Raw genomic sequence first — 72,089 nt, forward strand, 5'->3', positions numbered from 1 at the left:
TCCGACGAGTATATATCGGCGTTTTGTCTTTCAAATGAGCGTTAAAGTTAGTTGCAAAGTTATTACGCGGTACGATCAAGTAACGTTTTACTTCAATTATTGAGAATCAAGAAAACGTCTACATAGCGGAGTTGATGTTAGTATTTATGTAACTTTACGATTGTTGATACTTTTTATAGATTTTATTTGTGTCGTGATTTAATAGTTTCTTTCTTCAGAACTAAGAATTATTATTGAAAATAAAGTAAATTGCATTTATTCAAAGTGTGTTTTATTCATAACTTAGGAATAAGTTTGTAACTATATTAAACTATCTCGAAAACAACCCATTTGGTTAAAGTGGAAACCACGCAGTGTCTTTTAAGAACCTTGAATCTTCTGGTTACAAATCTTTAAGCAGTCAACAGAATAAATGCACACAAACAACAATGACGATATCAATCTTAATAATTCTCATCAAGCAGAGATGATGAATGATAATGCTGAATTTTATCCGTCAAACAGCATTCAACAACAATTTAGAAAATCAAGCGAAGTTAAGCAGCTAACAAATGAAGAAGAGTTAAGAGTTTTGCAAATGCAAATAAAAAAGTTAAATAATAGATTAAAGCAGTCTAGATCACCACATTACGAACGTGCGATGCTAGAAAAACGCGAACCTTTTTACGATGATTACGAAAAAAGTAATCAAAATAATTTAAACATTTTTAGCGACACATTTAAGGCGCAAAGACTAAGTAAAAAGTTTAAAAGGTTAGACTTTGTAAGAAACCCTCGTGATATTATTAGTTTTTTCGAGGAGGAAATGTTAAATGAAAATATTTCTAGTAATACAGAAAAGTATAAATTTTTAACTGGGTTTTGGCCGAGAGAAGAGTTGTCAGACTATTACAAAATGACAGAACGAGGTGAAAGAAATTACAGTTTTTTAAGAAACTTTTTTATTAATAGGGACAATCAGTTAGCTGAAATTTTAGATAAAATTCCAATTTGGAATGAGTGTACAAACTTTAATAAAATATTTGCTACAGCCGTAAGTTGGGCCAAATGTCGAGAACAGGACAGAATTAAGTTTTTTCTTGCATACTTAATGCCCTTTTCGATCAAAGATAAGATTAGGGAACATTTTGATGAAAGCTTAGAACTTTTTAAAAGAAAAGGACAAGCCATATGGAATGCTTATAAAGAAAACGCATTAGTACCTAAGCAAGTTAATTACAATAGACTACAGCAGTATGAGCAAAGTCAGCATAGGTCTAAAATAAATTACCATAAGCGAGTTCGTCCTAATTATCAACAAAATTTTCATTTAAGAGATAATGGTATTAATCATAATTACAATTATCGTCAACATAACCAAGATAGAGATAGTTTTAAACCAAGAAAATCATACAATGGGAATAGTAGTAATAATGTTAACATAGCACAGTGTTTGTCATGTCATCAACACTTACCTACAAAAACATCTAATACAACCAAAGAGTTTCAAATATTCAAAGAAAAAGCTCAGGTAACCAAAAACACTAAAGCAATTAGAGTAACTGGTCAAGTAGTATGGTTTAATGTTCGCAAAGGTTACGGTTTTATTCAACGTGATGATCGGAACAGCGATATTTTTGTTCATTATACAGCTATCGTCAAAAACAACCCTAACAAATTATTAAGGTCTCTTGCACAAGGAGAAAAAGTGCAGTTTGATATTGTTGTAGGTAAAAATAACATGTCAGAAGCCGCAAACGTGACAGGTCCTAATGGTAAAACAGTTCAAGGGTCTAAGTATGCTGTAGATAAAAATTCAAACTACAATCAAAAACTTCAACAAAATATATTTAACGCAAACCATCATTCTCGTAACCTCCAACAGCAGAAAATAAAAGCTAGTAGAGCTTATAAGCAAGCTTTTGCTTTTAAAGCAAAACAAGGTAAACTTATCAAAGAAAAACATCAGAAACAACAGCAGAAAAATATCAGTTACAATAAAAAGTATGATAGCAAGCCAAAATATCAAGTGCCAACAGTGCAGCTTAAAAGTTATAAACAAGACTCAGGCTATTACAATTCTTCAAAAACAAAATCACAAACTAGCGTATCAAGCAACATATTAGCTAAAGAGAAAAACAATTTGGCAGTACTTAATTCCTTTGACAAAAAAGAAATTATAACACAGAATAAAAAAGAGTCAGAATTACTAATAGCAGGTCTAAAACTTTTAACATTTATCATAAAGCCTTTTGAAGATAAAATATAAGTATTTTCACAAAACTAACGAAACGGATTTTAATAAAGGTAAAAAATTGTAATTTTTTATTAACATGAACATCTATTTTAATATTTTTTAAACTCAGGTAATTTTTTTAAGAAGTTAAAATGAAAGAAACTATTAAGTGTATTTATTTTGTATTCTTTTCTGATACAATTTCTGAATTGTAAAGTTTATTGCTTTTTTACTTTTAATAATGTGTTATGAAGTTTTTTATATTATAAATTACAGTTTAGCAATTGAACTATTAATTAAAAGCTATCAAATAGCAATTATAAAATAGAAAAGTTTCATATGCCTATTTTTTGCATTAAAATTTTAGTAACTACTTTTTTTCTCTAATTTTAAAACAAAATTAAATTACCAGACTTTTTGCTCGTAAAATAATCAAGTTCAAGTTTAAAGCTTTAAAATTCAACTCGTGATAAACTTTTCCTATAAATTTTGAATTTAAAAGTACTTTCAACTCCCATTTAGTTTTGACTGTTAACGATCGAAAAAAAGCACTCGCTAAATTTTACTCTTTATAAACTTCTACAATGCATAAGTTTTGTGTCACTTTATAAAGAAATACTTTATACTTGAATCCTATAAAAGTTTGTGCATGAAAATAGTACTTATTGTTTTGTAAAATACTTTAAGAAAATGTTATTTATTTTGTTTATTAAAGTTTGCGAGTTAAATATTAAGAACATATGTTTTTCTAAGTTAAAAACAAAATTAAAATGTTTCATGTGTTTTAAAATATTAATTTTCTATTTAACGCACCTTTAAATGCTTAAAATGTTTTGTTTTGTATAAAATAATAGGTTTAAACGTAAATACTGACAGTTTCGTTATTGTCTTGTGGCATAATAACATAGTAGTTTTTACTAAACTTTCTTGAAAGAATATCTCAATTTTTTTTTTTTGAACCGCGTATTTTTGAAATGAATACTACATTGATGGACAATGAAAAGATGAATTTTTTCTATGTCAACAAGTGACTTCGATGAATTTTTGAATTTGAAGTTTAGAGAAGAACTAGCGAATTAAAACAATTCGTTCTTGCTAAAAAAACCTCCGTAAAAGAAACAAACCGATGACAAGAAGCCCGATGACAAGAAGTCGAGGACAGGAAGTCAGAAGACAACTAAATGACTATCATTTTTACTTTTTCCTTTTGTTATGTTTTATCTTAATTTTTGTAAATTATGTAATTTCTGAAATAATAAGTAATATAGTTTCTTTTTCTTAATTTTTTTTGACCCGCGCTTAAAACACTTTAAAAAAATGATGAAAGTTAAGTAGGATTTTAAGGATTTAAATTATTTAAAATTAGGCTTTAAACACTAATTTAAAAGATAAAAACGAAATAGTGTAATGATATTAACATTTCATTTTCTTATTTTAAAGCGTGTGAATAAATACGGAATTTTCTGTAACAATAATATTAATAATAAGCTTTCTCAAAACAATTATACCAATTCCCAAAACAACTCAAAGGAGTTAATTTCATTCCGACGAGTATATATCGGCGTTTTGTCTTTCAAATGCGCGTTAAAGTTAGTTGCAAAGTTATTACGCGGTACGATCAAGTAACGTTTTACTTCAATTATTGAGAATCAAGAAAACGTCTACATAGCGGAGTTGATGTTAGTATTTATGTAACTTTACGATTGTTGATACTTTTTATAGATTTTATTTGTGTCGTGATTTAATAGTTTCTTTCTTCAGAACTAAGAATTATTATTGAAAATAAAGTAAATTGCATTTATTCAAAGTGTGTTTTATTCATAACTTAGGAAATAGTTTTGTAACTTATACTGTTAGTATATTATTTACTTCTCGTAAGTATAGCAGTTAGTAAGTTACTGGAGACCACGTAGTTAAGACAAAAACATAAAAACCATTAAAATAACCCATTTGGTTAAAGTGCTCAAAAACATTACTGGAGGTTAATATTTAATTAATTATTCAATAAACCTTTTTTATTCATAGATTTCATAAACAATTCTAATTACCACCGACAAATACTAAAACAACTACCTGAAACGATAATCAGAAGGTTCATAAAACTTTTTGATAATAAACAATCTTTAAAAAATTTAAAAATTAAATAAGTAAAAGTATTTACTTTAGTAAACTACAAAGACAATTTAAAACATGACAAGACCCTTTTTTAAAAGCAACAAAAGAAAAAGAGATGTAATATTTTTTAATCCACCATTAAGTTTAACTATAGGTTCTAAAATAGGCAGGCAATTTTCGAATGAATTAGTACATCATTTGACGAAAACCTTTTCTATAAAAAAGATTCAACCGTGATAGAATTAAAATGTCATACAGTTATACAAGTAATTTTAAAAGCAGAGTAATAGAACATAACAATAAAATTTTGAACAAACACAATGAAAACGATAAAAGTAGCACAAAAGATAAACTTTGCAATTGCCGTAAAGAACCCTGCCCAGACGTATCATAAATTGTTTTTAACTTAATTAAAGCTGTTTAAACGAGAGAGTTGTCAAGCACGCGCTGTAGTAAAAAAAATATAAAAAAAAGTTTTAAAAGTGAGAGAATAAGCTTAAGAAGAAGTTAGCAATGTTGTTTTATTTATTTTCAACTATATTTTTCCTTATTCATAATAGGTTTAAAATGTTTAAATAACTTTTTGTGTATTGAATATTTTTCTATTGTTATATATGATTGCTGTTATAAGAACAAAGTTGATTAATTTAAATAATAAAACGTACTTAAAATAATTGAAAAATTGTAAAAGAAATATTTCTATGAAACAGAAAAATGTACATTTTTTATGGTAATTTTACATTTTGTTTTAAAGATGCTTGGTTAAATTGAAAAATAACTAGTTCAAATATATATAAATTTACCAACTTATAAAGCCTTATATTCTACTAAGCGCAATTGTTAAAATTGTAAACCAACCTATTTTTTTTTCTATTATTATGTAAGATAAGTTTAGAAGGTGCTTAAATTCAATAGTTCTACAAAACAGTTAATCTTATTATATGTTATGATATTTAGAATTTTGGACTTTTAGATTTTTGTTAGGACTTTTAGATTTTTAAGCACAGACGAGGCATTTGACCGAAACTTAATTTGTAAAATAAAGTCTTGAAAGAATAAATTCAAAGCAGTTAATCTTTTTAACAAGATAAAAAAAACATTGTCATTTAAATTTTAGTCATAAAAAAACTGTTAAACCACATAAAAACTATTCTTTTACAAACTAACATATAAAGGATTAATGTTTAGAACTTAAAAATTATCATATCTATAATCTTAAAAACGATTTTTTTTTCATCTTATTTATTGCAGCTTAATAATTAGTTACAAAGCACAACATTTTTTTAATAAAAGAAAACTGAAATTGATCATATTTAAACTTACAACTTTTTTTCTTAATATTGAAACAAAACAGTAAAAAAAAAAAAAAACCTCATTAGTAGAAACTAAAAATGTAAACGAAATTACTTTATGATTTTTACTTAAACAATTGTTCTGTATGATGTTGATAAAAAAAAAGTAAAACGTTCTTATTAACTGTTAATATTTTCAATTTGAAGTATTAAATTTGATTTAAAAATAGTTAAAATGTATATTTTCATCTTAATTACTGTAGTTTAATAAATATTTTACAAAGCACAAGATTTTCCTAATTAAAGAAAACTGTAATTTATCATAATTAAACTTACAAAATAATTAATAATTTAAAATATTAAAAAAAAACAATTGAAACACAATTTAAAAACCAACTTATTAGCAGAAACTAAAAGTGTAAACGAAGTTACTTAGTGAATTTTGTTTAAACAATTGTTCTGTATGACGTTGATAAAAAAAAGTAAAACATTCTTATTATTTGTTAATATTTTCAATTCAAAGTATTACCTTTAAAGTATAAAAAGTTAAAGTTTTTATTTTCATCTTAATTATTGTAGCTTAAGAAACATTTAACAAAGCACAAAACTTTTCTAGTTAAAGAAAACTGTAAATCATTATAAGTAAACTTACAAAAAAAAGTTTAAACATTGAAACAAAAGGTAACACTAAATTGCATGGTAACACTGCTCTACATAATAATGAAAAAATATTAATTAAATTGGTTCGCACTAAAAACAGTTTTATTTGCAGGCAAAAAAGCTTAAACTCTGCCATTGACAATTTTTCTTGAAAATTATAACCTCTGTCCTTATAGAGGCTAGTCTTTCCAACCTCCTCTATCATGCTGTTATGTTTTGGCAAAAAAATCCCATGGCTTTGCAAGTTTATCTGACAATATTAATATTCAAATAGGAAATATTGCTTTTCAATATTAATAGCAGTTTTATTTTATTTTGTTTAAAAAAGAAAATACATTGAAAATTGTATTTTAAATGTATAGAAACATATGTTTTCAATCTATATTCAATTTGCATATTAATCAAATATACAATTCTAGTGTTATGAACGAAGTTCTTAAATTCTAAGTTAAAATAAAAAATAATAAAAATTTTGTATTGTTGGATTTTTAATTAAAATCTGCTGATCTAGCAGTACACTAAAAGACCAAGAAGCTTCTTCAAAAATGACTTAAAAGTTTCCTTTTTTTGTATGTCTATTTCTTATTAATAATTATAATACATAAGGTCAAATATGTTGAAATTAATTAAATCATAAATTTGCTAACCTTATTATCATTAGAGCGTTGAGTAAACAATATCCCATAAGATATTGTCATTTGCAATAGGCCTTGGTACCATTTTGGCTTGGAGCAATTTAATCTACAAAAATATATAACTTAACTTATATGTATTTGTAGTCTAATAAACTTATTATAAAATCAATTTACTTCTTACTGACTTAGTGCAAAGCTTTTTATAGTTTTTATAACAAATCAACCTAGATAGGTATTAAATAATTTTACATATTATCCACTGATAATATCTGTAAAACATATTTCGACTAGTCTAATTGGAATTTTAAAATGTAGATAGGGTATAACTTTGAAATTTAATCACCTTATGTGGATAATAAAGTATTAGTATTTTGATATAACATGCTTCTGCAAATAATTAACATAACAACATAAGTTTTAAACTTTGTTACTTTATTTTAAATATGGATAAACCTAATGAATAAAACATTTAATTACAAAATGTTGACAGAAAAGAAGATTACCTTTCAACTCAAACACAGTTTCCCAAGATTTCAGATATTTTTTAAAGACTTGCTTTTTTGGTTGATAATCATCTACAATTATTTTGACTAAAGGTGAACATATTATATACAGAAAGTATTATCATTACAACTTTATTAAAACAATAGAGTCTAAAATAGAAAAAGAAAATTTGTTAAATTCTTACAAAGCTTGCTAGTTAATAACATTTGTTTTTTAAAAAGTGTATGTTATATTATTTCAAAATGAAATTTGTTTATATCATTTTTAATATTTAGTACTTTAACTTAGCCAAAAATAAATAAAGAAAAGTTATGCAGTCTCATAAGTATAAAAATTAGCAAATAATATAGTTAGTATTTCATTTTATTTTTCCAAATCAGTACATAATAAATAATAACTTTAATTAAAACTATCAGAACATTCATTGAACTAATTTATAAAGCCGTATAGGAGTAGGGGTGTCAGACTCTTTTTAAAAATTTGATCTTAACTTGTACAGTTTTAAGTTAGCAGAAACTTGACAGTCAACCTTTTTTAGAAAATAAAAATAATTTTAAGATTTGATTGATCAAATTCCAGTAAAATAAGTAGCTATAAAGTATAGTTTTCACTTAAACCTATATGTTCTTTTAATTTTTATGCATTCTTTACCTAGTCAAAACAAATATTATAAAGTTTTATGAAACATTTATTTGAAAGCTCTATCAGGAAATTATATTTATTTAAATAGTATTTAATTTATTAGAAGAAAAATTCATTTAAAATTGCTTTTAATCATACAAAAATCTCTTTCTAAAAAAATTAGGTCATAAGCTTTAAAGAATGAATGAAGATAGGTTTTTAGTGATATCATTATTTGACATTTTAGTTTCTATAAGATTAGAAATTATAAGATTAGCTTCTATAGTTCTCTTTGAGTTTAAGAGTCAAAATCTTTACAACTATAATAGATCTATTTCAGTAAACAAAAACTTTATCTAACATCAATAAAATATGTTTAAGTCCCATTCACCCCTTTTTATGTTTTTGCTTATTAATCCAACTACCATTTTTTTTAGCTTAGACATGTAGTAATTTCAAAACTATATGAAAAGGTAGAACTTTATAAGATATCTAATAAACTACTTAAATCATACTGTATTCATTAAAAATAGATTAAAAACCTAATCCTTCTTTTAAACTTATGTAAAAAAATACAAACAACATAATTAAGTTAATCAAAAACTAACAAAGTATTTGAAAAATTGTTTGGTATTATAAGTACATTTAAAAATAATCATAAAATTAGAGTAAAAATAATAATTAATTTAAAAAACTATAAGAATACTTTTGTTTTTAATAACAATTATATATAGTTATTTGTCTTAACTAGAAAGATTGCTCAATTTACTGAATTGTAAAGAGCAATAACATTTATAGAAGATTAATATGATTTCATGCAAAATACAATCAAATTTTCAAACTTTAAGTTTGGACAGAAAGTAAAACTAAAAATTAAAAGACAAAACAGTTGTTATTGTTATTATATGTAGTTGTTATTGAAATGTTAATTTAATTTAAATTGCTGAAATAAAACCACATGGATCTCTTATCAAAGGATAGTTGACCATTAATCTCGTTTGACGAAGTTACTGCACGGACGGCAATGAAAATTCGTATACTCGCTAATGATGACCTTAGTAGGTGCACAATATAGTTTCAAGGAAATCCGTTGAGTAATTATGACGTCACAGCGAAATAACGTTTTTAGCAGAATTAGTCTCGTTTGACGAAGTTACTGTACGTACAGAAATAAAAATTTGTATACTCGCTAGTAATGACCTTAGTAGGTGTACAAATAAAATTAAAGGAAATCCGTTGAGTAATTATGACGTCACAGCGAAATCACGTTTTTAGCAGAATTAGTCTCGTTTGACGAAGTTACTGTACGTACGGCAATGAAAGTTCGTATACTCGCTAATGATGACCTTAGTAGGTGCACAATATAGTTTCAAGGCGATCCGTTGAGTAATAATGACGTCACAGTGAAATCACGTTTTTAGCAGAACTAATCACGTTTTTAGCAGAATTAGTCTCGTTTGACGAAGTTACTGTACGTACAGAAATAAAAATTTGTATACTCGCTAGTAATGACCTTAGTAGGTGTACAAATAAAATTAAAGGAAATCCGTTGAGTAATTATGACGTCACAGCAAAATAAAGTTTTTAGCAGAATTAGTCTTTTTTGACGAAGTTACTGTACGTACGGCAATGAAAGTTCGTATACTCGCTAATGATGACCTTAGTAGGTGCACAATATAGTTTCAAGGAAATCGGTTGAGTAATAATGACGTCACAGTGAAATCACGTTTTTAGCAGAACTAATCACGTTTTTAGCAGAATTAGTCTCGTTTGACGAAGTTACTGTACGTACAGAAATAAAAATTTGTATACTCGCTAGTAATGACCTTAGTAGGTGTACAAATAAAATTAAAGGAAATCCGTTGAGTAATTATGACGTCACAGCGAAATAAAGTTTTTAGCAGAATTAGTCTTTTTTGACGAAGTTACTGTACGTACGGCAATGAAAGTTCGTATACTCGCTAATGATGACCTTAGTAGGTGCACAATATAGTTTCAAGGAAATCCGTTGAGTAATAATGACGTCACAGTGAAATCACGTTTTTAGCAGAACTAATCACGTTTTTAGCAGAATTAGTCTCGTTTGACGAAGTTACTGTACGTACAGAAATAAAAATTTGTATACTCGCTAGTAATGACCTTAGTAGGTGTACAATTAAAATTAAAGGAAATCCGTTGAGTAATTATGACGTCACAGCGAAATCACGTTTTTAGCAGAATTAATCACGCTTTACGAAGTTACTGCACGTACGGAAATAAAAGTTTGTATACTTGCTAATGATGACCTTAGTAAATGCACAATTTAGTTTTAAGGCGATCCGTTGAGTATTTATGACGTCACAGCGAAATAACGTTTAACTGCGATATCGTTTTTAACATTAGCGAATATAAGTCTTTTGTAAAATTAAACCTTAATTTTATTTTTTATAACTATTTTTGATAACGTATAAAAATTATTTTTTTTTGTTAATAATGCAATATAACTGTAATAAAAACTATAACTCCATCGCTAAAAGTAATGTTGTTCGTTTTATTATACTAAGATAGTAGAAGAAAAAAGCCGATATTATATAAAATAGTTTTACTACTATAACTTGCGACAATGTTTATTACATTTTTTATTAGGTTTGTTAGCATTTTTATTGTCGAATAGAATTGGCAAGTATAAATTTCTTGTAGAAATAAATCAATTTGTTAAAACAAAAATATGCTACGAAAACTATCATTATTAATTTTGAATCTGTTATCAAAATTTCTATTGCTTCAAAAAATTTGATTTCTTTAAACTAATTAACTATAACAGAAGAAAAAAAGCCGATAATTTAGTTCTAAAGCAGTTTGTATACTAATTTCACTTGACTTTGGTACCAACAAAAATTTTGTGTTTGTCGGATACACGATTTTAGTAATCATCGTAATAAGTAAAATAAATACTTTGTTTTTTAATGCGATTAAATGTTTTGCATAAAGGTTATGCATAAGTTTTAGATTATGATATAAAATAATATTAATCCGTAACTGTAATCGTTATATAACAATGAACGTTGTTATCGTTCGCTCATTGTTTTAAAAATTTTATACTATATTACAAGTTTAAGGACATTATTGTACATTTGTTGTTATGTATCGTTATTTTTTAATAATTAAAGCTGTAATTAAAAATATTGTCATTTATCTTATTATTATCTTTGTCGTTGTTTTTAAAATTATTACAATTGGTGTGATTATAATTTTTGTTATTAATATTATACTTTTTATAATAATAATATGGGTATTTATGTTATTTTTATAATTTTAATTATTATTATCCAAATCATAATAATAATTAACGTGGTTATTAATTTGTTTATATACTAATGTTTATTATGTACTAAAGTAATTTTTGTTTATCATATGAATTTATTTTAATCCGTAACTGTAATCGTTATATAACAATGAACGTTGTTATCGTTCTCTCATTGTTTTAAAAATTTTATACTATATTACAAGTTTAAGGACATTATTGTACATTTGTTGTTATGTATCGTTATTTTTTAATAATTAACGTTGTAATTAAAATTATTGTCATTTATGTTATTATTATCTTTGTCGTTGTTTTTAAAATTATTACAATTGGTGTGATTATAATTTTTGTTATTAATATTATACTTTTTATAATAATATTATGACTATTTATGTTATTTTCAAAATTTTTATTTTTTTATTATTCAAATTATAATAATAATTAACGTGGTTATTAATTTGTTTTATTATTAATGTTATTTTTTTATTTTTTGAAGATAAAAACACGTTTTTTCAACTTTTTCATTGAATCCCTGGTAAGTGTTTTTCACTGTGTTTAGTTTTTACTCAAACTGAATTTGAAATGTTTTATAGTGTTTCTGTAAGTCATCCTAATTCACCTAAGTAAATACTACGTTGTTTACAGGGTCGATTGAGATTTCCACTACTAGCTTTTAAGCCAATCAGAGCCAACTTCCTTTTAAGCCAATCAAAAGCTTACAACTTGGCAACTTGGCAAAGACTGATTCTATAGCAATAGCTGATGCTAACATGTAAGCAAATGTAAACTAATATAAACATGTAAAACATGTAAGCAAATGTAAACTAATATAAACATGTAAAACATGTAAGCAAATGTAAACTAATATAAACATGTAAAACATGTAAGCAAAAGTAAACTAATATTAACAAGTAGAATAAAAACATAAAATAAAATATGAACAAAAAGTTGAAAAAATAGTACAAAATGTATTATAAATTATAAAATATGATTTTAATGTGTTTACCACTGGTTTTGACCTTGCAATGTTAAACTTGAGAGTTTTTATGTCATCATTAAATGGCCTATGCCATAAGGCAAGGCTGTTCACAAGTTGTAGATTTGATTTTAATATAAGTTAAATATAATTTCTTTTTAGTAATAGAAATAAATGAAGATTTTTTATTTAGTGTATTCAGATTTTTTTTTAATATGTTTTAAAAGGTTTTATTAGACCTTTAATTCTTTCAGGGTTGCCACACACCCAGGGAATTTAGGGAATTCAGAAAAACTCAGGGAAGTTTCTAGTTACTCAAGGAAGATTTTTTGACTCAAAGAATGGCAACCCCGTTCTTCTTAGTTTTTTAGTCTTCCTTATTGGTTACAGAAAACAAATAGCTAAATATTTAATTAAAATAACAACAGTTATTTTCCAAAGTTCATTTATGATGTTGTAATAAGAGTAATTGTTGTTCATTTATAAATTTACTAGTTTGTATTTAGTGTTTTATTTGAAATTTTTTATAAACAATGATTTTAATTTTTGTTTTCTACAGAGTGTTAAGAAAGAGATTGAGATAGTTTTCAAAGGAGTTAAAAAATAAGATAAGTGTTTAAGTAAAATCTTATTTTTATAACTTTCCATGCTTTACCATTTTGTAAATATTGTATTCAAAAAAAAAAAAACCTATTTTACTACAAGACCAAAAAAAATTAAACAAAAAATCAAAAAAAAATCATTATTATTTTGTACAAAGGTTTTAACCTGTTTTTAAATTTTGTTAATATTCTATTCAAAAAAAAATTGTTTTACTAAAAGACCCAAAACAAAAATATAAAACAAAAAAAAAATATTTTGTTCAATGATTTTAACTTGTTTTTAATTTTATAAATATTTTATCAAAACTTATTAAACTTCATCTTAACAATAAAACCAATCAATTGTATGATTTAAATAAAAAAGTTTTTAGCAGCAGTTCAATGAGGTAACTTTTTTAATTAATTGATTAAGGGCATAGGTGGGTCCACCTTGATTTTTACAAGTTTATCTTATTTTATAGAGTTTTGTCCGAGCTATCAGACATTTTTAACCGTTTGAAAAATACAAGTTATTTTTTGAGATATGAGCAGTCAAAGTCGGTGACCTCAATAGGTTTCTAATGGAAGGTGCAAACTAAAAACGAAAAAAAGACCATTTCACTAAAAATCTATCTCCTCCTTCATTTTTTAAGCAATCTTCTTCAAATTTTCACAGAAAGTGTATTATTAAATTTTAAAAAGATTGAATGCAGAATATTTTTCATTTTAAAAAATAAAATTTTATTAAAAAAAACCACCTATTTTTTTGTTTTTTTTCCAAAAGTTTTTATTTTTAATATTTTTAAAATTTCAATATTCAAAGTCTTTTATATACTACAAAAGGAACTTTTCCTGAAAGTTTGAGGTCTCTTTCTCAAAAAGTGAAGAAGAAGAAAGGTTTTTAGTGATTTTTTAAATTTCAGAGAAAATTGACCTGAAAAACTTGCGGTCCATACGGAAACTATTTATAAAAATTACAATATCTCAAAAGTTAAATATTATTTTTCAATTCTATAAAAACTGGCTTGTAGTTTGTAGTTAAAGCTTTCATATAAGATCCAATGTTATTTTTAGTAAAAAAAAAATGTTGTACCACCCCTATGTCCTTAACATATGATGTTACCACCTTTTTATAGATTTTTTTAGCTAATTTGTTTTTTTTTCAATGCCCTGAAGAATAACATATGATCATTATATAGTTTTTAAATCACCATTTATTGTTGATAAAAAATTAGTCTGATGTTATTCTTCAAAAAAAATTTAATTTATGTAAATTTGACACCTTTTGATAAAAAATTTTATTCAGACTTTATAAAAATAAAATATTTTTAACATGGACCCACCAGAAGACGAGGTCAAATTTCAGAATCTTAACTGGCCAAGTTTAATATTTTTACTCATGATGAAAATCCTTGTACATAGACTTTTACTACGGTTGGCAAGAACTGAAATGCCTGTTTGTGGAAAGAACTTGTGGAAAGAATGGACTAGAATACCTAAAGACTATCTGTTAACTATAATTTTATGGTGTTTTATTTTTAGTGGTCCTAATTTATATATTTTTTTAATAATGAGTCTATACATGGTATATTTCAGTAAAATGATTTTGGTTTACGACATACAATAAGTTTTATATTTATTTTCAAGTTTTTAAGTATGTTTTTAGAATAGCTGATTTTTTTTCAGTATTAACAAACCTGCTTTTTTCTAAGGATAAGTGAATACATGGTAAATTTTTTTATGTTTTATAAAAACCTAATAATTATAACTTTATATTATGTCTTAATTATATTTTTACTGTTTTTGATTTAAATTATTCTGTTTTTTATAAAAACCGAATCATATTATTTTTAATGATTTTGTACAAAATCATAAGAAAATAAATGAATTTATATATTCACTTTAATATTAATTATGGAAAAAAAGACATTTATTAGTATTTATTTTTTGTTACAAGTTATTTTATCATTACAAATTAATATCATTATAATGTACTTAAAATCTTCTAGCTTTTTACACATTTGTTTTGTACACAGTTTTGAATCAGTGCGTCATAATTTTTTTTTGCTATTTTTTTACTTAGTTGCATGAATGTATTTTAGTTCTATTATTTTAAAAAAAGTTGTAAATCTTAAAACGTTTCAAAATTATGTACTGTGCAATAAAATTTGTAGAATTTTCAAAAATTTCTTTTGATCTTTTCTATAAAATTTAAGTAAAATTTATTAAAATGAGAATCATTATACTTAAATTGCTTTGATTGTTAATTGAAAGATTATTATAATTTTAAAAAAAAAGTAAAAAACTAAAATAAAAAATTTATAGTTATATGCACCTCTTTTCAGAGTGCAAAACATAAAGTGATATCAATTTTTGTTTGATTTTATAAGTTTAAATTTGTTATGTTTCATTTCAAGTAGTTTTTAGTTAAATGTATATTTTAGTTAAAGGTTGTATCAGGTTAGGCATAATCGAAAGAGTATTTTAGTTGTTAGAATTACATATAAAACATCGTAAGTATTATATTGATCTCCTAGAACACTACTCCTGCACGTAATTTAATACTGCTGTAGCATAAAGTTTTCATTATAATCATTAAGAATAATAATAAAATAACATATACGGTTTTCTAACAACAAAAAAAAAGTTATTCAACTTAAGAATACTAATAAATCTAATATTTTCCATGTTTAGTTTTAATATCTTCTATAACAATATTTTAAATTGTTAGTAGTTGCTTAGATAGCTACAGGGCATTCATATTAAGATAAAATATCTCTCTAGTGCTGACATTTAGGTTAGCGTTTGCTAAGTTCTTAAAACGTTGTACAGTGCTTATTCACTTATCCGGACACGTTTGGCAATATTTTTCTGTAAACGTGTCCGGATAACCAAAATTCCGAATAAGTACAATTATTCAATTTTTTATATAATATTATAACTGCTGCATATAATGCTATAAGTGGAGTCCGGATAAGTGAATAAGCACTGTATTAGACGACTGCAGTTGCATTTGCCAACGACTATCTCGAAATATAGCAAATAATTTGTGATATTTAGCCCTCTTTAGAACATGACCAAGCATGCGCTGGCTACAGGTAAAGAAAAACAAGATGAAGTCTATTTTAAGCATACAGTCTCTACCCTGCAGCGAGTTGGTCGCTGGTTAACGCAACAACTTTTGTTACTTAAATGTCGGCTCTAAAAAATTTGACAAGCATTTTAATGAACAGAAAAAAGTTTTTATATTTAAGATATAAAGAAAATCAAGAATTTAAGAAACCCAAATAGAATAGAATTAGTCTAATATTATGTTTTACCATACTTATACTTTTAACTATAGTTAAAATTATTAACTTAGTAAAGTTTTTTGAGTTAAATATTGTTTTGAATATAAAATATTAAATTGTTCGAGTTTATATTATTATCCTTAGCAATAAGTTATAACCTTTAATTGTTATCTTTTAAGACAAAAGCTTGAAAATTTAAGTTATATCAACTTTATTGTCTTTTTAAATGTTCGCTATCATAAAATTAGTTGTGACTCGGTAATAAAATCTTTGTAGTAATTATTTAGCTCAAATTTTTGAACAGGTACTACTTTTTATGTAGAATTCAAGCAAAGTTGCTCATTGGAGAACAATTTTTATTATTAAATTTTTTGAACAATTCAGAATATTTAATTTTATATAAATCTATACTCAAAAGTTTATTACAGAATTAATAAATTTTAGTTTGTTAGTATTAATAGTTACTTTTTCCAAAATTTCCAAACTATAAGTTACTTAAAATAACTTTAATTAAAATCTATTGCATTTTGTTAACATCTTAAATTTTTTATTTTTTGGTTTTTACATACTATATCAAATTAGGTACTTTTTACTTTATATATCACAATATCATTTCTCGACTTAATAAGAAAAAGAATGATCAATACTAAATTTAAAATTTTATTAACAATACAATGTTTTATTCACTCGTTTGAACTACATCAAACAAGATTATCAGTTTAATAAAACCTGTAAAATTTTTACGTAAGTTTTACAGGTTTTATTAAACTGATAAAAGTTTAAAAAAGTTTAATAAATTTCTTAGTTAGTTTACATAGAATTAAATTTAAACTAATATTTTTCCTTTGAAGCTTAACTTATTAAAAAAGTATTTCTTTTTACCAGTTTATGTCTTTCAATTTTTTTTTTCGATATTCTTTTTATTTCTCGATAGCTGTAAAATAAAATTCTATGATAAATAAGCTACTTTAAAATTTATAAAAGCTTTAAAAAATTATAAGTTTAAAATATTAAATATAATTTTCGAAATTTAATTAAGTATATAACGAAATTTGTTAAAATTTTTTGCTTTTTATTTATGTAATAGATTACTTAGTTTATATACTTAGTTTACACAGAATTAAATTAAAACTAATAATTCTTATTAAAAAGACAATTTAGAAAAAAAAGTTCATTGTTACCAGTTTATGTCTTGCAATTTTAATTTTTCGGTATAAATGATTTTTGATTATGAAATTTTTCGAATAAAATTTTTATCGTACAATTTTACTAATTTTTTTCAAAGTGTACTTCGTTATTTGCATTTTTTTTGTTTAATATTTTTTCCAAACTATAAGTTTAAAATATTTGGTTGAGTTAAAAAAATATTAAGTTTGTTATTAGATTTGTAATTTTATTTTACTTTTTAGTTATTTATTAGTTTACCTTACACAGAATTAAATTAAAACTAATAATTCTTATTTTAAAAGACAATTTATTAAAAAAAAAATCTTAGTTACCAGTTTATGTCTTGCAATTTTAATTTTTCGATATAAATGAGTTTTTTATATGAACATTTAACAAAAAAATTTTCGTATAATTTTACTAATTTTTTTTCGAAGAGTTACTTCGTTATTTGCATTTGCTTTCGTGTTTAATGTTTTTATTTTGCACTGGTTTTATAGTTTTATAATGTTTTTAGTTTACTGTGTATTAAAGGGGATTTTACTTTTTTGAGCGTTTTGATTAGCTTAGAAAAAATTAGTGGAAATGCCAATCGACCCTTGTTTACAAGCTAAAACTGTAAACAACTTTTTTGCTGACTGATACTTGAGTTAAAATTAAAAATATTCATTATGCCAACCTTATCAAAGCTCAAAAAATGCCTAAGCGCAGTTGATCAAGTTCTTGAAGTGACGGAAATGACAAACTTTTTCGAAGTTTGGAAGTCAAATCCATGGGTCGCTTCAAAAAACTTTGTTCAATGTGTGCAGGGCAAAGTCAGTAAAAAAGATGTCATCACTGTTCAGAGATATTTCATTAAAAATAAGATCTATAGTGCAAATGATCTCAGATCTAGCTCTGATGTGTCTACTGTGGACAATTCTGAGTTGTGTTCTGTTTTGTTTGAAAAGTCCACAAGTAGCACTGAAGAAGCTAGCTCAAACAGTTGTATCCTGAATAAAGTTTATTCAGAACAGGTTTTGAAAGAAGGAAGTTCAGAAGGTAGCCGAGAAGAGGCAACAACAAGTTCAGAAGGTGGCCAAGAAGAGACAACAAAAAGTTCAGAAGGTAGCCAAGAAGAGGCAACAACAAGTTCAGAAGGTGGCCAAGAAGAGGCAACAACAAGCTCAGAAGGTAGCCAAGAAGAGGCAACAACAAGCTCAGAAGGTAGCCAAGAAGAGGCAACAAGTTCAGAAGGTAGCCAAGAAGAGACAAAAACAAGTTCAATTATTATAAGAACACTAATAGGAGAAAGGTAGTTTTAAAATATTAAAGTTAAACTTGTAATTTCAAAAAAGAAAACTAATAAATTTTTAAGACACGACATTGACCAACTTGTTGAAGATACTTTGGTAAAGAATCAGGCCACACAAATGCTGGATCGTGAAAAAGTTGACGATGAGCGGAACCAGAGGTCTCCTTATGTTAAGGACTTTAAAGTAAGAGTATATATATTCAACACTTTTCTATTTACAAGTATGAATTTTTTCCTTAGAGAATTTCCGGAGAGGTCACTGCCAATAAAGGAGAAGTTATCAAGCAAGGGACCAAAAACAAGTTTTATTGCAAAAAATTTATATCATACTACGAGAGAACTTGGGCACCATACTTGTGTTTGTGGTCAGCCTTTGTCCTTAACATTGTTAAAACAGAGGTTGTGTATAATAATCAAGTAAGTTTGTTAATTTTATAAAAATATACTTGAAACTAGGAACCAGAGTAGACACAAACAAAATTTACCATACATTTTGATGAACCATGACATTTTGGACATATCAAATGGTTGTTGGCTATAAAACATATTATAAACGGATTGTACTTATTATTTAAAATTAAATTAGGAAAAAATACTTTTTAGAGCATAGAATCCTGGTTCAGTGCACTCAAGCACAGAAACATGGACAAGAAGCAAAACAGAAGAGAAGATGGAGAAGAACTGGATGATTACGATGGCAATAGTCGCTGGTCATACCATGTTTACCTCAAAAAGCTACATAAGATCTACATTTAATTAAAATATACTTAACTTTTTATTACTTTCTGTATGGATTTTTTCTAACAACTATTTATTTTTAACTAGCCGCAATCAAACGTCCTTTATATTTAATCATGCTCTGGATTTCACCAAGATCGAGAAACAAGTTATTAGACCCAAGAAGAGGAAGTTAGAAGACAGTTGGGGTACTACAAAGAGAAAAAACAAAACTGGCAACAACAAATTTAGCTACCACAGTAATTATCCTGCCTCAGTAGATGTATATACAAGAAAGTACAAACCTGCCTACATTAAAAAAAATGTAAGCAATACTTGGCCTTATTAAAAAAATAATTGTTTATAATTAATTATTTTTTAAGGTTGAAAAACTTATGAAAATTCCCCAAAAAGATTTGATGGTTGCAGTTGTTAAGAAGAACGACATAATCTTCAGAATTTCGCATCAATACTTCAAAACACTTGTGCCTGGTGAACGGATTGCAAATAGACTACTTGACCTTCACCTTACTTTAACGCTCTCGTATGGTAAGATTTTAATAATTTATTTTATGCACCTATGACCTAAATACATAACTCACCACTGTAAATATTAATATATTGTAATTATTTTGTTAGATATCAAAATACTGGAAGGAGACAAAATCGTAAAATGGACTTCTAACATAAGGGGTCTTAAAGAAATAAATGATGTTGTGATAGAAAATGATAAAGTACTAACCATTTTCTATTACAAAGAGGATGTGGTAGTGATGGTTTGTAATTCAATATATTATACAATTTAAATATTTAGCACTTATATTAATTTATACTTAAATTCAGTCAATTGACAAAAGAAGAAAAGAAGCTCATCAGTACAGCCGAAAGAACGATAAGCAATGCCAGAAATTCTTAAAAAAGTACAAACAAATCACAGGTACAAAAGGAACCTTCACTATTAACAACTATCCAGCAAAAGAGTACCAGACAATAGATGAGAAAGTTTATTATGCTGTATTGGTAAGCTTACATTTTAAAGTGTTTTAATTGATTAGATGACCAAGTATTAATTATTTATTTCAGCATGTAGAGAAACTCAAATTCAGAGAAACAGGAACAACTTCACCAGGCCAGTTTAAAACTAAACTGGCAGAAACAATTTATAGATTAGGAGGTAAGGAGTCAGTTTTTTATATATAGATAATAATCTTTAGTAAATTTTTTATACATTTGTAGGTCCAGCTCATCCAGATGTCAGGATTGAAGACAATCCACCATGGTGCTACAAATGTGGTGAAGAAGAAGATGAGGTCATAGAAAATGAAGCTGAGATAGAAGAAGAAGAAGAAGAAGAAAGAGTTAAATGGGTATGTAATTTCAGACTTATTTAGTTACAAAATTTACAAAAAATGTTTATAATTTTAGACTGATTGCCCCTGTTGTAAGCGGTGGTACCATAAGACGTGTCTTAGTTCTAGAGTAAAGAATGATGAAAGATTTTTGTGTGATTTTTGTATCTAATTTTTCTAAGACAGTGGTTTTTTACTTATATTTATTTTGTTTTCATATCACACTTTTTTTTGTAGAAAGTTTTATTTTTACATTTTCTGACACAACTGTGTTTTTTTGTTGTTGTAAATGTAGTTTTAATGAGAAGTTTAATTTTTATTGTTTTCATTAATTTGTTATTTCAATAAAAAATAAATTTATTGTTAGTTTGTAGTGTATATTCAAGTTTATATTGTATAGAATGTTTAAGTGGTTTTTACAACTTATTTGTGTTATATAGTTGAAGTTTTTTCCATTAAAACCTGCAAAGCCAGCATTATTTTTAATTTTTCTAATGGAACAAACTTCACTTATATTTAACAAACAAGTGAACTTTTCCCATAAAAAAAGTTTTCCACTACAAAAAGCTGGCCTTGACGTGGCGTAGTGGCTCAGTAGCCATACAGTTGGTGAAGCCAACAGCTTTATTAAGTTTTTTTGGTTGAGATTTAATTTGAATAATAAGATTGATATGTACTCTTAAAATATTATTGTAGTTACCTAGCATGATGTACTACTATAATCGAACATTGAGTGTAATATGTAAATTTTTATATATTCATTTGTTTATTTATTACAAGTTTTATGAATATCAGGCTAACTATACAATTTCAGCTTGATATTGGTGCAACATCATTCTAGGTAATTGCCATAATAGCAGTTTTTTAATAGATAGGGTAGCAGTAATTATTCTATTATTATGTGCTCAAAGGTATTTTGATATTGTATTATTTATAAATAAAAAATACAGTATTGAATATAGTTGGTTTAATGTTTTTAGCTTATTTGTAACTTAGGAGCTGAAATAAATGTGTAAACAAAACGAGAGAGGCTAACTTTTTTCTTTATTCTCTCGTTTTCTCAGTACTTTTCCACTAATAGTTTGAAGCAAAAAATTGCACAAAAAAGGATAGTTAGAATTATACGTGTTGCTACGCAACACGTATAATTCAAAACTATCCTTTAATTATCCTTTAACTATCCCTCGATAAGATGCGCATATAAAACCACCACTTTACATTAGACTTAAACTACACAACACTATTCATTTAAAGTATTTTCTAAAATTGAAATGTTTTGTTCAACTATTAAGTAAAGATAAATTTGCCATTTTTTATTTATCTTTAAAAACCTCATAAATGAAAAACTTACATGGTTGTTTAAATTCATTATCTCCATTTTATTTTATTGATTGTTTGATTTTGTATCCAAGCAAATGTCATTTATATAATTTTAAAAATAGGGTATTCCCCTACGAGAGATATTCATATACTGTAAAAAATTAATCATAAATAACTCAATTGACAAGTCTGTCCCTGCCTTTTAGACAAGCAATGCCTAATTTCTACTACAATCTATAGAGCCGAAGTAAAATCTAATAAGTCTACTAAGCACTACGTGGATCCACAGAAAACTGTTTAAAAGAAAAATAGAAGCAACAATAATCTCTATTTAACATTGTGAGTGAATAAGAGACATACAACAAAACTGAAAAACTATATTTTGGATTAAAATACAACAATACAGTACAGAATTTAAGATAAAATGGAAAACAATAAGCAGAAAAAAATCAAAATTCAATACTAAATTTGTTTGCTGACTTTGTTTTTTACAAAACCTGGAAAAAAAATCAAAAATATGTTGGATACCCTGAACATATAAGAACCAAAAATTAACAAAACACTAATTTTTTAGAAGCTAACATACACATAAAGTAAAAAAAAGAACTATAAGTATAGTTAAAATAGTATTTTCTTGATATAAGTATAAAAAAATTTATGTAAAAAATGGTGTGTAGGTCAATGACCGAAAAGTCTTACTATACACCAGACAGATGTTTCGATCAAAATATTTTTGCGTCGTGATTTTCAATAAAATAATAATAATAATATGTTTTACCAAATATAGCTATTTTGCTTAATTTTTTTATAAGATTATTTGAAAAAAAAACCAATTAAACACATAAAAGTAAAAATTTACTGTGCTTTAAACCAACTTAAAAAGATTAGTGTAAAAGATTAAAAAATGCCATTGAAAATATTAAGAAAATATATTATTTAAGCTTTCTATTTATTATTGATATTTATTTTTATTCATTAAACTGATAACTTAATTTTTTTTTCTTTTAAATATTACTCTATAGATTTTAAATTCATTTCAAAATATGGGGTTAATAAAATTAATAATAATATTTAATTTTTAATTATCTGCAGTATTAGTTCAAGAATTGTTATGAGATATTGATTTGCTTTATTATCTACTTCATAAATAGTTTATAAATATTTTCAAAACTTGTACTTGGTCATTTAAAAAAAAATATTTTCTAAACCTATATTTTTTAGTAGATTTCTTGTATTATCTGTATTTTTTTACTGTTAATTGGAAACGTTAAATTTTTTTCTTTGATAAGATACTTATACTGTTCTGTGCATGACGTTAAACTCTTCTGGTGTATGACTCGTTATCCGAAAGGTTTTTTTCTACACCAGGTCCTAGGACCAAATCTATTGAGCGTATTTTTTGTCTTTAAATATATAAAAAGTTATTTTTCTTTACTAGTAATGTATTTGGTGCTTTTTTAAGGAAATTATAAACAATAAAAAATTGTAAAAAAGGTAAAGTTTTAAGACATATAAAAGTAAAATGAAATTAAAAAAGTAACATAATTTTTTTGATTCCACCTTAAAGAACAAAATTATATAATATTTCAATCAAGTTTTGGATACTTAAGTAACTATTTAATACTTTGAGTGGTGTGGTTTTGAGTGTGAACAAAACAAAGAAGCATGGGTAGTTTCAGATTTTCACTACTGTTTTTGAAAGAAAAAAGTGAACGCTCACAACTATGGTCAATGGATTGGTGTGGAGAAAGACCTTTCGGTCATCGAGCCTTACACCATATATGTATAAATAACTTTGATAAGTTTTATTTAAACTTTGATAAAATTTAATTTTAAGTTAAATTCGATTTTTTTTTTAAATTAAACTAATTAAAGAAATTAATTCTTAAAGGAAAAAAAAATGGTATGCACTCTTTTTTAAACCCATTACTGCCAATATTAACCATGAAAATCATAGTCTACCATGGGCACCACACCGTCTCCTCCCAAAGATTTCAATTTTTATGATCATGTACGTTCACATTTTTCTTGTTGCCCTCTCTACAAGAGCAACCCTGAAAAATGCAATAAAAAGGTCAATAGTAGAACAAAAAGGGAGAAGTTGTGAAAATGCTATAACTAACATAGTTTCTTTTTCTAAAACTAAATGTGTTTAAAAAAGAAAACAAAAATAAGAAAAAGACTTAACAACTACTAATTAAATAAAAAAAAATAATTGGTAAATCTCACTTAAAAATAAAAATAAACAAAGTAAGTTTAAACTATACCTGTTCAAAAACCCTGTTACTCTAAAACAAACTCAACAATTGTTTTTGAAAATTAAAAAAAAAAAAAAAGAAAAAAAAATAATACTTAATTATAAACTCACATTAAAAAAAAAATAAGTTAGTAAATAAAAACAGCTTGTTCAAAAAATATACCAGAGACCAAATCAACTCTGCTCACACCCAGCCAACACAGCTACCATTGATTTTTCTCAAAAAAATAAATAGAGAGCAAAACCTAATAATTAAGGAATCATTTTATGAGACACTATTTAAAACTGAAAATTAAGATTGACTTTTGTCTGATTGATTTCTGAGCAATACATTTTTCAGTCCAGATTGAAATGCTATAAGATAGTTATGTTCTTTTAAGCTTTTTGGAATTTCCTCCCATATCTTACATCCAAGATATGACAAGGACTTAGAACCGTAAAGACTATTTACTCGAGGAAAAAAGTAATTTGTCTCTGAAAATCTCGTTGATTGGTTGTGAATCTTGTTTATACTTGTAAAGTAAGGATTGAAATTAACAGGCAACATGCTTTTTTTGAATTTGTACATAAAGACTCCTAGTTCATACCGAAACATGTTTTCAACATCTAAATTTTTTTTTTGCTATTTTTATACTACTAATATTTTCCTTCCAACTTTTAAAATGTATGCACCTTACAGCTCTATTTATAAGTTTATTGATCTCAGAAATTTTGGTTCTGCTTGCTCTACCCCAACAAAGTAATCCATATCTAACATGACTCATAAGAAGTGAGTTAAAAATGTAATACAAAGAGTTTTGATTTAAATAGTACCGTGTTTTGTATAAAACACCTATTGTCTTTAATAATTTTGTTTTTAATGTTTCAATATGGTTAGACCATTTAAGATTACTGTCAATTGTAACACCTAAATATTTATAATTGTTTACCTTTGATATAGTTGAATTACCAATTTTTATATCTAAGTTTATGTTTTTCCAAATATCAATCTTGCCGGAGTGGAAGAGCATGTATCTTGTTTTAATTACATTTAGTCTAAGCCTGTTGTCCATTAACCATCTTGATACGTTTTTTAACTGGGAGTTTAGGTATTCATTATCTTTTTTATAAGTGTTTTTCTTAAATGCTGTATATAATAAAGTATCATCAGCGAAGTTTATGATTTTTAGTGTTGTATTATTCTGTAAGTTATTGATGTACACCAGAAAGAACAAGGGTCCTAAAACCGAGCCTTGTGGCACTCCTGCTTTGATACTTTCACAAGTTGATGTGTGCCCTGCAAAATCTACAAATTGTTTTCTTTCAGTGAGATATGATTCTAAAAATTTAAGCATTTTCCCCCTAACTCCATAATATTCCAACTTGTTTAATAAAATTTCTCTGTCCACACAGTCAAATACTTAGATCTAACAACACTCCACAAACAGCATTACCTTTATCAAAAGAAGTTAGTGTAAACTCCACAAACTCTGATAAGGCTAGAGTAGTAGAATGTCCTTCTCTGAAACCAAACTGGGAGCTATTAAGTATACTATATTTACTAAAAAAACTATACAAACGACTATATATAGCCTTTTCAATGATCTTATTGATATTTGATAGGAGTGAAATAGGTCTGTAATTACCTGGAACTGTTTTTGAACCTGATTTAAATATTGGTAATACTTTGGCCAATTTTAAACAACTAGGATATACACCTTCTTCAAATGCCAAATTTATTAGTTTACTAATTATTGGAGCTATATGAGAGTTGATCAGTTTTAGCATTTTAACAGAGATATTGTCAGCACCATTTGCTTTATTTGAATCTAAACTTTTAATTATATCATATATTTCTTTTTCATGAATCTCAAACCATACAAAACTCTTATAGTAACTTCTTGGGCCATTTATAGAAAATTTTTGGTTATTTATGGAATTTAGACAAGTTTGTTTTCCAATATTTGAAAAATATAGGTTTAAATTATTTACAATCTCAACTGGGTTAGATAAGGATTTGTCATTAATTTCAAGTTTGTGGGGAAATTCATAGCTTTTCTTTTGTCTGTTAGTAATTTCATTAAGAACCTTCCAAGTATCTGCTGAACTTTTATTACAGTTTTGTAATCTTTTTTCAAAGTATTTTTTTTTGAAATAGTTTTAATTTTAGTTAATTTGTTTCTATATGTTTTGTACTCTTTTACTTTCTGTGTATTACTAAAATTATTTTTGCACAGCATTTTATACAGTCTATTTTTATACCTAATAGATTTCAATATACCTTTAGTTATCCAGGGTTTCAACAATAATTTTTGTTTGGATTTTGACAGCTTTTTTGTAGGAATATTTTTTTCAATTATTTCCTTAAGTTTTTCTAACAAACGTTCAAACTTAAAGTCTATAGAATCCTTGGAGTTAATTATTTTATATATTTGGAATTTATTAAGAATATTAGAACTATCAGTTGAGTTTTTTTATTGTTAATTTTAGAATAATCCTGGTAAAGTTGAGTTTTAACATTTTTTTGAGATTTTGAAAAGTTACAATTTTTAAGTCTTACATATAATGGAAAATGGTCAGAAATATCAGATAAAAAAACTTGGGTATCTAGAACTCTTTAAGGATTAGTATAATAAAAGTGGTCAATTAAAGTTCCTCCTTGGTGGGTAACTCTAGTTGGGACATTAATCAAGTTTGTAAGGCCAAAACTAACAATTTCATTAAAATAGTTTCTGATTGATGTTTCTTTATCTTTCTTAAGTGAATTTATGTTAATGTCACCAAATATGCAAATTTCCTTATTTTGAAGTATATTGTTCATTAGTAAAAAATCTGAGAACTTTTTAGTAAAGTCACTTATTGAATTTCCTGGATGGCGATAGATTAATCCAACTAAAACATTTTTATTATTTTTTCCTATTAATATCTCTAACCAGACAGATTCATAATTTTCACTAGTGAAAATAAGATCTGTTCTTAGTGTATATGTTACAGAGTCATTAACATATATACCAACTCCTCCTACTTTTGATAAGGAATTTGCGCAATGAAATGTGTATTTGTTTAATTGTATAGAGTCCAGATCAACATTCTTATTTAACTTTGTCTCACAGACCCCTATTATGGATGGTGAAATTTTATAAGATAATATTAATTCTTCTAGTACAGATATGTTTTTGGATAAGCTTCTTATGTTTAAATGTAAAAAACTAAAGTCATTATCAACTTCTTTGGTATCTAATTTGTCTGCAGAGGTGTACTGGGTATAAGCAGAATGTGGTTCAGTACAGGTATCTGTAATAATATTTTTAAAAGCAAGATTATAATTTAACAGCATTAATTCTGTATTGTTTATTTTGTTAAAGGGAAACATGGCATTATAGCAAAGTTTACAAAAAAAGTATCATTCTCATTTAGTACATGGTTTTCAAATTGGTTTGATGTTAAGGCTGAACATTTAAAGTGAGTCCATACGTTACATAAGTTACACTGAATACAGTTTTGAGATATTTTGCATGCATTATTGCATACTTGACATGGATATTTTAACTTTTTATTATCATTTTTATTGCAAACATAAAGATCATTAAACTCTTTTTTATTTACTAAACTAAAAGGTATTACCTGCATTAAACAACTATAACAAAAATTGGGTTCATTAGATTGGCTTAACAAAAAAAACTGAGATTTTTATAGGTTGCTACATCTGAAATGCAACCATTGGTCACATATATTACAACAAATACAATCACTAATAACATATTTTTTACAAACTAAACATATATATACATTGTTATTATTATTTGACATTATAATTACTGTTCTTTATAAATAAAAACAGATAGTTCTACATTATCAAACTAATTTTTCTAAATCTACAATGCTTCTAATTGGGACTGCATCAGAGCTTTCAGTTTTCCTTAGAAAAACTATTCCATTTGCTGTCCAAACATATCTCCAGTTGTATTGTTTCCTAAAACAGTTGGCATGATAGAACATTTTTATGTTTTGGGGAGTAAGATTTTCATTAATAAAAACTTTTTTAACACCATTGATGACCTTTTCAAGTTTAGCTTCAGCAAGATATTTTTTATTTTTGAACATGTAGTTTCTTTGACTTATGTTTTTAAATCTTACAAGATAGGACCATATACTGTAGCATTATTACTGTCTTTTTTCATCAGTCTTCTTGCATATTTAATATCACCTTCCCTTAGCTGAGAGTCAACTTTAGTCATTACTTTAACAGCTAAATCAATTACTTTCTCATTTTTGTGAAGGGCACTCCACTAATTTCTACATTCTTCCCTTTGAGATTCATTTCCAAGAAATCTACCTGTGAACTCAAAATATTATTATCTTCTTTTATATCTTTTAACTGCTTTTTTACCACTTTATTTTCATCAACCAACTTGCTAACTTTGTCAGTTAGTTCTTTATTTTGGTTCACAACAGTTTCGAATTTTGCATTCATAAATTGAATTGTATTATCTAAATCTGCAAATTCCTTTTTTATTTCAACTGCAAATTCTTTTTTTATTTCAGCTACCAATTCCTCCTTCAGCATTTTCGTCATCTCAACCATCAAAGCATCCTTCATTGTTTGAAGTTCTTCTTTAAAAACTTGAGCCTGTCTTGTTTCCATTTTATTCATAATATTTAAATAAAACTCACCTTATTCAAATAGAATTGAGTAGCTTAAAACTGTTGCAAATAATTCGCATATTTGCTGAATAAGCAATACTTTAAAGCTTTTTTATATGTTTTTTAATTTTTACCATTATCCCTAATCCATCTTACCTAAACATAAAAAAAAACCAATTAAAAAAATAAAATTTTAAATTTAAAATATTAAATAAAAAAGAATTCGGAATTTGTAAAGACAATGGCCTTGCAGTCATTAATCTAAATTGCTGAGCAGAAAATACAGCAAAAGTGCTCCATAAGATTTTTAATAAATGGGGTTTCAAAATAACATTAGACACAGGCCTAATTCAAACTAGTGATGTACCGGACTGACTATCCGGGTCCGGCCGGATATTGCCATTTTTGTCTGATATCCGGATCCGGCCGGTTTCTAATTTGAAAAAAAAGTCCGGGTCCGGCCGAATCATAACAGAGTAGTGTTTTGTTTTAAAAGTGAATATTTCAACTGGTGTTTAATTGTTTAAGCCAGGTTTATAGTTTAATAGATTATTATTTTATAGTTTCTTGTTTACTAAAAGTTTTATTTAATTTTTAGTTTATTGTTTTAAGTCTTTTGATATAGATTTAAATAGCTACCAGTTTTTAAAGTGTTATCAAAGTAATTAAAAATTTTGTATATGCAAGTATTTCTTGTTGTGTTTTATATAAAAGATTCATCACTCAAAACTGTTGTGTCTGATTATAGAAAGTAGTATCAGTTAGAATTTAGTATTTGTTAGATATTAATTAAATAAGGTAGGATTTTATTATGATGGGTAGTACTAATAAGTTAAGTGTACCACAATCAGTCCAAAACTTTACTACCAAATTGTCAATCTTTGCTAGCTGTTCTGCTGATTATTAGATCAAAGTAATTTTTTCAGTTTTTAAAAACCTCATTCTGACTCAGGCTTGTTTATACTCACTCTAGCTAGTTTTATTGACATAAACAGTGGCAACCCTGCTAGTTTGAAAATTTTTGGGAATTTTAAAAAATCTTGGACTGCCTCAGGCTAGTTTAGTTTTTTTAAAAAAACTCAGGCTAGTTTTTGTTTAAATTTTGAATGAGTTTGAGCTGATCCAGTTTTCAATATTTTGTAATTTTCTAGTGTATTTTGTTCAAGAAGTTGATTTCAGATTTTCAATTGTAAATAACACCTAAATTTGTAAACCTTGTGGCTAGCTGTTCTACTTATTATTAGATTAAAGTTTTTTTTTTTCAGTTTTTAAAAACCTCATTCTGACTCAGGCTAGTTTATACTAGTGATGTACTGGACTCACTATCCGGATCCGGCTCCTGTAAGTCTGGATCCAGTTCCGGTACATCACTAATTCAAACAGACTTTATAGACATCAAATTAAATTTACACTATAGAATATACATCCCATTCAGAAAACCGAATTCAGATATCCTATATGCAAGCAAACAATCAAACCACCCTACTTAAAAATTAAAAAAAATACCTATAACTATTAAAAAAAGACTAAACGATTTATCAAGTAACCAAGAATCATTTAACTGTATAAACCATAATTATCTATCACCGCGAACTACAAATTCAATCTGACATACCAAAAAGCAAAAAAAAAAAAAAAATTTTCAACCCACCTTTTTCCCTAACTGTATCCACTAAAATAGGCAAAGAATTCTTAAATTTTGTAAAAAAAAACACTTTGACGCAAACCAATCATACCACAAAGTTTTTAACAGGAATACACTTAATATTTCTTATAGCTGCATGGGAAATTTTAAAACAAAATTTCTTAAACACAATAACAAAAAGTTAAATAACCTAAACCTCAAACAGAAAGAAAAACTGCAACTGCAGGAAAAAAAGCCCTTTAGACAATAACTGCCTAGCTAAAAATATAATCTACCGAGCTACTATATAAAAAAATAACATAACAAAATTTTACCTGGGTCAACAATAGGTATAGTAATCATAAGGCAAACTTTAATATTGAATTACAAAGACATAATACTGAGTTATCAAACTACATATAGGAGCTAAAAGACACAAAAAAAAGACTATAATTTAAAATGGGAAATACTCTGCAGAACTAAAACAAAACAAAAAAACAACAAAACATGCCATTTATGTAGTCTAGAAAAGTATGAAATCAAAAAATTAAAAAAGAGTTACAATTAAATAAAAGATAAGAAAGACAGCAACTCTGTTTTCACAACCAAAATATGCATTATTAAAGAAAAAAAAAACACTAATCTATAACAAAAATAGCAACAAAATTAAACTAAAACTAAGAACAAACAAGGCAAAACAAAATATAAGTTAACTTGTACATAAGTTGTTTTTAAGATTAGCTAACTAAAATTATTCAATTTCATTTTAAACGTCATAATGTGTTTATTTGTGATTCTTATTCTTTTTAAATATTTTTGCTTTCTGCTTTATATTGTTCTTATGAAACGTGTAATGCGAACAAACTTTATCAAAAAATACGAACGTTAATTATTTTTTGTAACATTAATATATACTTTCTTATTTATTTAAATCTAAATGTACTGAATAAATCTTTTATGAAAACTTATTTATTGTTTATAAAGTTTTATATCCAAAATATAATAAAAAAAGTTATCAGAAGACAAACTGACATTTAATTTTTTACAAAGTTATCAAATGTTTGAAAAACTAATTATTATGAGTAAAACTTCTTGTATAGTTTTTGCTTTATTTTTTATTCAAATAAACGGTCTGTCATACATCACTTACATAAGTATGAAGTTTGTTTTAACTGCAAAAAATATTTAATTCTATGCTTACTTAAATAACATTTTTTTTAAAGATTTTTTGTGCTAAATGTTACGATATTTTTTCATATGATAGAAAATAACTCAATTGTATCTACTCGTGTTATTGAGTTAGATAACTGCAATGACAACATTATCCAAGCTCTTATAGATCAAGGTGACATAGCTGCAATAAGGCAAGCAGTTGAAGCATGCCCAGCTTTAGTTGATTGGAAGTATAAGGTTTTGAAATTGACAAAATTTTCTTTTTAGCTAGCATCTGTTATAGTAACTTACTCAACTAAAACTAGTGATTATATTTTCGTATTAAGTTTTTACCACATCACTTTTGTCATCAAGCTTAAAGCTCTCACATAACTGAGACTGGTTTTATATTAAAAGTTTTTAATAAGATAAGATTAAAATTTAAGATACTGTTTCTGAAGCTATATTCATGTTTTACAATATTTGCAATTGAATTGTGGTTTTATATATTCATCATTAATTATACTTACTGTTTTGCTATGTTAATGTTTGTTATAGTAGTGAAATTTTATTTGAAAGTGTATTTTACTCAAAGGGATAAATATTTACTTTAGAAGGATAAACTGTAAATTTTGATGAATATTGTTTAAAAAACTTGCATGAGAGGAGTTTCCTGAAAAAGTTTACAACGCCTTTAATATTTTAAGTACTTTAATTTTTCTAAAACTAAAAACAAAATAATTTCAAAATATAATTGAAAAGCTATTTTTATGCAAAATGTAGTGGTGCAAAATCGTTGAAGCTTTATTCCTGGTTTAACGTAGTGTTATTTGAATTAAGCCTTTTTAAATTTTTGTTATTTCGATTTAAATTAGTGGTTAACTTTTCAGTTTTATTAATTATGTACTAAATCAAAACTTACTTTGAATTTTATTAGGCTGTAATAAAATTGTAACTAGTTAATTAACCAAACAATTAGTTTGTTAAACATAGCAAGATGATGATTCAATGAAACCAAAATGAGTTTTTCAAACTTTTTTAGCAGTTCAAAAAGCTTTGAAAAAGTCATTTAAATTTCATGTGATCAGTTATTACTTTGTTGAAGTTAATTTAAACTTGTTTTATAGATTTCAAAAGAAACAGCTTTACATCATGCATCAGCTATTGGTGACAGTGCAGTTGTGTCAACTCTTATTCAATTAGGGTTTAGTAAGACCACCAGAGATTGCAATATGTTTACTCCTTTGATTACAGCTTGTAAAAATGGTAGTTTGTTATGTGCCAAAGTTTTAACTGAAACTACCAGTCATCTTGAGCTGAAAGACAAGGTACTTTTTTACTTAAATATTTATTTAAAAATTTTTTGTCAAAGTTTTATACAATAAAACCATACTAATACTTTATTTTATTAGTTATAAAAAACTACAAAATGTACTGACATTGCAAAACTAAAGTTTAAACGTTTATATCTATTTGTATGCTTAAGTAAAGTATTATTAATCACTACTATTTTCATTTTTTAATTAATGTTTTGTAGTTTTTTTTAATTCAATCTTATAAGTAGCTACTTTTAAAACATATTTGTTACTAAAATTTAGCTAGCCAGTTTCATCTACACTACAATATGTATGTAGTCTATGTAATTTAGATAATGCAATCTGTAATTTAATCAAGTAATAAATTGAAAAAATATTTGTTAGTTAAAATGTAATTTGTTTATACTTTCTATTCTGTGCAAACTTGGAACATCAAGTTCTGCTTATAATTTTTAACATTCTAAAGATTAAAAAGTATTTTAAAAGTACAACTCAATTATATTACTATATGCAGAACGGATGGACTTGTTTAGTTTGGGCTGCATATAAAGGTCATGCAGAGATAGTTGAATTCCTTATAAACATGGACGCTAAAGTTGATGTAACTGTTAATGTAAGTGAATATAAAGATAAATAAGTTAAGTGTTTTGTGTTAAGTTTTTTAAATCAAATATGTGAAATGAAATGTATTTGAAAATGGTTAATGTTTTTTTTTAATGCAGTATAACATGACAAGCTTGTTATGGGCGAGTGCTAGAGGATTTACTAATATTGTTGATTCCTTGTGCAACGCAGGTGCTGATGTCAACCAATTTGACAAAGTAAGTATGTTTTTGCAATGATTTTTTGGTTTTATAAGTAGTATAACTAGCATCAAAATATTACATAGGTTATTTTCAAACTTTACACCTTTTTTTTATCAAATGTATCATCGTGTTTAGTTATAATTTCATGAAGACTCTTTAGTTACCTAAATAGTTTTCTCTTTTTTTCCCAACCACTTTTTAGTTATTAGCTTATATAATTAAATGAAAAAAACCCTTAGACAAAGGTTTCTATTTTGACATTATGTGCTATTAATTTTTATCATTTATGTTTTGTTGTTTTGTTTAAAGATGGTAGACAGTACTCAATGTTTTGTATACAGGTTAGAGCAATTTATTTTTGTTTTTGTACATAAACATTAACACACTCAGCCTAAAAATTCAATAGAAAACCATACAGTGAATACGAGCAGTTTTTTAAGTATTTAATTAAATTTACTAAATTCTTATCAATTTTTTTTCTTAAGTTTTTTTTTTAATAAGTTTTCTACGTTTTTATCAAAATAGCAATTTTCTCATTCTTAATCAAACATACAGACTTCTATTTCTTTTAATTCTATTTTATAATAAACTTAGTTCTGACGATTATTTAAAACTTTATATTTTAGGTGTGAAACATATGTAACCTGTTGTTTACTTTTTCAATCAATATGTACTTATATATAATTATTTAAATATAAATAACTTCTAATTTTCATAAATACATGTCTATCTTTCAAAGCGTTATTAACGTTAAGATTACTTAATATCGACTTTATGCAACAGTTTGGAAATACAGCAATACTGTGGGCAGCTAGAAAAGGGTACTCACAAATATGTAAAATTTTGCTTGAAAAGGGTGCAGATCAAAACAAAATAGGTGTTCAAGGAAGTAACTCACTCATACTTGCTCTTAAAGGAAAGTTTTTTGAGTGTGCAACTGTTATTTTGGATCACCCTAACACAAATGTAAACCAATCTAGCCGAGAGGGACACACTCCAATCAGTTATGCTTGCAGATATGGTAGAGTAAGTTATATTGCCCTAATTTACTTGGTAAATTAATTAACATTGTATTTGGTTTATCTACTAAAATTTTACCAAGAAAAATTTAATCAATTTATTTTAAATAACGCTGGTGCAAATAGCATTAACTAAATAGCAAAACTACAGATAAATACGGTAAGCAAATTGGTAGAAAAGGGTGCATTTGTAAACTCACCTGATGATGAAGGAGATACACCTCTGATGAAAGCCATAAAACATGGTCATACAGAAACAGTTAAACTGATGCTTAAGCGTTTTGCTGAAGTTGATGCTAAAAACAAAGTAAACTTTTATTTTTTTAATGTTTAACTTACTTTTTGTTGTTCTTTTTAAAGTTTTAAATTAATGAAAACTCATTAATAATTATTATGTACTTGTATTGTACTTTTATGCTAATTCTTAGCTTTTTTTTGATAAATATAATGATAATTTGTTATATAAATAGAATGGAAAAACAGCATTACATCTAGCAGTAGAAAATGGAAGTTTTGAGAATATCAGCCAATTAATAAACTGTAATGCTAACATTGAGCTGCTCGATAATTCTCATCAAACTCCTTTACATATTTCTGTTAGGCTAAGGAAATATAACATTGCAAAGTTTTTAGTAAATAAGGGAGCCAACATCACTACTACTGATGAAGTAATAGTTTAAGTAACAGAAAAAAGTAAAATTTTGTGTTGACTGTAAATAAATTTTCAAAAGAAAGATATAAGCAAAATTGTGAATTTAAAATGTTTTTTCTTATTGAAATTATGTACAACTATTATTAAGATTATTAGCATTAAAATTTTGAAATATAGCTTTATTTATTTTAACATTTTTAGTTTAAAGTCATCTTAACTTAATATTTTATAGTAGTAGTTAAATATACAAAAAAAAATATTTACAGTAGTACTCTTTAAGATTTTGTTCTAAATTTTACGCTTAATGATAAAAATAAATTCAAGTTAATATTTTAAGCATATAATATCTATAGATCTAATATCTAAATAAGTTTTAGTATACATAATTAATAAATATCATTTTTTTTGTTTAACAAATAAAATAAAAAGGGAAAAGTGACTAAAACAACGTTTTAAACGTTTTATTAATTCTATTTTTTATTTAAACTCTTTGATATATTAGCTTAATTTAAAACTTATTTAAAACAATTTTTTTTTGTATTATTTAGAACAAATTTTACATAGTTTACATATTTATACATAATATTTTTATATTAAGTTTACTCAAGAAATTAAATGTTTATATGATTATGATTTATGTTGAACAACTAATATATTTCAAACTTACAATAGATATTTTTATGATCTGGATTTTCCAAAGCTTTTGAAAATATACACAATAACTCAACTAACAAATACAACCCTGATGTAAGTAGTCCTAATTTAAGTGATGATTCTGTTATTTTAAAACTAATGTTATACGTTGTAGGTATACATATATTTAATAACAAACGCTTAAAGTAAACAAAAATATATCTACTTGATAACTATCTTATAACATAACTTAAAATATGTGATAAAGAAGTTTGACATTAATGGCTGAAATAAATGTTTCAGAATGAAGATTTACCTTTGCATGTAGCTATGCGACAGAAAAATTTACCTATGGTTGAATTGCTACTTCATGAACCAATAAACGCCTGTACCATGTACTTACTTAATAGTAAAGGCGAAAGTGCTTACGATATTGACAAGAAAAATGATACTTGCATTTTATCTCAATTGTTTGGTACAAGTCAGTTTTATAAAAAATACCTAACATACATTAGATATTTATATTACTGATTTGACTAAAACAAAAAACTAGTTCTAGGTTTTTAGTTCTAATTAGTTTTAAAGTTCACTGATGAAGGACTGTTGTCCGAAATTAATTTCAACAAAATGTTGCAATAAACTGGTAGATTTCTAAACCATCGTTTATTTATTTTTTGTAACTACTGATGCAGGGATAAAAATCACTAATAAAAACAATTGACTTGTGTCCTGGACCGATTTCCGAATTATTTATAAATCTTGAATAAAACAAGTGATTTTTCTTTCAAAAATTACTCCTTTATATACATTGTCATATAAATTTTTCAAATTGTAAGTTATTAATCTTAATTATCTTTATTAAGCTTTTAATTTCAAGCTTATAATTTAAGTTACATTACAAGTTTATAGATCTAGGTAGTTAGAACTTTTAGAATAATATGTAAATTTAAAGCTGTTAAGTTACTATAGTTTTGAATTAACCTTGTGTATTTTAGGTTCCAGATCTTTGACTTACAATGACAGATTTGACATTTATAACCACTGCTTAGCCGAAATGGTTACTGAACCAGATTTTCAAACACCCATTTGCGTTGCTATGTATGCTAAGTGTAGAAGCGGACTCTCATTTGTGCTTGACAACTTCAAAAGTAAGTGTCTTGTAAAAATGTTCATGCAGCGAGCTTTATATATACCCAGCCCATAATTGCTGACAGTACAAAACACATTTGCGCTAATGAGAATTTAGCCACTCTTGAAACTAAATAGTTTTGTGTTTTTAGCACTGCAAAGCATTAAATCAGACACATTTGTGTCAAAAGTTAATTAATGCAACTCGGTAACTTTTTTTTTAATTTTCATATAATGTTACACACTTAACTGTGTTGTTTTAGTACGTCTTTAATGTATTTTTTTTAAACAATTTTAAATTGCAACGCTGAAAGCTTTGTAATTAATTATAATTTTTTCATGGTTTTTTGCTGTTATCAAAAGCCCCAGAATTTTTCAAAGCCATGCAATTATTTGTTTAATCTATATAAAGCACTATTTTTTACTAAAAATTATAAATTTTTGAAATTAAATTCTAAAAGTATGAATATAATTAAATTAGTACTTAAAAAATTTTTATAATAACTTATTCTTATACTAATTAAAAGCTCTGTTTTGATAACTATCTAATTTATATCTTACTGTCTATAAGTTAGCTCAAGTTTTCATGTTAGAAAATGAACTTTTTTAACATTAAATACTTCTTACTACTATTCAGATTAGTATACCTATTTTGTTGTTATCGTGTTTATTACTAACTAAAAAAAGATATCATAGTTTTAAAATATTAAAATGTTAACACCGTTTAATAATATTCTTCTTCGTATATTTTTTGTCAAAGCTGTTTTTTAGTTTTAAAACTTTCAAAAAATATTTTTTTTATTTGTACTTTTACATTTACACTTGATCTAAAACTTACTTGAAAATATAGTTTTGTAAGTGAAAACAAAATAAATTATAAAGTAGTTATCTGCAGGAAAAAAACAGTAATTTTTTTTGTTTGTTTGTTTGTAGTATGTCACAACTAACATAATAAGAGCTTAAATTATAAAGATCGAGAAAAATAAAGCTCAATGGAAAATCAAAACAAACTGTTTTTATACGCAAATAAAACTGTAAAATAATGTGTTTACGTATAAAAACAGTTTACTTGTACTTCTATTAAACCTTTTTTTTAATAGTAGATATTTTTATTTTTTTAAATCCTAACAAAAAAATTATATTCAATATAGTCATGTCTGATAACCTGTTTTAAAACTTCGTAAAGCTGTTTTATGAAGTGAAAGTATATAAACATTATTATTTTTAGTAAGTAAATTACCTCACAATTTTTTGTTATTTTAATGTTAATTTTTTTATGTCTTTTTTACTGTGCTTAAAAGGAATCAAAGCACATCAAAAATGTACTTAACTTAATTTATATAAGCTGTAAGAATAAAATCTATAACTATAACTGTATTACTTTTGTAAGATAAATTGTTTAGACTTCTATCATAACTTTAATTTATTTAATTAAACTTATTTACGACGAATTATTGAATCAAAAGTCAAACTTTACTACTTTTTTTTGATTGAATTACGATAATGACTAATATCTTTGAAAACACTTGATAAATATTAATAAGAGTTATACTGCTATTACATAACAGGACAGCTATCAGTGTACCAACAGCACAGAAGACTACTGAATTCACATACAAGCCATGTTTCATGGACTAGCTTTTTAGTAGTTCTATACTATTCGGTATTTGCCGGTTTAGTAACTAGTTTATGCTCGCAACAGCAAACACTTGTCGCCTTACTTGTCACAACTTTCTTACTTTTCATGTTTATTTATTCTTTTCTATGTTAGTATTTTTTTCTAAAAAATTTTTTGTAAAAGAATTTATTCTTAACGTTTAGCTATAAATATTTATAACATAACAAGTTTTACCGAACAATTCTTGTTCTATAATTTTTGCAATGTTATTGCTAATAGTTTATAATTGTTTTTATATATTGCAAAATAGTTCTTAAGTAAATTTGGATGATACTTTATTTTAAGTTTTATCAGTTTTCAATATGAATTGTTAAAAGACAGGTTTTGAAAGTCTATACTCGTTTGTGTTATAACTTTATCATAAAACAGCCACAAGACAGTATTACTAAATATTCGCAATTTATCATCAGTTCTGATCAGTAACGGGAAAGCAGTGAGTCGTTGGTTATGGGTAGCTAAATGCAGCTCGTTTCTAACTGAAAAGAAAAGGTACATTATGCTCATTTACAAAATTCTTTTTATGAAGTATAGCTCACATGACCACAGAGATTCTCCAATGAGGTAATTGTTCAAATAAAAATTTTACCACTGTAATACAGTTATATACAACGTTTTGATATATGATTATGTTTTTCTTTATTTAATAAAATTGGCTTATGAACTAGTAAGTCCAATAGGCTAGGAAAGCATTTGTATCAAGAAAACCGTCGAAAGTTTTATTCTTAAACAGCAAACGAAGGCAACTATACTAAACTTTCGCTTTTTAGCTCCTCAGTAGTTGATGATTCAAAATAAAAGTGCACTGCAAACTTAACATACTGTACAATAAATAACAAAAAAAACATTATGACGCAATTGTATAAATTTTTGAATAAGTTTGGAACATGGTAATCTAAAAATAATGACTTTTAAAAAGTTGCCTTTAAAAAAGTATAGAATTAGTTAATGAATATTTTAACTGTATTATTTTTCAATTTTGCTTTTCACAATTTGTCATTAATTATTTTTTTAAACAATATTTCGATTTTAACTCATAAAAAATGGTGGTAGTCAATATTATGCTTAGTCTACACACTGGGTTGTTACAATCAGCTATAGACTATTCTCTTTTTTCACCCTCCAATTATTCCAAAAAATAATGTTTTTGCACTTTAATCTACAAACATATATACTTTGAAAGTTCAGCTTCATTTTATAGATACCGCATTTAAAATATTTTTGATGGTTGGCATGTCTGAACTGAGTTAAGCACAATCCAGTATATTTTTTATTCTCGTGCTCAGACTTAGCCTTGTAGAAAAGTTTGTTGAATGGTAGTTGCCCAATCCGTCGCATATTGCATATATAGATAAATGAAGTACAAAAAAGCAAAACTCGAGTAAATTTGCCTTTGTTTGTATTTTGAAAATATTTTTTTATATGTGTTTCGTTTGTAGAACACTAAGATTATAGAGATAAATAGTTTCATTGGCCTTCAAAAGTAAGCAAGTTAATCAGTGACTTTAGTAACAAAAAAAATTAAAGGTACACATTTGAAATAAACATTTAAAAGCGTTATAACACATTACTTTTTAACATTAAAACAGGTAGATATAGGTGGTCTAAATTTCAAAATTATATAAAATTTCAGTTAGAAAAATGATGAAAGTCACCGTTTTTTTCTTTTACTTAATGCTAGATTTTGGTGTAATTTTGCGATCTTGTTTTTTGTTTAACGTTCCTACAGAAAAGACTGCGCTATCATTGCATAACACATTTTTAATCAGAATACACATACAACTTTTTAACAAAGCTTTTTCTAAAACTAGATATTTCTTTCTCGTGTTTTATTGATACAAGTTAGCTTAGTAAACATTTTCAAAATGTTCATGGTTTTGATATTTAATAAAAATAGTATATTATATATTAAAATAAGTTAATTTATAATTACAAATTAAGACGTTTTACTATTTTCATATATGTTTATTCATTCCTTTGTATGTTGCAGATTTATTATAGTAGGCCCACTTAACATTCTAAATGTTGATAAAATGTCTTTGGAGTTTCATTTTTCAAGCTCTGTTGTGAAAGCCGTGGAAAACCAAGTCGGAAAGTTTGCGTTTCGACTAGCTAGGTTTGTTGTACAAGAGTAATATTTACAAGTATTTTAAGGCCATGATAGGTGTTAACTTCATTAACGTTTAGGGCAACAAATAAACATGGCGTTGAGTCGTCTCAATACACAACCAACAATGAAGGCGTGCCACCCAAAAAATGGATCTTCAGAAAACTGTTTTGTGTTCCTTCTTTAATCTGGATGGTGGCCTTTCTTGTTTGCACGTTGGCAATTTTACTGGTTTTGGTTATTTATCGACCTAATGAACAGACGAGTGAGGTACATCAAGATTTCTTGGGCCTCGTGTATACATTTGTTGCTATCACAGGTTGTTATGTTATTTATGTAAACAACATAGATCAAGTACTTTATAAGTATAAATGTTTGCTTTAGAATACAGTTATAAATAACTTCAATCTTAATATTTCGATAGAGTTATGTAGTTTTAATATTAACCTTAAGTATCTATTTCAAAACTTTTTTTGATTGCGACATACTCCTAAAAGTTGTAATATAGAATAATAAAATCTTAAAGATAATGTACTTAAATAGTTTATAAATTTCAATTTATTAAAAAACTGTGTACTTAAAGACTTATTATTTAACTCATTATTTAAAAAACGATGAACTATTGGTTTAATACATATATAAAAGTTTTCAGTTTCTTTATTTTATTCAGTTTTCAAACTATTTAGTATTTCGATAATTCAAGTTTATTTTTAAGAAAGTTAGATGCAAGTATATTTTAACAACTTGCTTATTAAAGTTAGATTTTAGTTAGTAAAATAAGGACTAACAGTAGTTAGTTCAAATTATTAGTTTTGTATGATTTAAAGGTAGTTCTTAAGTATAGTATTTTTTAATTATTTTATTCAGTTTCAAGTTTTTTATTTATTTAGTTGCATTTAAAAATTACAGGGTTAGTTATTCTGTTATCGCTACCGTACACATTCAAGATACTAGTTTCGTTGATGGACACTCCGACAAGACAGCAAAGAAAAGGCTTGAGGGTGGCTGCCAAGGGAAAAATTCATTCGAAACACCACCATCAGCACGGTGGAGGAAACGTTTATGTTCGAGAAATGTGTGCCAGCGTGCAGGCCCTTGATGCTATTCAGGTTTTTTATAACTTTTTTTTAAATTTTTTGAATAATAACTGTTAAAAAAGGTGATTGATGTTAAAGAATTTGTTGTATTTTGTAATTAACTTATAACTGATAGTTAATAATCTGAATCTTTTCGTTTTTCCTTAAAAAACAAGAGGCTTTAAATTTTTCATTATTAATAACGATAAAAAATTTTCAGTTACTTTATTAATGATCAACAGGGCAGACACTCTCGCATATTTTTGTTAGTCGACGGACTGGAGACAACCGATGGTGAGAAAGTGTTGGAATGCGTAGAGACCATTCACTCGTGTTTCAACCGGCAAATGCTCATCAACATCATTTGCACGGACTTCCATCTGCTGTCATCAGCTGCAAACACCAACTTTTTAAGGTTTTCAACTTCTGTTTTATGAATTTATTTTCAATATGTTTACAAGGATTTCAGTAAAGTATGGATACTACAACAAATTATAATGAACAATTTAATTTCACTGTGTTCAATTTTTGAGCAAAATCGCGCTTTTTGTTACTAATACTTTACAAAACATTTTCATGTGAAAACGGTATATTCAAAAAAAATGAAAAAATTACTAAAATTTTTAATTTTGTAGACCTGTCTCGATACAGATGTGTTAAAGGGGTAATAGGATTATTATAGTATATTAATACAACCATCAAAACAACACTTATATTTAATTACATAAACTAAACAACACAAAGATACAATTACATCACTCTATACGAGAACTAAAGTTAAACACACAAGAAAATATTAGTTCTTAAATCTAACGTGTTTAAAATGCATTTTAACTTAAAGCACACTTGCCGAAACTGCTACTGCTACTGCACTCGAAGAATGCAAGTAAAATTCCGTTTTATAAGCACTGAAACAAATGTAACTCCTTTAAGTAAACAATAATATTTATTGTTTTAAGAAAATTGTATGAGAGTTATAAAAATTGTTTTGAAAAGCTTGTTTTGAGAATAATGAAAATTGTTTTTATTATTACAAAAAATTCAATATTTATTCACGAGCTTTAAAATATTAAAAATGAGATGCTAATATCATTACATTGTTTCTTTTTAAATTTTCAATTTTAACGTTTAAAGCTAGGTTTTAAATAATTAAAATCCTTAAAATCCTACTTAACTTTAAACTTTTTAGACATTATCAAAAGTCCGGTTTAAAAAAAGTAAGAAAAAGAAACTGTATTTCTTATTATCTCAAAAATTACATAATTTACAAAAACTTAGATAAAACACAACATAAAGACAAAGTAAGTAACAATGATAGTCATTTAGTTGTCCTCAGGCTTCTTATCCTTGGGGTTCTTGTCCTTGTGCCTGTTGTCCTCGGGCTCGTCGTCGGGCTGTTATCCTCAGGCTGTTATCCTCAGGTTGTTAATAGAGGCTTATGAACCATCAATTGGATCATTGACAACGTCTTGTTTCTTTTAGGAAACATTTGACTTTCTGTCTTCTAGCTGGTTTCTGAATCAGCAAAACACCACATCGATTGGCTTCGGAAACAATGACAGCAGGAATTTTGATCGTGACGTCATAGAATAAACACAAAATCTTCATTCAATCTTTTGTTTATTGTCGTACTTATAAACAACAAAACTTTTAAAGTTTCATGCAGTAGCAAGGTGTCAGGTGTGCTTAAAACTGTGGTTATCAAACGACAATTTGCTTCAAACAACGTTAAAAAGATACAAACGCAACAATTTATTTAACAAGCGACGACTGCTAAATTCAAGGGGAGTTTATTTTTGATTTCTTTCAAAGGGAAAATTTTAACACAACTTTATACTTGAACTTGAAACGAGTAATAAAATAAGGCAAGAAACTTATCTTTTTACGACTAAGAAAGATGAAAACTCATTCAAATATACTTTTAAACTTCAGCAACATTCTGGTTTAAAACAAATACAATCTATACTTTAGAACAATCAATCAGCAGACCAAAACAATAAACTAGTAGTAGTAAACACATAGGAAAATTAGTTTTATCAGCTAAAACTCAGACATTATCAAGAACAATTCTGCTGTTGTAATTCTAAATTTTAATGCGGTTCTTACTTTACATTTCTATGCTTAGAAAAATATAATAACTGCGCTCTCTTGGTAAACTATAAAATGCAATTTTGCACTAAAATACTGCGTCCCCTGACGACTTATGCAAATTGCAACATCTTCAAAGAACATTGTGCACTAGAGTAAAAAGACTGTGCTTTTTATAATCGAAATACTGCGCCCCTATGCGACTTATGTTAGTTGCAACTTATATTATACCCTTAGCTAAAAAGATTAAGCTTTGTAGGATTGAAATACTGCGCACCCATGCGACTTATGTTAGTTGCAACATATATTGTGCACTAAGAAGAAGAAATATTATGCTCATTAGCAAATAAAATAAGCACCTAAGCACTAAAAAAGCATATATAAAACTATACATAGAAATAACCGCAAAAATTATATAGTGCTTCCAGCAAAAAAACCTTGACATCAAGCTTCACTTTTAACAAAACTAAATAAACCACTACCACACACTTGTATTATAATTGTAGACTTGCTGTTTCAAAGTAGAAAGTTATTCACACAATTTTTCTTACTATTATCATAGTGAAATGTCGCAAAGTAAAGTATTATCGCAAATTATACTGTCAAAATTTTAAACTCGTTAAAAAGTTGTTTAGTAATAAACTAAAGTTTTTTTTTCGCTGCGTTTTTTAATTGATAAGGCACCTAATTCCTAAATATCAGAAGATTCCTAAAATACAGGCCACACATGGTCACCAATGTCTCGATACAGAGATGTTATTAAGGGGTATAGGGATTAGTAAAGTATATTAATACAACAATCAAAACAACACTTATATTTAATTACATAAACTAAACAACACAAAGATACAATTACATCACTCTATACGAGAACTAAAGTTAAACACACAAGAAAATATTAGTTCTTAAATCTAACGTGTTTAAAATGCATTTTAACTTAAAGCACACTTGCCGAAACTGCTACTGCTACTGCACTCGAAGAATGCAAGTAAAATTCCGTTTTATAAGCACTGAAACAAATGTAACTCCTTTAAGTAAACAATAATATTTATTGTTTTAAGAAAATTGTATGAGAGTTATAAAAATTGTTTTGAAAAGCTTGTTTTGAGAATAATGAAAATTGTTTTTATTATTACAAAAAATTCAATATTTATTCACGAGCTTTAAAATATTAAAAATGAGATGCTAATATCATTACAGACCTTTTAAATTGTTTTTTATATACAAGTTTTATGAATAAAATGTTTATTTTAAAACTTGCACTAAAAAGCTACTACAGTTGATATATAATAATTTTTTCATCTTTATATTCATACATTATATCAATTATTACGAACAGTTTTGATAAGTTTTCTCACATACTTAAAATGTGTACTCTTACATAAGTTTAAAAATTCAGTATAGTTTTTATTTTTTAACCGCACAGATTTTCTTCAAAAATAACTACTTTTTTATGAATAGTATTTGATGAAAGTACTAAATTAAAAGTATTTTAAATGCAACTGTCTTAGACCCTCGTCGAATCTTCAATTAAACGGAAACGAGTATCTGCAAAACACAATACAACTTCCTATATTTCTCGTTGATAACCTTAAAAAAAAAAGGTGAGAGTTTTAGTTTTATTAGATTTAATTTATTTTTTGCCTAATTGCAAAATGTTTCAGTTTTATTTTTTTTTAGCATTTTTGTTAGCTTGAAAAATTGCACAAATTAAGTTTTAAAAAGCTGATTAGGTATAATGAAAATAAACAACTAACTTTGAGTTTTTTAATTAAAACTTTATCAATCTTTTCAAAGTTCTATTTTTTAACTTATATTTTTTGGTAATTACTTAGCATAAGCTCAATTAACTCTAAACAAATAAAATTAATTTAAAGTAAAGAGTAAAATAAACTATAAAAACTTAAAAAGTTGCTTTTCTTGAATTAACCAATATTTTTAACTATTGATATATTAATTATCAGAAAACAACTAACCACTGATTCTGATTACAATTTGCAAGAACTAAATCTCAACAAAAAGTAAGACATCGTTAAGCGTTTTTAAAAACTTAAATGTTTATTATTTTCACAGTAATCATATTCATATTTGTTTGTTTGTTTTATTTAACAAATTTCATGCAGTTCTAAATATTTTTATACTCTAAACTAAATAAAATTAAAATTAAATGCTTTTTATATTCTGAAAAAAGTTTTTTAACACTATTATTTTTTCATATTAGAAAATTCATAGGATAGTGTTCACATTTTACAAAACTTTTTTTTTATTTAAAATTGGTTCATCATTTCATGCAATATGCTAGTTTTTTAGGAATTAAGATATAAATCAGTTGTTGAATGAGTTGTTTTAAGTTGAATATTTTTTACCTTATTTTAATTATCTAAATTTTTAAAGTATGTTTAGTATAAACCTACACGAGAATGTAAACATTTTTTATCGCTTTTGTCTTTTTATATGAGCGTTGAGTTGAAAGTTTTTAATTAATTGCAAACATGAAATGTTATGCTTTTAGTTGGGTAAAATTGCATTGAAAGATCTAAAAGTGAAATTGATTATTTAATTAACCTTAATTTCGTAATTCAGTTTTATAATTTTAGTATCAGTTTAAACATTATACATAATTTCTATTTTATGATCTCATAATTTGTCTTTAAAACTTTTATTTCATTTTTGATTTTTTAGCTGATATTGAAATTGCGATAAAGATTTTTTTTTTACTCAAATACTATGCAGCGTTGATTTTCTATCTTATACTTCTATGCATTTAAGGCTTATTTTATAATCTAATTTTGTAAACTTATATATACAAAACTTAAAAATTACATTTGAATTTGAAAAAAACAAATAATTTTCAATTTTTTTACTTAATAGTTTTTAATAGTAAACAGAAATGTTTTTCTAGTTCTTAGTTAATTCTAAATTCAAATTGTACACTTGATTATTTTTATTCTAAGTTTTTTAATGTTGTGATTTTAGTATACTTGTATTTCAGTTCAACACACAAAAAAAGGTATATTTAAAGATACATACAAAGGATTTTTTATTCTTTTAATTTTCATAACCTCACACTAGAAATATAATTTTACACAAAATTGGATAAAATTTTTTTTAGAATTTAATTTTTTTTAAAGCTAGATGAGTACCTGAGGTTTATTCTAAAAGCCATGTAATAAACAGATTTCTATAAAAATATGTATTTCATTTAAAAATATACTCCAGTCTAATATTTTCAGTTTAAAATATTAGTATCTACTTAAATAGCCAAACAGTGGAAAAAATATTTTAAATATCAAATGATACTACTATTTAAGTAATTTTTTTTAACTCTAAATGATATAAAATTTAGGTATTAAAGCGTATTTATTTTTGTTTTTTCAGACGCATAAAGTTGATTTAGCTTGTCTTTTTTATTTGAACAAAGTAGTTATAGTTCAGTAAAATTTAAACAATTTATAACCATTTTTATGGAGAGTTATATTTTTAGTGTAAGGTTTTGAAAATTAATAGAAAAGGTAATAATTTATTCCTTTGTATGTTTTTTAATATACTTTTGTTTGAAACTTTTTAATAATGGGTATATTTTTGTTAACGATTATAGTAAAAATATATACCTTACTTTTTTGTGATTTGTACTTTTTTACATTCAGTTGTACATAAGGTATTTTATAGTTGTTTTAAATGCTGATTAAGACATTAAACAACACACATTTCATAATAAAAAAAATATTTAAAAATTTTTTGACTAAGATATTTCAATACAAGTACCTTAGTAAAAATATTACATAAGAATAATTATATTAAAATCACAACATAAAAAAAATTCGAATAAAAAATGACGTAATTGTCAAGTGTACAATTTGAATTTATAATTAATTAACTAAAAGCTAAAACAACATTTCTGTTTATTATCAATAACTAATATATAAAATTTTCAAATCATACTAAAGCGAATCAACGATAAAAACTTACAGTAATAAAGTTTAACTTTTTAATTTTAAGAAAACAATCATTATAAAACTACTTAATATAAATATTCAAAAACGGTAGTCTGAAAAACGGAATTTTTCTTTTTACATGAACTGGGCTTTTTCGATTGTATACATAGAGCTTCCAGAACATGTTACTGAAATGAGTTTTCAGCTCGCATTAAGATAGAAAAGTTTTTAGAAGAACATAATTATACTAAAAACTTGTCAATTGTTAACTTAAAACTGAAGACTTTGTGCGCATAAGGTAGCCAACATTAGTTCGCCTCATTAAAGTAAACTACATAAAATAAAGTTTATACTACTATAACCATTCTATAAAGCAAGTGTTATTTTGCTAAGCTTTCATATTAAAGTTTTACAGTGTTTATCAATTTATTTTTTTTTGTTTTATCAACTATTACTCACTATCATAATAAAGTTTAGATTGATGATTTTTTTTTTAATGAAATAATATATTTTTTTTGCAATACAAAAGATATCAATAAATGTATTAAGAAGCTTTATATTTATTTTTTACCATACACGTATATTTGTTAAATCGCTTGTTTCTCTAATATTTCTTCATATAAATTTTAATGTTCCTTACTGCTGCAATGGATACCTTTTTACTTCATTTATTAAATGGGTCTTTAGAAGTTGTTTGAAAATTAATTTTTAACTTTCATAAACTAAAGTTATTTTTGATATATTTATTTCTAAAACACATATACTATTAAGATACTGTGAACACCATGCCAAGTGTTTTATCTTTTATAAGTATTAAGAATAGTTGTGGTACTAGTTTTGTTGATAAGGCTTGCGTGTTAGTCAAAAACTATTTAAGGATAGAATTTTAATTTCTCACAGCAAACAGTTTCTCTAGGTATCCAATATCAAATATCTTTTTTATAAATGTAGAATGGAAAGGATCCAGCAGTTTGAGGCTCTTCGAGATATGTCGCTCAGTTGCGAGGTGCTCAATCCGAAACTGATGAAGCGAATTATATCCTTGTTGATGATAACTGCTCGCTTGATGCGTGTCCATGAGCAATGTTTTACATGGCAAGCGTTGTTTTCCTGGTTGGTGATGTGCGAATTGTGGCCTTTCACCACAATCAGCATTTATTCTTATCACAAGTCGACGGTTAAAGAATGTAAGAGAAAAAGCATTAATGTTTTGCAGCTTTACAACGAGTTAGTTTTTTGGCTATTAAATTCGTTTATTTCCTATCTAAATTTACATTAGTACCAGCTTAAATACATAGTTATAAAGCATATAAATAACTCCTACCAAGTTACTTTTTTTTACATTCCCAATAGTTTAACTTCATTCATAGCTATTTTATTTTTTGAATAAAACAAGCTTATGAAAACATTTCAAGTTTATTCTATTAAAAAGATTACTAAACACTTGTACAAAAATTTAATTTTGTGCATTTAATATTATATTTTTCTTTTTTTTTGTAAGTATTTATACTAATTAAATATTGTGACCTATGGATGTAGGTACCTTTAGATCATAAACTTAACTTATACTAAATCCTTATATTCAATAATACTTATGGCTACTCTATTAAAAACTAGGCATGACATGAGTTAACATATTTTATATAAAGAACGATTATAGAACACTATCAAATATACAAATTTCATCAAATTTAGAAAACACTTTAAATGTGGTCAAAACCTTTACACAAGATTAAATCTAGCAATAATATACTTTAAGAATGAATAAAACAAAATACGATTTAACTACTTAGAATGTAAATAAGAAATACTTACAAAAATGAAACTAAGAAAAACACAATTTATAAAACACAAGAAAACAATATAAATGTCTGTTCTTCATTATCACTTTTACTGCAGCAGGCTGTGGCTAGAATCCCCCATTGCTTTCTGTGGCTGATTTATATAGCAGCTTCTTAACTTTTTGCAACATTGCATCAGTAATTTCTGGTCTACACTTTATTTTCTCATTTTTCAACTGTATTAAACTTGCATCAGTATAAAACTTGACCTTGCGAGCTTTCTCTTAACCGCTTGAATGAACTTTTAGCTCAAAACTTTAAACCAAATCTAAACATAAATCAAGTGCAACTTGATTATGTTACAATATCATTATATGTTGTCATGTTTTCTTTTTATTTAATTAGAGTCTCAATATAGTTATTTTATTTACAACAAGCTTTAAACAGAATTTCTAGTCAAGTGCCTCAATCAAATGATTTTGACTATGCTAGCAACACGTCACTTGTTGAATTTTTATCCAATCCAAAGTTTGTCATACTAGCCAGTGACATGGAAGTGTTCTACAAATATTCAGTTAATATTGACGCAAGACTGTTCAACCACTTGCCTAGTTTCATTCATATTGCCAATAACACATCTTATTCTGACACTAGTAAGTTTATTCTATTCAGTTTATTTAAAATACTTTTTATTCGTTTTATATATTTCTGATCCTGGTTGTTAAAACTGTTAACTTAAATACCGTTAACTACAAAACATACTTTTTGAGAGTTTAGTTTTACGCTTTTTCTAAGTTAATTAAAATGTTTGTATTGATAACCTTATAGTTTATTTAATTTTGACTGGTTTTATTTAATTTTTACTAGCTAAAGTTATTATAGACCTAATGAGTATGTGTTATTTAGGTTTGCTGAGTACAAAAAATTACCAATTACTTTCACCTAAAAACTAAATTAACTTTTTTATGAAATAAATTATCAAAAAGTTGTTTTAATTTTGAAATTGATAATCTTAACCAAAACAGCATCAGAAATTCCAACAAATCAAAAATATCACATCAGTTTTGCTGTATCTGATTGGTCAGTTGAAGATGTTTGTTCCAAAATTTGCTGCCTTCCAGGTCATTTAAATTTTAAATATCATTTTTCAAAAAGATAATTTGAAGTCAGCTAATGTATAAACTTTTTATTTTTCTAAACTTTAAAGTAAAAGTTTTAAAAAACAAATGGCTCTTTTCGATTCAAAATATTTTCGAAAGCTTGAAATTTAAACTTAAATTAAACTATTAATAATGTTTTATATTTTTAGTATAAAAATAATTAGAATTTATTTGGCTAGTTTATTGGTTAGCAAAAACATAAATATCAGTACTTCCATTGTCCGAAAAAAACAAAGCACTAATTTAATTTCATTTAAAAATGTATGTTTCAAAAATTCATAGGGTGGTATTTTTTTATTAATTGAGCCAAACTACTTTGTTGACTTAGAACGAATTTAAATTTATCTCAAATTACTATTTTTTCTTTGTAAAATAGCCGTAATAAATTTTTCTTATTCAAGGTAAAAAAAAAATCTTAGGCTTAAACATAACAAATATACCGAAATACGAAAGATTCATACGTCTCAACAATTTTCACGGCATGGCGCTGGTCAGCTGTGAACTGGATGAGCTGAAGCGCGAAATGAAGACCTCGTTTGGTGACTGGTGTCTCATTCGAAAATTTATTGTCGAAAGTCGTGGAAATAATTTACTGCCACCTTCTGCTTCAAATACTGTTCAGAATAGTTTTGTTAGTTCTGAAAAAGTTGTTAGTAGTTTTCTGTGCAAATGTCAACTTATTAAATATTTAGAAATATAGAACGAAAATTTAAATTTAGCTTGATGTCAAAAAACAATTAGTATTATTAAAATATTACACAGCAAATAGTTTTTTTCTTGAGCTGTCAATTTTTTTAATTTTTTTCAGATGTTTGTGAGATTATAAATGATTGTGGTTTTACTATATATATTTTTAAAGTTTTAGTTTTTGGCTAAACATTCAATGCTTTGTTTTCTAAATTTTTGTATTTACAACTTGTTCATAAGTAAAGAAAGTTAAAAAATATATTTTATAATATTTATTACGTGCCTTTTCTACACAAGAAAATACTAAAACTACTTTTTGATAGAAACGCAGTGCGTAATATTTTTTGAAATTAACATGTTACAATACACAATGATAATATTATTTATAAACTTTTATTTAGCCACATTTTTCTTAAAACGATAAAAACAAAAATAAATCTTTTAAAGAAACTAAACTACAAGTTTATTTATTGTGAAGGGTATGTTTAATTTTTTAACAAAAAATAGTTACCTTAATTTTAATGTAAAAAAGATTCTATTTGAATAAGCATTGAAAATGTTTATATAATAAACAAAAGATCTTTGTATCTTTTGTTTTTGGAAAAGAATGGAGACTATTTTCTATATGGTTTTTTAAACCAATTTTATTACATGCGGGCTTAATATTAATGTATAGTTTTTTTTTCTATTACTAAAAATCTTAACTTAATTTAAAGTAATTTTGAAAACTTAGAATTGATTAATACTATTTATAGTTTATAATTCAACTATATAAAATATAAATTTGGTCGTTTGTTAACAAAAGATTCTAGCGAAACAAGTTCACTGGAATATATAATGATAACAAACTGTACAGTATCATTATTTTATTACACTGACAATCAACACACTTAAACTGAGCTATGAAGTACTTCCTTCAAATTCATAGCTCAGTTGAAGTATGTTGACTCGTTTAACACACAGAAACATATGTCAGTGTAGTAAAAGAAGGGTACTGTATAATTTGTTATTATTAGTTTATAATTTATCAATATAACTTCATTGAGCAATATTTATTTTTAGCTTTTTCAAAGTAGTTTTAAACTTTTCTTTGGAAAATCCTCAAAATGCTAGAATTAATAAGTTTTTAATAATTTTAAATTTAATTTTAACATACAAAAGCTTGTATTAAAAAGTGTGTAAATTGATTTTAATTTTATTTAGATTAACCCGTTTTCGTAAATAAATATTTAAAGAGTTCTTTTATGTTTTTGATTAAAATCTTTTTTTAAACGTTTTTTAGTTTAGAAATCTAATTTATACTAATTCTCGAAATAAAACATGTCTTTAGAACTTTTCAAAAAAAAAAATTGAGAGTCAGTGTTTTTTTTTGTTTTTTATCATTAAAAAATATACTTAAAAATATTTTTTAATGATGTTAATTTGTTTGCAGCAAACTAATACCGAAATGTATGACACGGAAATTAACTTTGATTCTGTAAGCGAGAGTTCAAAAGGTAAGCGTGTCAAATATTTTATCTTTTGATAAGTTTTAATGTACTGTGTACTAAAAATAGTTAGGTTATTCAGTATTGAATTTTAAACTACTTAGAGTAATACTGTACATTATACTAAATGTTGTTTTAAGTTTATCTGTTGTTTTTTTTTTAAGTTAGTTATAATGATTAAATGTTTTGTGTTTTACTTCAAGATCAAACTATTTAAAAAAATTATAACTTTCATAAAAACAATTTTTTTATAAATTTAAGTTTTGTTGTAGTTAATTATTTTTTATAATATATAATAGAATATTCGATTTGAATAAGAATTGAAAATGTTTGTTTTTTAACAAACGAAAGATCTCTTCAAAGCGTTTGTATAAGACTGAGACTGATTTTTTTGATGGTTCTAATCATTTTTTAATTTTTATCTAAAATTCAAATTTGTCCGGTCTTTAAAACCAAAAGAGGAAGACTACCTTCATCCCATTTTAATTTTTAATCCAAAGTAGAGAACTTTTTCTCCTCGTAATGTTTCGTACATTAGGGATTATTAAGTACATGCTTAGCAGTTGAAGCACTCAGTTAGATATTGCTGAGCATCCGTAATTCACGAAAACATTATGAGGACAAAAAGTTTCCCACGTTTTTATATAGGACGAAATATATACTGTTTGAATGTTCTCGCTGTATGTTAAAACTTAAGAGTAAAAACTACGTAAACATTTAGTCGTTTACAATTTACGACTGTGTTAATTACTGCATTTTTTGTATGTTTATTAAGTTTAGTTTGTAACATTATCTGCTTAGCATCTAAAATCATTGATAAAGTCAGTTATAAAATAAAAACAAATTATACAGTAATCTTCCTTTATTCTACCAACATATGTTTCTGTGTGTCAACGAATCAACACACTTCAACTGGGTTCTGTAAAAAAATAATTACTGTAATGAGAGAATAGAAGCATAGAATAAAGTAGGTGTATATATGTTTTCATTAAAATAAGCGAGAGAGCTAGTAGGTTTTTTACTGCAGGTTTATACTTAGCATATGACTACCTTGTTGTTTTACATTTTAACTTTCACATATAACACAATTTACTTATTAAATATATAAAATATCTGTAAGGGATATTTAAATTAAACAGCCGACTCCTACTTTACCAATTAATTATTTTGTTAATTATAAAATACAATATATATTTAATTCAGGTCACTATGATTTTATGTATGTCGCTGTAAATTAATTATCGGTCAGTACATTGTAAGCCTAGTAATAATTATTTTTTTTGTGCTTTGTTTTTCCTTAAAGTTTAATTTTTTCACTCTTTAATTTTTACATTTGAACTAAATCTGCTTTCTAATTCTATATAACTTTGATGCAATCATTACTAACATTCAATATATAATATACATGTTACACCGAGTTTCTGTGACTTTTATTGCCTTCAGCGCCGTTAAGTTTTATTGAATTTTATTGATTTACTAACTGATGGTTAATGTTTTATTTTTGTTCAGAATGGATTACATAAAAACAAAATTAATGTTCTTGCAGTACAAATTGAATAGTTTAGGTGGCCTCATTTACATTGTGACGTAATTATTAGTTGTAAAAATGTATTTTTTCGTTAGTTAACAACCGTAAATTTTGATTTAGTTATCTTTCCTATTAACGTAAGTTGTTTGTTTATATTATATTTTGTTGTGTAATTTAGCTTACTTATTTATTTTAGACTTAATAATTACAAATTTCATATAATTTTATAACAGTCGGATTTAATGTTAAGTATTTCACCAATTAATAACTATTATCTGTAGAATATATCTTATTTTAATGAAAACATATATACACCTACTTTATTCTATGCTTCTATTCTCTCATTACAGTAATTATTTTTTTACAGAACCCAGTTGAAGTGTGTTGATTCGTTGACACACAGAAACATATGTTGGTAGAATAAAGGAAGATTACTGTATAATTTGTTTTTATTTATATTCCAGTGAAGTCACTTTACTAGGATCTTTTATTAGCAAACAATTAAAACTATATTTTGAACAGTTAAAGTCAGTTATATTTACTTAACTTTAGTATGACTTTACTGATTTAAATAACAACATGTTATTTAAAGGATAAATCTCTATGTTTCTTTTTATTCGTTGTCAACAGCAGTTTATGCTGTTTTAACTTATTAGCTAAAAGTTAAAGTTAATGTGTCTTTTAGTAATGCAGTTCTTTAAAAAAAATTTAAGGTTTTTTTTTCCAAATAAATCGTTTTAGTCTTGGACATAGTTTTGATATTTTGTTTTTAAACAATGTTTTGAAAGTTACTTAAAAATATTAACGACGCTTATTTTTAAATTAATATCGTTCTACGCAGTTTTGAGGGAAAAAAAAAAAGAACTGTTATATAAATCTAACAAATAGAAACATCGTTAGTTTTTAATATAATAAGCACTTTTCAAATTGTTGTTTTCCTGTTCTTCGTTCGAATCTTTATGAGTAAATATTATAAACAAGTAATTATTTTTGCGAGTTTCTGTTTTAATTTAATTTTTTAATTAAATATGTATGTGTTAAAACTGTATTTATCCACTTTGAATTATCTTTTTAGGTATACAAATTTAGTTTTGACTTGTTTTATGTTTTTGGAGTTGAATGTTGAGATAAACGTTATTAATCACTTCAGTTTTTAATATTTTAATACTTGGTTCTCAGGTTCAGTATCTAATTTATTTAATATTATCATAGATAACACCATTGGTGTCAACCAGCCAAGTCTGCCGTCCTCTGCTTCGCAAAAAAGTGACAAACTACCAATAGAAAGTTCCTCACTAATATTGAGTTCCTCTAATAAACGAAAAAAAAGTTTAACAACTCTAAAAGACGAAGATCGAGTTGCCTACAATGAAGCGTTTAAAGATTACTTGCGATTGCAACAAACAGAGAAACAAGCAACTGAGCTAGTTGAAAGTTTCAACGAAAAAAGTGAACTGCTAAAAGCAAGCGAAAATTTATCTTTCGATGATAGTTTTAATGGTAATGTTTAAATTTGTTTGTTGACTTTTTCATTAAAAAAAAAACAAAAAATTAAGCTTGTTGAACTGTCTATCAATTTTGCTGTTTAATCATGTTACAGGTATGTTAATAATTGTATACTAAATACGTCAGTACTGTTAAGATTTTAACACTTTTTGATTTGTAAATTGGTATATATGCGTATTAAAGTTTTATATCATTGTGTTTTTATTATAACTTTTATTAATATTTTTTACCAATATTTAGGTTAGCCTAAAATCAATACAAAGTTGTTGTACTGCTATTAATTATTTCTTGCCATCAAACTTTCGAATCTTATTTAAAAGCTTTTTCTTTTATTTTAACTTCAATTACAATTGTTTTATAATCAAGGAATAACCAGATATTCATAGAGTTTGATAACTTTTGGATAAAGCTATAACTTTGAGCAGTTTTTCTTTAAAAATCCTAGAAACTTTTAATTTCTATGTCTAGCCTAACTTAGCTTTATAAACTGTTACCATAAAATTAAGTACTTCAATAACCTATTTAGTAAATACCTATTTGTAAACAACTTCCAAACTAATTAGACATAGCATTTGTTATTATATTATTTAATTTTTTGCGTCTAATAACTTTATTGTCTTTGATCAATCAGTTTTTATGTTTTCAATTATGTATGATTTTTACTTTCAGTTATAGAATTTTAAATTATGTCTAGATAAATCACTACTTATTTTACTGTTTTCATTTTAGTCAGTTTCATTCTAAAGAAATTAAGTAAGTTTTTGAATAGTTAAAATTTGGATGTTTTAAACTTTGTATTGATTTGACTCTGTATTGCTTTAGTTTAACTATTGATCGCAATAAAAAATGAAGAATTACGTAATTTTGTAAATTTTTAAGTGGTTTATTTTAGATGGCAAATAGTATTTTTATACAACTTTCTATATCACAATAATACTTATTGATTTAGTTATTCTTAATTTTTAAATGTAATTTTTATTTTGTACTAAAGAATTTAAAGTATTTATTAAAACATTTATCGAGATAAAGTATCTAATTAGTTCAAGTTTGTAAAAAAAAAAAACAAGTTTTTAAAGTTACGTTGTATTAAATTGTAACTAGGTTTAACAAATACTTACATTACATTGATTATAATAATATAAATGTGTCATAAAGTTTATTAAAATGAAGCTGTATTTGAAAAACTAGTAAGTATTATAAAGTATATTTTTCATTAAATACTTGAAAGGTACAACATAAAAGCTATTTGTTTAAAATTTAGATAAATAAAAACAAATTTTACTCAAACATTTCATATTTACACAGTCTTATTTTTTACTTATAGCTTTAAAACTTTTTTGAGGTAGTAAAAAATATCGTAATTTAATTAAACTCTTAATTTAAATCACTCTAAATTTCATTATCTCTTTAAAATATATAACCAATTTTATGCAGCAAAAGTAAAAACGTAATCGAGATAAAACTAAAAATGTATTCAAATTAAAGGAAATACTAATAAAACCCCATGGACTACTTGGGGTTGAAAAATTACTTGCAAGCTGACTTAACAGTCGTCAAACAAAAATAGTTACTGACATAAAATTAGATTTAAGACAAAATATTAAAAACTGTCAGCCTCATAATGCCTAAAAAACTTTAAAGCCACAATGTGACAAATGGTTTAGAGTTGAAACTTCATTTTATTAATAACAGCAATTAATAAGTAAATTAGTTTGTCGTTGTTTTTAATTCTAGCCAACTAAGTGCCAAAGCTTGTTTTTTTTTGTTAAAAAATTAGCTTATACTGATCCTTAACAAACTTTGATTTATTTTAAAACTTTTTTTTATAAAGTTAACATTAATCCTTATGAGTAATGCTCAATATTCATTTAAATTTTTAAAGCAAAATTAAAATACTTTAAAATTAAAACTAAGTACATATATCTGCAAATATTTTTATCTACAACCACCTAAAGCTGCGTTTTTGGTAAACGAAATCATAACACTTCAAAAAAGCTTCGTTATTTTATTACAACCTATAGCATACTTTATAACCATATGGAAATTTAAATCGTGATAGTTGTCGCCTGAAAATAGCAAAATTAGTTTTTTTTTATTGTTTTAAGTTTTTCAGCAAAACAAAAGCAATAGTTTTCTTATTTAAAACCTAATATTTGATTAAATATGGTTGGTTTGAAACCCACGAGTTAGTTTTCATTGTTATTTGCTGTGGGATATTAACTTTTAGCATCCTTATTTATTTTTTATCTAGTCTAAGCTCAAATATTTATTAGTAAATTTATGTTTATATTAACTCTGTTAAATATAAACAAACTTAAACTTATATGTATAAGTATATCTAAGAGAAATTTCTTATCTAATATAGATATGTTTGTTTACAAAATATTTAGGCTTAAGTTCAAAATATTTTTATAGTTTATTGATATTAAGAAGGTTTCATAATTTAATATATAAATCTTAAAGCCGGATTTTTTTCGAAAATGTTGTAATATTTTAAAATTATTTTAATCACTATCTCAACCAAGACATGTCTAAGATTTTTAAAGTGGAGTAGCACATATTCGTCAAATAACAAAGTTTTCAATAGATTTTATAAAAATAATAATTTAATTGTATTTGTATAAAAGTTAAAACATTTTTAACATAACGTGAGTAATCACTAATAAATCAATACTTAGTTTTTATTTATTAAAAGATAACTAGTTAATAGTATGTTGATATAGAATTTATATTTAACGAAACAAGCTCGTTGGAAAATACAATAATAAAAACAGTTTGCAAAGTACTTTTCTTTTTTTTAACTGACGTACGTTTTCTCTATGTTAAATAATTAACACAGTTTTATGAAGTTCTGTGAAAAAATAAGTACTCTAAAAATAAAAAGATGAATTTATTAAAACATAAGCCACAATTAATATAGATTAACAATATTAGTAGATAGATAGAAACAATATATTTTTTTTTACTATCACTGTGTAACAAACACTAACCCTGACTTGCGGATTTTGTGTTTGTTATGAAACATGAACATTTCACGTGGCAATTTTAGTGCAGTCAAGCGTGACTAATAGACAAATACATTGTAATTAGTGTTAGTATATATATTGTTTTTCCTAACAAAATTTATATATTCTGATTGCTTTTTCAGTATCAGCTGCATTATTGAATTGTGATTGGCAGCTTATAATTCTTTAGTAGAATTAACTTAGTTAATCTATTGTGTTTTAGATAAACTATTTTATAAAGAGTTATACATTATAGTCTGACTCTTGTATTTTGTATTTGGTATTTCAAGTAGTTTAAATTATTGGGTGTTTATAAACATATTAACTACTTGTTCAGTTTGACACCTTCCAGGAGTTTTGTTAGTAAGTATATTTTTAAATAGTGTCGCAGTATTATTTGTGTGTTTTTATTTTGTATATAAATAGTACCATTTTCAACTTCCTGTCTGTTCTTATATTAAATAATTATGAGTAAAAATAACCTAAGCAGTAATAACGAGCCCCTTGTAAAGCTATCCCCAAGCGCAAGCGGACTAGGGCCTCTGCACGTTTACAGCAGGTGCATGAAGAAAAAGGTCAGGTTGACAATACGCCCTCTGGCGGTCAACCTGATCTCTCTGAACCTTTGGGCCATGAGGCACCAACATCCACTGCTTACAACTGTTACCCATAATCCTTACCCACAGTCGGTAACTTTTTTTATTAATTTATCTTTTTATTTTTATTTTAATTATATTTTTTACGCTCGTGCAAAAAATGTCCCTTCGTGCTAAAGTGTCTTCGTGCATTTTTGATCCGTTTCCCAAGTGTTAGGGGTAACAGTGAAAGTAAAAATATATAAATAAAAACTAAAATAAATAAAAAGTTATAACAAATATAAAATTTAAAAAAAATCAACTCGTGCAAAAAATTCCCTTCTTGCATGAAGGTTTCTTGTACATATTTGACTGTTACCCGTTGTAGACACTTTAAAAAATCTAAACTGTCGGAATTTAAATGGTCTAAATCTAATTAGTCGTGCACCCGCAAAAATAAAAGTTTAGTGTAGTGAAAACGTTATTAAGTTTATAAAGTACAAAATTACGTAGTAATCTAATGTAAAGTTAGAATTTTAAAACTAACTAAATGTTAAAACTAAAGAACATTATTGTTTATAACAGCAGTTCTTAATCTTTTTTTTTTTTATTTTAAGGAAAGTAGTTAATTACTAAGTTTACCCCCAATATTAATGATTTTAATTAGTTTTGAGGAGAAAACTAGATTTTTTGAACTTTAAGCTTATTTAACAAAAATACAGTTACAAAGAAATAATATTTTATGGAACGAAAAAAAAAGCACTCAAAAATATTTGGTCGCTGCATGCTCACGGTTGAATCAGGTCCCGTTACTAGTCATTTCCTTTTTCCACAACCTTGTTCTCAATGGCAGGCTATCGTAATTATTTTTTGAACTATGGACTTTCTCATTGATCAAGGGGTTAAGTGTAGGAATACGAACTAAGAAAGGATTGTTTAGGTTCTAACCGAGCTTCGAAATTTGCAAAAAGCTTTTTAAGGATTAAATTTACAACTGAAACAACGAAAAAATGGTAAAAGAAATGTGTTTGTGCAATTTTGAATTTATTATTTTTTAGGTACATAACTATTATCTTATTTTATACAGCTAATTAAAGGTTAACTAAAAATGTATCTTTCCAAAAATTAAAGAAAAATTTTTAGTTTATTAAAGTATTACAAAAAAAAACAAGTTTATGGTGAACAAAGCTTCTACAATGAAGCAAAAAAGAAAACAGAAAAAAGCATCAAAGTTTATGAAAAAGTAATAAAAATTATATTCTTAAAAAAAAACTTGACTCTTACAAAAACATGTCTAAAAGTAAAATAAAGTTACAAATTTAAAGAATTCTGTAAAAATAGAAAAGTTGTTAAAAAAACTCTTTTTAATTGTGCTCAATTTTTACAAAGCATTTTAACAAAAAACTTAGAATAGTATCAATTAATAAAAAATCTTTTTCAAGGTTAAGTAAACAAAAGTCCTTTTCTGTAAAAAAACTTAATATTTTATTTTAAGTTTTCAAAGTTTTAAGTTAAATATCATTCTAATAAAACAATTCATTTTTATAAATCACTAAAAGAAACAAAGCTGCTGTAGCTCTAAACCCTATTTATTTTTTAGAAGTATAAAAGTTTTCAAAAACTATAAAAGATTAAAATGATCAAAATAATTGAACTCACAGGATAAAATAGTCTCATTAGACACTTAAAAAAAAAGATTCGTTTTTAAACCTAATACTGATTCTTTTCTGAACATTTCCTGAGAAACCGAACTTACATTCTAAAAAACTTATATTTATCTGAAAACTTCCTAAAATAAAAATTTAATTTTTGATGACTTAACCAGGAAACTAATCCTCACTATCTGCATAACTAATAATATTTTTTTCTCTTTCTCGATTGTATGGTCTGTTTTTCTCATTATTGATGTCACATGAGTCTTTTCGTGGAATGAAAGCTTCCACATTTCTAAGTGAAACTTTTTCAATTCTTTTATTTTTTAAAATAAGCATACTGAGCTCTGATTTGTCTAGCACTGTGTACCAACTTCTTTTTGTTTGCTCGTTTAAGCCAAACTTTTTCGCAGATGAATAGTGTTAGCTCATAGTAGACACCACTGTTGTTGTAGTTTCTATTTTTTTTCTCCAATATTTGACATCACAGTCCGGAAAAGCCGCATGTCAGCTTTAGTTTACCATCTCTTCATGAGCTTTGTCCATAAATACTTGTCCAGGTAGATTTACACACGCTCCGAATGCGTATTATGATGGTGTGAAGGGGGTCCCTTCTATAGGCGTGTTATTGACAGCTACTGTTATTAAAGGTAACCTTAATGCCCAGTTTGTTTTGACCATCTCCGTGCGTAGAGCTTGACTTGTAACGCGATGCTAGCGCCCAATGAACCCATTTGTTTGGGGTTGTAGGGTGTTGTTGTACGATGATCAATTCCTAGTTGTTTGCAAGCTACTTCTAGTAAATTGTTCTTGACTTTTCCCCCATTGTCACTGTTAACAACCTGTGGGATCACAAAGTATCCACACCAGTGTTGAATGATTGCACCTCTTACAGTCTCTGCTCGTTTGTTTGGAATTGTTACTGTTACCAGAAAGCATGTACCCCAGTCCTTCATGGTGAGAACATACTTGTGGTTCTGTGAAGTCACGTCCATTGGACCAACTGTATCAATGTGGACAAACTGAAAACGTTCTGTCCACTGAGGAATAAAAAAAGGCTTTTAGTGGCGGATAACCTTGACAGCTTGGCACTCAACGCACGACCGAGTCGTTGAAACACGAGTTAACATTTTTTTTTAAGTTGACCACCAGTAGTCTTGTACCACTGATATTGTGGATTTCTCTTTACCTAGGTGAAGTCGTTAAGGGTCTACACTAAAAACTGTTAATCTTAAATCAGTTGGTAAAATTATCCTGTTGTTTCCTTTCTTAACTACAATCGCCAGGTTTTCTGGTTGAAGAAACTCAACCTGTTTTTTAAGGCTTTAAGCTGTTTTTATGAGGTTGGGTTCATATCTCTGGAGTGTCGCAATTAATTTCCTATCAAGACTCTCTTCAATTACTTCCTCGTCATCATCTACTGATTCGTACTGCAGCTCCTCTTCAGCCACTGATTAAGAATCAAGTATTTCCTGATAATCGGAGTCTAATTCATACCGTCGTAGATAAACTGATGTTACTTACGGTGGGCGACTGAGTGCATCTGCAACATGATTTTCTGACCCTGGAATATGAATGATTTTTGGGTCATATTCTTTTATTCTTTGCGGATATATTTGCTTAAAGGGAAGTTGGTCTTTTAAATAATTTTAACGGCGTTGGCCAACGCTATATAATCTGACTTAAAAATCAATGTTAATCTAATATTCTAGCATGAAAGTATTTTATAGTGAAACGGCTCGCAGTTCTTTGTAGAATACTGATCGCACTTTACTAAGTTTTGGCACCATTTTTAGAACAGGAAAAAGAACCATTTTCCGTTCTTATTTTTCCTGTTCTAAGACAGCTCCGACGTGGGTGTCGGAAGCGTCAGAGGACATTATAAAAGGTCTGCCGTGATCTATATACTCTAAAGTTGCTGCCTCCGCCAGTGCATATATTGTTTTCTCAAAAGACTACACCTATGTTTCGTTTAGTTGTAGTATTGTCTGTTTTGGGCCCTGAGATTTCGTTTAAGGGTGCCGTAATTTCTGCCATTTTTAGTACGAATTTATGATAATAATTGATGAGTCAAAGGAATCTCTTCAAATCTTTCCGTGTAATTTGCATGGGGTATTCTCTGATAGCTTGTACTTTTGTACTCAATATGTCTGTTCCATTGACACCTAATGAATGTCCCAAGAACTCTAATTGTGGTTTAGCAAAGGTAGACTTAGACGTATTTAGAAACAGCCTAATACGAGATGATACTTTTAAGACTTCTTTCACATGCATAAGGTGGTCTTCTTCTGTTTTTGATATATAAGAATGTCATCTAAGTACACGTATGTAAATTTTTAACATTCCCTTAATAGGCTTTCCATCATACTTTGGAAGCACATGGGGGCAGTTTTCAGCCCAAACTAGCAACGTGATGGGATAAAAACTCCATTATGTGTTATTACTGTTGCATAATTTCTGAACATAACTGCAATGGGCAAGCTATAATAAGCCTCTCGTAAATCTATATTAGTGACGAAACAAGTTCGTCCTGGTATTAACCTGATTAGCCTGGTCCTGACCTATATGAGTCAATTAAAAGTTTTGGAGCTTGAGTTGGTAGGGTTTTTCTCCTAGTAATTTCGCTGATTTCTGCCTCTCCAACTCTTCATTTTGGATTTTTAGTTCCCTTATTTGTTCTTCTAAAGATTTAGTCAAATAAACATTGGGTTGGAACTCTAACCATATCTTGAACTCATACAGCCTGAACTCCTAACAGTCCTGTTGCTTGACTGATCTACTGCCTGACTGGGAGTGGGGACAATTGCCCTAACTGGGTTGCTGCCTGAAACTATTAAAGTCCTGTTGCCTGAACAGTTTGCCATTGTGGCATTATTAAGATTTCCTGAGTTATTGAGGTTGGGTGTCAAAATCAGATTCACCAATTGTAACCCTTGTGGCCTGCGTTAAGGGATTACTTTTAGATAATCTATAAGTAATCTAATTTTTTTATCAACTAAACGCTTAGAGCGTTTTGAACTGGAGGCAAGACCTACATTTTCCTGCTCCATGTTCAAGAAATTAAATATTAAATACAAGTAGATATAGAATAGCTACTTAGTTTTATTAACTTTATTTTAAAATTTTAACTTTAGTTTAAAAACTTTAAAAATTTAAAACAATCAGTTTTAAATTTGCAAATAGTTTAACCTTGTAACGAATTGATAACAGAAATAAAGAAATTTTCAGATACAGGTTAGTGTAAAAAACTGCTTACATCAACAACAACAACAACAACAACAACTCAATAAAAACGAAAATACTAACCGCCAACACACAAAAATGGCTGAAACACAGGGCAAATCTGTTACATTTTCCTCTATGATTCTTTCAGAGACATTTCTTAAAAGTTCACAATTTATTATATATTTTTTTAATAGAAATAACTTATATTTTAAAATTTTGAACAAGGGTCAATATTTTTTCTATAAATTAAATTTTGGACCCTCTGTGGCCTTAGTTAAAATTTAAACTGGAGACAAAAAAGAAGAGTTTTTACCATATTTACTATAAATGAGTCTTTAAAATGTCTTTATGTCATCCTTAAAAGTTAATTTGTCTAAGAAAAGGGTACAAAATAGTATTTTCTGTAGTTTTTGTGCAATAATTTTTTCAATAACTTCACGATAAATAGTTCGTATGTTTGTTGGAACAGTAACCTTATTATTTTTTATCTTCAATTTTCCCGTTGTAATGCTTAATCAATATTTTTATTCACACTATAACAAATATTTATAGTTGTCAATATTTTAAGCAAAATTGTTTTTTTTGACCATCATTTGATTACAAAAATTCCTTTCTCGATTTTTTTTAATTAACCGTACACTTTAATTTTTTTATTAAGTTTATTGCATACAGAGTCTGCTAATTTAAGTAGGGTTCACATCTTAAATTTGCAGACATTTTATAGTTGACATATTGAAAATTGTTTCTTCTTTTCTTAAACTAAAAAGAATGTAACACAGTTGGGTAACTACGTAGTATTAAGGAAAAGGCTAAAATAACTGAAAAACTGTATATTTAACACTATTCATACGATTTTTATCTTACGAAAGAATATTTATTAAATAAACTACGCAATATGAAAACCTTTAAAAGCTCTTCTTTTTTGCCTTTATATGGTAGTTAAACTAAATGAAAATATTTATTTAACTAATTTAATATTGACCTGAAAATTAAATTTTGAGTAGTAATATTTCAAAATCATGTCTACAAAATTTTAATTAAATAGGGTGTATTAATAGTACTGGTTTATGTTAATGTCTTAACTACGTAGTCTCCAATAACTTATAACTGACTGCTTTACTTACGAGTAGCTGACAGTTAAAAAGTTACAAAACTTATTCCTAAGTTATGAATAAATCACACTTTGAATAAATGCAGTTTACTTTATTGAAAATAATATTTAATAATTCTCAAGCAAGAAACTATTAAATCACGACACAAGTAAAATCTATAAAAAGTATTAACAATCGTAAAGTTCAACACTATACTAACGTTTTAATGAAATGTGCCCGCGATTTCATATTCTTGATTCTTGAGACTAGAAATTGAGCTTAGCTTGTTGAAACGTCTTGCAGTAAGTAAAACAACTAACGCGTATTTAAAAGACAAACGCCGATATATACGCACGGGATGAAATTAACTCCCTTGAATATTAGTGTTGTTTTGGGAATTGGTAAAACTGTTTTGAGAAAACTTATCGAATGCTTTTATTGTTACGAAAAATTCCATATTTATTCACACGCTTTAAAATTATTAAGTGAAATGTATATTTCATTACAAAAAAATTTTAAAGTATATATATTTTTTGAATTATAAGTTGTAAATAATGAACTTCACCATACAATCAACAACAACCGCATCCGACCGGTCGTGGGTTGTCTCGGATGCTGTTGTTGTTGTTCGTGTGTTGAAGCTAATTATTTATTATTGACGGCGCGAAATATCTCTTTTTTTTTGATGGTGGCCGAAGTAAATACTGGTTAAAAGTATTTTAAGTTGAAGAATAACATTTTTTTTCTAAACTAAAGAAAAAAAAAAGTAAAAAAAAAAAACTAATCGTAGAGTAAAAGAAACAAAAATTACATGTAGCCTATTATAATCATTTGCTCTTGAAATAAGATCTTTTGCAATAGTCGGCTCAATGTTAATATTTGATATGTGATAACCAGCGTCCATACCCTCTTTAGCATTAGTAACTAACCTAGAGCGGTTGTATACTGGCAGAGGTATGGATTTCTTGCTGCTAGTGCTCATCGCTTATCAAGGTTAAAATCTCGGTTACGGTGTCCTTAGACCGTAATATACCGAGGTTAGGATCTCGGTTACGGTGTCCACTAAACCGTAGTTGATTTTAAATACAATAAACCGTAATAGACCGAGGTTCAGATCTCAGATACGGTAATATACCGAGGTTAGGATCTAGGTTACGGTGTCCACTAAACCGTAGTTGATTTTAAATGCAACAAACCGTAATAGACCGAGGTTCAGATCTCGGATACGGTGATATACCGAGGTTAGGATCTCGGTTACGGTGTCCACTAAACCGTAGTTGCTTTTAAATGCAATAAACCGTAATAGACCGAGGTTCAGATCTCGGTTACGGTGTCAACTAAATCGTAATCTAATATAATCTAGCCTATAAATAAATGCTAGATATATAAGTTAAGCTTAACTAGGTTAAATTCTCGTTAGTAAACAAACACAAATTAACACTCAATGTTTATCGTACAATATAAGAGTCTACGATCTTAGAAAAGAAACTAAGTGACTCGCTAAATGAATATTAATGATATCAGCAAGAATATGAATCAATGCCCAATAACAAATAATGCTCAGTAAACGATTCAAAAGTACGTCTTAAACATAATCAAAAGTAGTGCTCGAAAACTAAACACATACATTTACCCCTATAAAAAACACATTAACGCCAACGCAACTGCGCTACGACTACTACGACTCAACACCAGCTACGACAACTAACCACGCTTGATCTCTCTCGCGGTGATTTTTATACTGTTTTCGCGTTTTTTGCGCTTTTTTGTACTCTCTTCAGAGCGATATGCGTAGATATCGTTACACTATTTTCAACAGTAAACCCCTTTAGTTTTTCAATTAAAATTCAATTATTGTATGTACAATTTATTCGTGAATTGTTTCCAACAAAGTAGAGAACGTTTACATAACAAACTCCATAAAGTAATTTTAAAACAATAGCAACAAGGTTATAAGTTTAACCTAAATAAAAATAATTGCTTATGCTATTGAACTTGTAACTACTTAATCAAATAAGTTTTCAAAAAGCAGTCTAATTATAAAAAGTACGTAGATTAAGTAAACACAAATAAATATCAAGTTTTAACTTTATTATAAGATTTTAAGTATTTTTTTAAACTTTAACTTTTCATGTTTCAAAGTGTTATTAAGATGATGAAAACCCAACTAATTTAAACAAACTGTGATAAACAATTTAACGTTTCAGTTTTTTTGAAAGAACATTTTAGACACTGTTTCTCAAAACTATTTTTCAAAAGGCCCTCTTTTAAGAAATTATAAAAGCTATGGCCTCTCCAACAAGATTTCTCAAAAAACTACCATTAAAACCGTCTAAGACCTTTTTTTGCTCTTCATCATTAACTCAAGAATATCTAGTGTAAGTTTAAAATTTCTGCCTTGTGGCCCCCTAAATTTCCTTTTTTTTAAATTATATCTAGTATAAGTTTCAAAACTACCTTCAAAAACCTTTTTTTTTTATCAACTGCAGAATATCTAGCGTAAGTTTCAAATTATGACCTCATGGTCCCCTAAATTCTGTAAAGACCCCCAAAGGGGGCCACTTGGCTCATTATCATGTTTAATAAACCAATTGAGTAAAGTTTTAGGTACTAAACAACATTAATTGATTTCGATTGTTTTTGTTGAGATCTTTCGAACAAACTTTTTATAACATTCGTCCAGGAAAACTATTAATTTTGCTGACTTTTTTTTTAAGTTTATGTGATTTTTTTTACGTTTTTGAATTCAAAATGCATAAAAAATGTCTTGGATACTTCGACAGTTAATTACAAAACTGTTCACAAATTTTTAGTCATAAAAAATAATAATTTTTAATAAAAATTTTTTATTTAGTTTTCTTTTACAGAATACAATTAATTTTTTATGATTTTATTATATTTTATGCGATCTGTAACGTTTTATACGTTATTTAATTACAATTTTCTATTTTTTAATTGGAAACACTTTGTTGTTGGGAAAGCTAAAAACAACAACAAATGAGATGTTGACAAGTTATTGTTTATGTTAGAAATTGGAAATTGTTGCTATAACAACAGTCTTCAGTCAAGGAAAGGACTATTGTAAGCTTGGGGCATTGTGAGAGAGAGTAGTCTGAGTTCTGAGGAAAGAATTGGAGTGAAGTTTATTGTCTTCCAGTAGAATCACCTTTTCCTGTGTGCTAGTGACTAATTTTATTGACTTTTTTTATAAGCAAGATACTTAAATTGTTTTTAGACAAATTTAAGTATTTTCTTGAATTTTGTTAACATTGTATAAAATTTTATAACAGTTTATAAAATTTTATTGATTTTTTCATACCTGAGTTTTTTATTGTAATTTTGTCTAAATTTAACTACTTTATTCATTTTAAGTTTTTTATATTTTGTTACAAATTGGTTTACTATTAAGTTTTTAGTATATAAATTTATCCCAACTGCTTTGTATTTTATATTATTAAATAATTTTTATTAAAGTAAATTTGAACTATGTCACGGGTCAGTCCAAATCCAGAGTGTCTTCCAGACACTAGGATTCAAACTCGGGCTAAGAGTGCTCGCATTCAGAGCCAAAGATCTCTTAGCCATGAGTCAACCATTGACCCTCCTACCCTCCTAAACAAACCCTTGGAAGTTGGCATGCCAACCTCCTCTGGTTTCATTGGCGTCCTCGGGAACAAGAATAACGACCTTTCGGTCAGTCATACACATCAACCTAACATAAGTTTAAGCGGGTCTTACCATACCAGTCAAATTGATCCATGTTTTTCACCAAATTCAGATTTGGCCAACACAACTCAGAACAATTTGTTATTTACTAAAAATAATATTAACAATGTACAAACAATAGTAGGGGAAAGTAAGTCACATCTGACACAAAAAGACAACTTACCAAACCCTAACATAAGTTGTAAAGACCCTCAACATTTTCACACAGATCATACCATGGCTAGCTTTATGCATGATACCCATAATGATTATATATCATATACCATTAATAGTAATACTAAAATAAATCACAATCAAAATTACAGTCAACAAGCCATAGTGGGCCAGTTTCAGCCTGACATCAAGGTTAATTCAAGCATGCATAATATAGGTGGGTATCACAACACAACTAATTCTCCCCACTTAGGTACTAAGGTCTGTCTACCCTACCAAGTGTCCAGTGAGGTACGAGACATTAGTCAAGCCATAAACTCAGACAACTTAGCATCTGCAACAACTGAGCAAGAATTTCAGATGGTTGAGTGAGAAATTAAGCGTCAAGCTAAACGTCTCAAAGAGTTAAAGTTATAAAAAAGAAAAAAAACTTTGTTGTCAATAAACAAAGAAGCACATGAACTTGAGCTTGACATGCAAGCCAGTTGCAGAGATCCTCTACAGCAGACCTGTCCTAGTAGAACTAAAATAATCAATGGGTTAGTGAATGCCAGGGGTGAATATAATCATATTGATAATAACTCAATGAGGACAACTTCCAAGCCTGACTCAAATTTCAATAACATTGTTGACTTTAACTTGCCAGGGAGTGGTTATAGGGGATTCAATTTAAGCAATAGGATCTCTGAACTTAAATCTATTATTAAGATAGATATTACCGCTAACCCTAGAGATGAAATAAGCTATTTTGAAGATATGTGCCGAAGTCTTGAAATTTTTGACTCTCAATTGCGCTACCAAATTTTGACTTCAGTCTGGCCACATAAAGATATAAGAAATTTTTACACTACTGTCGAGTATGGGAGACGTTGTTACAAGAGTCTTATTGATTACTTGTCAAATAGGGATGGTCAGCTTGGTAGAGTTCTTCTGCCTAGACCTGATTTCAACAATCTAAACGGCCAAGCTTTGGAACTAGAAGTCACGAAGTGGGAGGCAGAAATGAAAGACTCTAACACTTTAAGAAAGTTTTTATACATTCACCTAGCTCCTGAACACTTAAAAGGTAAAATGAGAGAAATCTTAAGCTTAGATATAGAAAATTTTAAGCGTTGTTGTAGGGACATTTGTGATGCAAATCACCAACGTAGTATAGAGGCATCAAGAAATATTAATTACAATGTTAATAGACCAAGTCAAAGAAAGAGTAAATCTAACTATCACATGAATAGCTATAGACATATAGACCGAAACTCTGGCTACCAAAATAATGCAAACAACTATTTTGGCCATCAAGATTGTAATTTTATTCCTGATACTAGAGTCATTGGCCACCCTATAGATAATTTCCAGGGTCGGACACACCAAAACAATACCCCGGTTGTCAATGGGTATCAAGGCAGACAAAATAGCAATCAAAACAATACAGGCAACAATGGGACTTTAAGTACTCTCTGTCACAGACATAGAAAGTTTGGGAATAACGCCTATGAATGCGCTGCCCCGGGGACGTGTGAAATGGCAGGTATCAGAGCTCAACGTCCAACAAAAAACGACTTCCCGTCTTCGTCGCAGTAAGAGGATCAGATGGCGGGATTAAAAGTCCTCTTACAGAGACTGTTAAACAGTCTCCCGAACGTCCATTGCGCCGGACTTTCAAATTGGTCAAAAACTCTTTTGTTGACCCTAATAATTTGCCACAAAATCTTCAGTTTGTTTCAGATTTGAATACAAATGTTTTATTTTTAATCGATTCTGGAAGTGAGATATCACTTTTACCGAATTTTCTAGAAGCGAATGAATTAGAAATACTGCCAGCCAAGTCACAATTACGCTCAGCAATTTCAGGCCGGAAGACAAAACTCCTTGTTGCTTCAGACTTTCCCAGCCCTGTAGTTGCATCAATCAACAGTGTCGAACTGATAAACTCAGGCAAAAATTCTTTAGAAGAAAGATGTAAGGCCTTACTTGCTAAATTTCCAGAAATTACTAAGAAACCTGACTATACTGTACCACCAAAGCACAATCATTCCCTAGAGATAATAGTCGATAATTATTGTCCTAAAATGACCAAGGCCAGGAGATGCGGTGGTACAAGAGAAGTAATTAAAGATCATTTCTTTGATCTATTAGAGAGAGGTGCTGTAGTCCGGGGTAGTGGGGATACATGTGCTTCTCCAGTTACTTGTGTACCCAAGAAAGATAAGACTTATCGTGTCTGCATTGACTACACTATTTTAAATTCACATACACGTCCTTTATCTTATCCGCTACCTCGTATAGACGAACTGTCTGAAATCATTCCAGGAGGTACATGTGTTTTCTCTACCCTGGATCTAAAAGAAGCTTATTACAGCTTGTCAATAGAAATAAGTTCTCAAAAGTATGCTGCAATAATCACGCATA

General features: G+C 26.8%; 1 protein-coding gene across 5 annotated transcripts; it reads left to right on the forward strand.

The window, feature by feature from the left end:
* Positions 1-22,221: 22,221 nt before the first annotated feature.
* On the forward strand, positions 22,222-57,029 carry LOC145832721 (kinase D-interacting substrate of 220 kDa B-like). Of its 5 annotated transcripts, none has more exons than XM_082940041.1 (23): positions 22,222-22,355; positions 32,800-33,000; positions 33,503-33,601; positions 33,711-33,809; positions 34,578-34,820; positions 34,965-35,120; positions 35,284-35,481; positions 36,402-36,579; positions 37,094-37,246; positions 38,795-38,992; positions 39,315-39,465; positions 40,892-41,017; positions 41,089-41,327; positions 41,918-42,117; positions 42,327-42,499; positions 45,684-45,776; positions 46,137-46,193; positions 49,059-49,334; positions 50,336-50,541; positions 50,914-51,009; positions 51,468-51,679; positions 53,168-53,231; positions 55,963-57,029. In XM_082940041.1, exons 2-23 carry the CDS (start codon positions 32,905-32,907, stop codon positions 56,259-56,261), a joined length of 3,612 nt encoding a protein of 1,203 aa, XP_082796167.1. In that variant the 5' UTR covers positions 22,222-22,355; positions 32,800-32,904; the 3' UTR covers positions 56,262-57,029. The 5 variants fall into 5 exon arrangements, with proteins under 5 accessions (XP_082796167.1, XP_082796164.1, XP_082796165.1 ...); XM_082940038.1 differs by lacking the exon at positions 22,222-22,355 and adding an exon at positions 31,748-31,930; XM_082940039.1 differs by lacking the exon at positions 22,222-22,355 and adding an exon at positions 31,748-31,930 and having other exon boundaries at positions 50,920-51,009.
* Positions 57,030-72,089: the final 15,060 nt, after the last annotated feature.

The sequence above is a fragment of the Thalia democratica genome, chromosome 3 (genome assembly GCF_965202585.1).
Source record: "Thalia democratica chromosome 3, ktThaDemo2.hap1.1, whole genome shotgun sequence".
Lineage (NCBI taxonomy): Eukaryota > Metazoa > Chordata > Thaliacea > Salpida > Salpidae > Thalia > Thalia democratica.

What these genes read in the sequence shown, in the direction of transcription:
- LOC145832721 (XM_082940038.1), top strand. Translation starts at nt 31,778, where the DNA reads ATGATAGAAAATAACTCAATTGTATCTACTCGTGTTATTGAGTTAGAT. An exon ending in GAACTAAATCTCAACAAAAA is followed by an intron (nt 46,194 to 49,058) that starts GTAAGACATCGT and finishes TTATAAATGTAG; the next exon opens with AATGGAAAGGATCCAGCAGT. An exon ending in CAAAATTTGCTGCCTTCCAG is followed by an intron (nt 51,010 to 51,467) that starts GTCATTTAAATT and finishes AAAAAATCTTAG; the next exon opens with GCTTAAACATAACAAATATA.